Source organism: Arachis ipaensis, chromosome B10, assembly GCF_059453495.1.
Source record: "Arachis ipaensis isolate K30076 ecotype BB chromosome B10, ASM5945349v1, whole genome shotgun sequence".
NCBI lineage: Eukaryota > Viridiplantae > Streptophyta > Magnoliopsida > Fabales > Fabaceae > Arachis > Arachis ipaensis.
Window position 1 is genome coordinate 88,003,665 of NC_142435.1, and position 72,089 is coordinate 88,075,753.

The 72,089-nt window shown below is 37.9% G+C and overlaps 1 non-coding gene across 1 annotated transcript; it reads left to right on the forward strand.

Annotated features, from left to right (window-relative positions):
- Positions 1 to 26,663: 26,663 nt before the first annotated feature.
- LOC148580769 (small nucleolar RNA R71) lies at positions 26,664 to 26,771 on the forward strand. The gene has a single exon (XR_015895630.1). It is a non-coding gene; the product is annotated as a small nucleolar RNA R71 (small nucleolar RNA).
- The last annotated feature ends 45,318 nt before the right edge of the window (positions 26,772 to 72,089 follow it).

Below are 72,089 nucleotides of genomic sequence, written 5' to 3' on the forward strand. Positions count from 1 at the left end.
TTTTTCAATTGGGGTGCCCTATGGATAAAATCTTTGGAAAATATCATGGTTTTGACTAAGCTTAATATATACATATGAAATGCAACCAAAAATCCTAAAAGACCTAAAAATGAAATGTAAAAGTGTCGGGATTAGAAACTTGTCACCCAAAAATGCCAAGCGGTCGGACGACCTCCCCACACTTAAAAGTTTGCACCATCCTCGGTGCATCCAAAGATGAACAAGGGGGTACGGCGACTTTCCTAGTTGCTACCTTTAGTTGGTAGGCCAACCGATGCTACGTGTTCTTCTCCCTCTTCCGTTTTTGCTTATGATGATTCATCCTGAACATAGAAAACAGGAGATAATAAGACAAGTAAATGCACAAGCAAGGAAGCATGGATTGTTGGAATGAGGTAAATCACTAGAATTGAGTGAGTGAATTGGTGTGACAATAATGAAAAATAAGTGTGTGGGTCCTAACTTGCATGCGGTTTAGAACTTACACCCTAGTATTTGAAAATCATGTCACAATTATACAAAAGAAAACATGCACTTCACTCATTCTAGTGTGCTTGAGATACTTTAAAAGACTTGTAGGTTAAGTCGACCACACAAGTAGTGAAGAGGCATGAAAGCATTCAAGCAATTAATCAAGAAATTATGAAATTGGATAATGCATGGACATTGATTGATGTGTAGGTAGACTTAGTGAACAAAATGGTATATGAAACTCACACAACAATCAATGACACATATTGAAGTTGTTGAAACACCTAAGTGGCATAGAGGTGAAACACATGGATGCTATGAAACTTAGGAAAAAGAGGATAGAAGTGGAAATCAATCACATAGCAAGCATTGCCCAAAAAGCTTTACAAAGCTCAAAAATATGTCACTAGGTAAGCTTTGATCCAATTTCACAATTCCACAATCTCAATGCATGAAATAGGTGATGGTCACTTAGAACAAGCATCTTAAAAAAAATGCATTGATAATATACAATTGCCTAACAATGGATGATGAATGCATGGTGGCCAAAACATGAAATTCAAAGAGGTAAGATGCATGAAGGCAATGTAACAAGTACTTGGTATTCAAAAGTGTTAAATATGAAAAATTCCAAACCAAGTAATAAATTGCAACCTCAACAAAGGAATCCAACAATAACAATAACGAAAATGATGTTAAACTAACATCCCATTAGTAATAAGCAACAGTAAATGATAAACAAGATTAGTAATCCAACACTTATAATGGAAAACAAAAATTAAACTAACTAACTAACTAAAAGAAATGGTGTTATATGATGCTTGGTAGTGTTGGATGATGATTGAAGGGTGAAAAGAGAAGAGAAGAAGGAAAGAAATGGAAAGAGGAGAAGAAAAGAAGGAGAGTGAAACAGGGCAATCCACGCGTGCGTGTCATGTGCGCGTAAGCGTGGATTGATGAAAATGGAAGCGATGTGTACGCGTACAGCGCGCGTATGCGTGCATGGCAAAGTAGAGAGTTGACGCGGACGCGCAAGGTCCGCGTTCGCGTGCCCTGGGGCACAAAGTTGGCACACTTCAGGCACAACTCTCGGGTGAATGTATGGAAAGTGGAAAAATTCAATCCACGCGTACACGTATATGGCGCGTCCGCGTGGATGGCCAAAATTGCTTGAGTCATGCGTACGTGTGGAGTGCGCATGCGCGTGGGTGGTGCTTTGTTTTTCAAAATTTTTTATGTTTTTGTACCAAATCAAGCATTCCAAACCTCCAAACAACTACCAAAACATCATAAAACCATATTTAACCTACTAGACTCCTAAATAAACTCAACTAAGCAATTCAAAACATGAAATTAAACTAGTTCTACTGATATATACAAAAGAGTAAAAAGAAAGAGTTTACCATGGTGGGTTGTCTCCCACCTAGCACTTTTGTTTATTGTCCTTAAGTTGGACTTATGGGGAGCTCTTCATCAAGGTGGCTTGTGCTTGAATCCATCCTTGAACATCCACCAATGCTTGGACTGCCATTGTGCTTCATCATTCAAATTTAATAACTCCAGGCTTTGATGGAGTTCTTCACAAACCATAGGCTCCCAAAGTTGATCTTCCTTGTGCAATCCGGGATCCCACACTTTGTTTTCACACCTGCCCTTGAGTTGATCATGGTGATTTCCTCCGGGTGGCAAGAGAGATGAATTCTCATGGAAGTACCAAACTATCCTCCTAGACCCATCCAATTGAGCACTAGTCCAACCTTTACTCCTTGAAGCTTCAACCATAATGAGCATAGACTTACAATGCCAACCACTAAACATCCTCCTCTTACGCTTAATTCCACAAAGTACCCTAAGTTGGCCATCCGTCTCAAGTAAACCATATTCAAGTGGGATAATAAAGCTAAGAGTTAGAAGTTTTACCCACTCAAATGAAGGATTAGATGACAACCTAGGTGGAGGACTTCCCAACAGTCTTGACAAGGCGCGCTCTACTCCCGTCCATCCTTTTTGGAAGGCTTTCACCACTTCACAAGTTTTCTCAAATGTAATCCTTTGTTCAACAATTTTATCTAAGCATTTTCCCTTACTCAAGTCATAATTGGGAGGGTGAGAAAAATTTACCTCCACAATGCTTCAAAACCCAACGGGAGAAGGTTCTTCATGCTTAAAGGATTCTTCACTACTAAGACTTGATGCTTGATTTTCATCGCCAAGGGGACTCAATTCTTGCTCTATCCCATCCGATTATTCATAAGGGATATGCCTCGGAGGTTGTGCACATTCCTCCTTAGCATCAAATTCAATCATTTTGGAGGGGTTTTCTTCAATCCTAGACTCCCAAGGTGGTTCCGCATCTCTTATCCTGGCTCCTAGCTCCTTAAACTCCTTTTCTGTCCCCTCTTGTTGCCTTAGGATATGAGACTCAAGGTCCCTTAGTTCTTGCGTGAGGGCTTCATCGGGGGGCGATAGTGGAAGAGAGGGTTCATTGTTTGAGGGAAAGGCGTTGTAGTTGGAAGGTAGCTCATATTGGTAAGGGTATAGAGATGGTGTATATGGAGGTGGTTCTTGGGAGTAGTTGTGTTGGAATTGTGGTGGTTCTGTGTATGGTTCATATGGCTCATAAGATCGTTGGTATGGTGGATAAGGATTAGGGTCATATGGAGGTTGAAGAACGAAACTCTCGCGTGATCTAGAATTTTCAAAAATAAGTTCCCATTGTAAGTATAGCTTCTAGACCGACAAGAATTCCTTTCTTACAAACATTTTGATTGTCACAAGTAACAAACCCCTTTAAAATTGATAACCAAAGTATTCAAACCTCGGGTCGTTTTCTCAAGGAATTGCAGGGAGGTATGTTCTTATTATTGGTTATGAGTTTTGTAAATTGGGGGTTTTGAAAGTAAGGAACAAGTAATTTAAATAACAAGTAAAATAAATAAATAACTATAAAATAAACTCTTGGTAAGGTATGAAAATTCGGAAGTCCTATCCTAGTTATTCTTATGAGAATTGAAGTTAATCCCACTTAGTTAACCTTTACGAAAGCAAGGGAATGTCAGGTGAACTAATTAGTTAGATTTTCCAAGTCCTAGCCAACTCCTAAGGAAAGACTAGAGTTAGTGGAATTCAAGTCAATTAGCAGACATAACAATCAATCACGATAAGTTTGATAACTCAAGTGCCTCCAGTTAATCAATTAAAGCCAAGAATATAAAAAGGCTAAATAAGAATCATAAATCTGAAATACCTCAATTGCATTAATAAGAGAAAATCAATCTAAACATAAAGAGTTCATAAGCCAATTTAGCAACATAAGTAATTAAAGAAAAGCATTGAAGTATCTGAAAGTAAAAGAGAAACATAAAGTAAAAGGAATATTGAACCTCAGAGGAAGTTGAAATAATAAAGTTGAAATAATAAGGAATCCTAATTCCTTTAAGAGGAATCCTAATCCTAAATCCTAAGAGAGAGGAGAGAACCCCTCTCTCTAAAAACTACATCTAAATCCTAAGATTATGAATTATGAAAAGCACGATTATGAATGAATGGATTCTCCCACTTTATAGCGTCTAATCTGTGTTTTCTGGGCTGCAAACTGGGTCGAAAATAGCCTAGAAATCATTGGAGAAGAAATCTGTCACCCTGATTTTCGTCACTGCAACGTGTCCGCGTGGATTGCGCGTTCGCATCACTTATCGTCAGAGTAAATATAAAAAATTATATATCAAATCGAATCTCCGGACGTTAGCTTTCCAACGCAACTGGAATCGTATCATTTGGACCTTTGTAGCTCAAGTTATGATCGTTTTAGTGCGAGAGGGTCAGGTTGACAGCTTTGCAGTTACTTCAACTTCTTGTATTCCTTCCACTTTTGCATGCTTCCTTTCCATCCTCTAAGCCATTCCTGCCCTATAAACTCTGAAAACACTTAATAAACATATCATGGCATATAATGGTATAAAGAGAGAATTGATATTAATGAAATTAAGGTCAAAGGAGCATGTTTTCAATCATAGCACAAAACCGGGAAGGAAAATATAAAACATGCAAATAGTATGAATAAGTGGGTAGAGATTGATAAAATCCACTCAATTGAGCACAAGATAAATCATAAAATAGTGGTTTATCAACCTCCCCACACTTAAACATTAGCATGTCGTCATGCTAAGTTCAAGATAAGCTATAAAGGAGTGAAGAGGAATGATAGAATGTATGAAATGCAACCTATCTGTATGAATGCAACTACATGAAGAATGCTTTTTCCTACTTGGTTTAAAAGTAAATAAATTTTCCAAGAATAAATATGAACTGGATTTCACTAATTCAAATCATAAAAATGAAGTACAAATAGGCTTGTAGAAGAAAATAGCTCATGAAAGCCGGGAACAAAGAATCGAGCATCGAACCCTCACTGGGAGTGTATGCACTCTAATCACTCAAGTGTTTTAGGTTTGATTCTCTCAATTCTCTACTAACCTTGCTTTCTAAGGCTTGCTCTTCATCTAACAATCAACATAAATTTAATGCACAGATACACATATCAAGAGGTCTTTTAAGGGTTGTAATGGGGTTAGGGTCAAGGTAGGATTGTATTTGGCCAAGTGGACTAAAATCTAAATCGTTAATTAACTTCAACTTTCCACCTAACTTTAGACAATCCATGTAATCATAATACCACATCTAACTATCCATTAACCATGTTTTCCACATATTCATGCATTCTAATTTCAAGTACAGTACATATGCATTGCTTTTACCAATTAATTTGGGGCATTTTGTCCCCTTTTTGCTTAATTGCTCTCTTTTTTTTCTTTTCTTTTTCTCGCTTCTTTTTTTTATATATTTGTTTCTTTTCTTTTATTTTTCTCAATGTATATGATTAAATTATTGGATGCATGAGTCATGTCCTAAACATTTCTTTCACATTTTCAGAAAATTCTAACATGCTAAATTCTCAAACCAAATGTTTCCAAATTCAATTTCTCCACACTTAAATCATAAGCACTCTCACTCGTCTAAGCTAACCAAGGATTCAAATTAAGGGCATTATTGTATTTCGCTTAGAGTTAATGATGTGCTAAAGTAAAGAACAAAGGGGTATAATAGGCTCAACATTGGTTTGCAAAGAATAATGAAAGGGTAAGGCCATATTGGTATGTAAGCTCAGTGAAACAAAGGCCTCAATCATGTAAGTGTGTATGCATACATTAAATAATGAAAATATAGAATTAAGCAAGACAAAGATCACAATTTTAGAGAGAAAAATACATAGTAAAACAGAATTTTGGTTGATAAAATGAAACCAATCAAATAGGCTCAAAAATCTCACTGGTTTTTGTATGTTCGAGCTCTAAACCATGTTCCAGCATAATATTTCTTCAAACAAGTTTAACATTAAATTTTATTCAAATTAGTGAAATACTTTAAAAAGTTTCTTGAAAAAGAAAATATTTCTTCAACCAAGTGGTAAAATATGCACAAAAACAAACAAATATGCAATCAAACATGTAAATGCAACAACTAACAAGGAAAATAAACCACTGGTGTTGAGATAGAAGAGTAACTAACCCATGGAGATCGATATCGACCTCTCCACACTTAAAGATTGCACCGTCCTCGGTGCATGCTAAGATTTACAAGTGGATGGGTGGCTCCAACTGATGCTTTTCTCTGAAGATTTTGCAGATAGACTTGTTTGTATCCCCCTGTAAACGTCTTCCAGTTCCCTTCTGGGTGGCCATCCTGAAAGAAAAAGGGAAAAAGAGTAACCCAAAAATAAAGATAAGAAAATAAATGAAGTATGGGTGGGTTAATGCCAAATGATAAGGGTCTCAATTACATGGTAGCTACAACATGCAAGTGAGAAAATAATAGAAGTACGTGGTATATCAATAGTGCAAACATTGCAACAAAGGGGAAGAGACAGTAGATAATGAAGGGCAATATAAATATAAATGCATGTCAATACAAAAAGGAACACAGATATCATAAAAGATTGGCATTGACAGATAAATATCATCCAACAGTGTAAAACAAGTCACTAAGCACCAAATAATACCAGAAAAGATATAACAGCTGAATATGAACATTTAACACCAATGGAAAAATAAATTTAGAAAAGAAAAAAAATATGCACAAAATTAAAATGCAATGAGTGAAAGTTGGCAAATAAATTAAATAAAATAGAATGGAAGTGAAGAAGGATGATGAAGAAAAAGAAAGTAGGAAAGAAAGAAGAAAGAAGAAAAGATAGAAGAAATTAGGATTAGAGAAGAAAAGATAAGATAATTGGCACTAATCTGGATAGGTTGTGCGACGCTAGCGACGCAGACGCGCGGGGTACGCGTTCGTGCGAATTGCGCTTATAGGAATCGACACGGACGCGTCGGTCACGTGGACGCGTGACTCGTTCTGTGCTACTGGCGCGAGGGCAGCCTTGCGCCCGCACAACTCTTTGTTCAAAACTCATTGTTGCCAATTTTCGAGGTGATGCGTTCACATGGTGGACGCGATCGCGTGAATGGCTAAGATTGGGGGATGACGCGGACGCGTGGGGCACGCGTTCGTGTGGTAAGGCTTGTGCGTCTAGCTCCAGTCCAGCCCTACTCCAGCATAACTTTCGGCCATGCACCCCTTTTACATCGATTTGTTGGAGCACGCGTTCGCGTGGGTGACGCAGACGCATGGGCATGTTTGTGCCTAAAGCGCGCCTCCAACCACGCTTTCACGTGACTTTCTGTTTACTTTCTTTTCTTCACAACGCACTGGTGACGCGGACGCGTCGGCAATGCAGTCGCGTCGGCGACGCTGTCGTGTCGCGTGCAATTTTTTTTATGCAATATGCAGATGCAAATGCAGTGCTGATATAAATGTTATGAATAATTCCAGGTTCAATACAATAAAATAAAATAAAACTCGAAAACAAATAAAACTAAATGCAAAAGGAACGATCATACCATGGTGGGTTGTCTCCCACCTAGCACTTTTAGTTATTGTCCTTAAGTTGGACATTTGGAGAGTCCTTTGTTATGGTGGCTTGTGATTGAACTCATATAGGAATTTTCACCAATGTTTGTGATTCCAATGGCCTCCGGGGTCCCAAACTAGGCGCAGAGAGCCTTCAAGCAGGTTAAAGCAAGTGACAAGGCCCCAAGAGTGTTGATTTCTAGACTGAATTCCGGGGTCCCAAACCTTGCTTTTGCACCTGTCTTCTTGTTGATCATTAGTGTTCCAACCGGGTGGCAGGCAATCTGAATTCTCACTGAGGCATCCAAACAGCTTCCTAGACCCATACAATTTAGTATTCTTCCAACCATGATACTTTAGTTTGGAGCACGCAACGATATTGAACCTTGCATGACAATTTTTACCACTAACCATCTCCCTTTTACTCTTATAGCCACAAAGAGCTCTAAGTTGACCATCTATCTCAAGTAAACCATATTCAAGTGGAATGAGAAAGCTAAGAGATATGAATTTTTCCCACTTGAATGTTGTGAAGGATGATGGTGACTTAGGTGGAGAGGTCTCCAGCAGCTTTGGCAGAGTGATATCAAGCTCCTCTCCCTTATGTTCTTTCTTGACAATTCCACCTCCTTGCAAGCTTCTTCAATTTCAACCTCTTCCTCTTGGTAGCTTTCTTCCAATTTAATCTCTTCTTCATTGCTTACCAAGGGCATGGGAGGCTGTGGTTCTGCTTCTTTAGTCTCCATCTCTTGATCAACCTCTTCCAACTCCTTAACCATGACATGCCTTGGAGGTTGTACACCCTCCTTAACATCAAATGCAACCGTCTTGGAAGGAGGCTCTATGTCTTGACTTTCCCATGGAGGTTCAGCATCTCCCAAGTCTTCAACCATTTCTTCCTCTGCAACTATTATGGCTTCCTCAACTTGTTCTATTACAAAGACATGTTCCTCATTGTCCACCGAAGTTTCTAGTGTCTCCTTCGTGCTACGCTCTTCTTTTGATTCTCCACATGCAGCCACGGGAGTACTTTGAGTGCTCAGATGTTGGGAAGCTATTATATTTACTAACTCGCCTAAGGCGGCCGTGAAATTTAGCACACTCTTATTCATCTCTTATTGCCCTTAAAGAATAACACTAAGGGTGCTGTTATCCAATGGAGGTTGGGGTGGATATGGGGGTTCATTATTTTGGAGAAAGGGTTCATAATAGGAAGGTGGTTCTTCTTGATAAAGATATGGAGATGGTGAATATTAAGGTGGTGGTTCTGGGTGTGGTTCATATGGTGGTTGGTGTGGTGGATAAGGATTAGGGACATATGGAGGTGAATGATTGTAGGTGGCTTGTGAGTATGGTGGTCCAGAGTTGTGTTGAGGAGATAGTTCATAAGCATATGGCGGGACTTGTTGGTAACTACAAGGGGGTCCACCATAGTCATCATCTTGGTATGCATCACAGAATGGTTGTTGGTTATAGTGCATTGGAGGCGGTTGTTGCTAAGAGGGTTGATCAAATCCTTGTGACTCCTCCCATCTTTGATTCTTCCAACCTTGATGCCTATTTTCATTATAGTTTCCATTTCTTACAACAACATTGGAACCAAACTTGAAACCAGAGGGGTGAGAATTCATAATAGCAAATAAAAATTAAAAACAAAAATAAAAACAAATTTAAATTAAAAGGTTATTGAAATTTAAATTTTAAATTTTGAAAAAGCCAACAATATAAGATAAAGATTTGAAAAAGATTTGAATTTTGAAAAATTTTTTAAAATTTTAAATTTAAATTTTGAAATTTGAATTTTGAATTTTGGAATTTGAAATTTGAAATTTAAATTTTAAATTTTGATTTTTGAATTTTGAATTTTAAATTTTGAAATTTAAATATTGAAATTTGAAATTTGATTTTGAAATAAGATAAGATAAGATTTTGAAAAAAAATTATGATTTTTTAAAAAGATTTGAATTTTGAAATTTAAAACTAAGATAAGATAAGATAAAAATTTTAAAATAGAAATCTGAAATATTTTTTTTATTCAAATTTCGAAAATTCAATTAAAATAAAGAGAAAAGATATTTTTGAATTAAATGAGGAAAGAGAAAAATAATAAAATGACACCAAACTTAAAATTTTTAGATCAAAACGAAGAAAACAACTAAGAACAACTTGAAGGTCAAGATGAACATGAAGAACAACTTGAAGATCAAGATGAACACCAAGAACAAATTTTTAAAAAATTTTTAATAACTAAATAAAAATCAATAACCTCTTAATTTACGAAAAAAAAATAAAAACAAATAAACAAGCAAAAGAAAATAATAAGGCACACGTTTGCAATTCCCCGACAACGGCGCCATTTTGAAGAACGAATCTCTCGCGCGATCTAGAATTTTCACAAATAAGTTCCCGTTGTAAGTATAGCTTCTAGACCAACAAGAATTCCTTTCCTACAAACGTTTTGGTTGTCACAAGTAACAAACCCCTTTAAAATTGATAACCAAAGTATTCAAACCTCAGGTCATCTTCTCAAGGAATTGCAGGGAGGTATGTTCGTATCATTGGTTATGAGTTTTGTAAATTGGGGGTTTTGAAAGTAAGGAACAAGTAATTTAAATGACAAGTAAAATAAATAAATAACTATAAAATAAACTCTTGGCAAGGTATGAAAATTCGGAAGTCCTATCCTAGTTATTCTTATGAGAATTGAAGTTAATCCCACTTAGTTAACCTTTACGAAAGCAAGGGAAAGTCAAGTGAACTAATTAGTTATATTTCCCAAGTCCTAGCCAACTCCTAAGGAAAGACTAGAGTTAGTGGAATTCAAGTCAATTAGCAGACATAATAATCAATCATGATAAGTTTGATAACCCAAGAGCCTCCAGTTAATCAATTAAAGCCAAGAATATAAAAAGGCTAAATAAGAATCATAAATCTGAAATACCTCAATTGCATTAATAAGAGAAAATCAATCTAAACATAAAGAGTTCATAAGCCAATTTGGCAACATAAGTAATTAAAGAAAAGCATTGAAGTATCTGAAAGTAAAAGAGAAACATAAAGTAAAAGGAATATTGAACCTGAGAGGAAGTTGAAATAATAAAGTTGAAATAATAAGGAATCCTAATTCCTTTAAGAGGAATCCTAATCCTAAATCCTAAGAGAGAGCAGAGAACCTCTCTCTTTAAATACTACATCTAAATCCTAAGATTATGAATTATGAAAAGCATGATTATGAATGAATGGATTCCTCCACTTTATAGCCTCTAATATGTGTTTTCTGGGTCGCAAACTGGGTCGAAAATAGCCCAGAAATTGCTAGATAAGAAATCTACCACGCTGATTTTCGTCACCGCGATGTGTCCGCGTGGATCGCGTGTTCGCATCACTTATCGTCAGGGTAACTATAGCAAATTACAAATCGAAGCCCCAGACAATAGCTTTCCAACGCAACTGGAACCGTATCATTTGGACCTCTGTAGCTCAAGTTATGATCGTTTTAGTGCGAGAGGGTCAGGCTGACAGCTTTGCAGTTCCTTCAACTTCTTGTATTCCATCCACTTTTGCATGCTTTCTTTCCATATTCTAAGCCATTCCTGCCCTATAAACTCTGAAAACACTTAATACACATATCATGGCATCGAATGGTATAAAGGGAGAATTAGTATTAATGAAATTAAGGTCAAAGGAGCATGTTTTCGATCATAGCACAAAATCGGGAAGGAAAATATAAAACATGCAAACAGTATAAATAAGTGGGTAAAGATTGATAAAATCCACTCAATTGAGCACAAGATAAACCATAAAATAGTGGTTTATCACAGGTGTTTGGTGAAAAGGGGCTTGTGAGTAAGGTGGTGCAAAATTATGTTGAGGAGGTGGTTCAAAGGCATATGGTGGTAGTTGTTAACAATCACAATAAGGGTCACCACATCCATTAGATTGATATGCATTAGGATGAGAGTTATACCCATAAGAATCTGGAGGTTGTTGTTGCCAAGAAGGTTGATCAATCCCTTGAGGCTCCTCCCATCTTTGATTGTTCCATCCTTGATGCACATCCTCATTGTAGCTCCCATTTCCTACAACATAGTTAGAACCAAACTCATAGCCAAAGTGAGAATTCATGATAGCAAGAGAAAATAAAAACAAAATCAAATAAGAAGCAAGAAAATTAAATCCTAAAACTAGCAAAAACTAACAAAGAAGCAAAAGGTAAACTCTATTTACAATATTCACATATATACAATAACTAATAACACAACACCATTGCAACTTCCCGACAACGGTGCCATTTTGATGAACGAATTTTTTGACGGTTTAGAATTTCTTAAATGAATTCTCGTTGTAAAGTATAGTTTCTAAACCAATCACTAATCCTTTCATGCAAAAATTTTGGTTTTGTCACAAGTACAAACCCCAATGTATTTATAACCGAAGTATTTAGACTCCAGGTCGTCTCACAAGGAATTGCAATGAAGTGGTCAATTATTGGCTATGAAGGATGCAAAGGGGTTTGATTTGATAAGAGGACAAGAAAATAAATGACAAGAAAAGTAAAGAGATCAATTAAAGAAAGCAATTAATAAACAGAGAGACATTCATGGCCAGGTTTAAGATCATAGGCTTTCTATTCTAGTCATACAATGATTAACTCATCTTATTTAGTCAACTCCAACAAATGGAAGAAGGTATCATGTTATCTTTACATAGATAGAATGTCAAACAAGACTAATCAATCATATCACAATAATTCAAAAGAATTTATCTTATTTTGTCATCCCCAACATTGGAAGAAGATATAGGTTATCTTCCATGAGAGAAAGTCAAACAAGACTAGTTAATCTCAAATCAAAAGTCCTAATCAACTCACTAATCAGATTAGCAAAAGATTAGCGTCATTGAAAATGATATTAACTTACAATTCTAGATCACCAACATAAGTTGGGTTTTCATGACTCAAGATTGCCTAATTACTCTTTTCAAGCCAAGAATGCTCAAAGTCTACTCTAAAACCCAACCAAGCATTTTGTCAAACACTTGGTGGGTACAAATAGGAAGCATGGCAAAAGTGCAACAATAATAAATCTACCAACTATCAATTGCAAGAAAAGTAAATTTATAACTCAAATCAACAATTGAAAGAACATTAAACATTAAATTTCATTAGATGTAAACATATTCAAAATGAGCATCCATGAACATAAAAGAGAAATTAACATGAAAACTAAGAGAATCAAGTAGTAGGAACAAGAAATCATAAAGGAAACAAGATGAAAAGATGAGATTAAACCTAGATCTAGAAGAAATTAACCTAACCTAACCTAATTCTAGAGAGAAGAGGGAGCTTCTCTCTCTAGAAACTAACCTACATAATATTATACTACCAAACAATTGCTCTCCCCTTACCCAAGCTTGAATTCTGCATGAAATAGCATTAGAAATGAGTTGGGTTGGGCCTAAAGTGCTTCAGAAATCGCTGGGGACGATTTCACTTTAGTGGGCCACGAGCAGCATCGGCATGCACGTGTTCATGGCTCGTGCGCGCCCCTATACGTGACGTAAAATATGGCAAATTTTATATCATTTTGAAGCCCCGGATGTTAGCTTTCCAACGCAACTAGAACCACCTCATTTGGATCTCTGTAGCTCAAGTTATGGTAGATTGAGTGCGAAGAGATCAGGCATGACAGCTTTACGGTTCCTTCATTTCTTCATGAGTTTTCCCACTTTGCATGCTTTTCTCCTCACTTCTTCCATCCAATACTTGCCTTATGAACCTGAAATTATTCAACAAAAATATCAAGGCATCGAATGGAATTAAAGTGAATTAAAATCCCCAATTTTAGAGCCTAAAAAGCATGTTTTCACATTTAAGCACAATTCAAGGGAGAATTACAAAACCATTCTATTTCATTGAATAAATGTGGGAAAAGTTGATAAAATCCCCCAAATTAAGCACAAGATAAACCACAAAATTGGGATTTATCAAATCTCCCCACAATTAAACTAAGCATGTCCTCATGCTAAAATCAAGAAATTAGTAAAGGAGTATCAACATTTATTCAATACAAACTAACTAAATGCAATCTATCTACATGAATGCATCTACTTAGTCAAAATAAATCAATTTCTAAGAATACATATACAAACACAAGGGCTAAGGCAATAGCAATCACTCAACCCACAATCGAATTAAATTATTAAAAAGATTTTACAAACTTGCAAGAAAAGAGATGATCATGGGTGTAAACATGTAATTGAGCAATCGAATCCTCACCGGATGTGTATCCGCTCTAGTCGCTCAAGTGTATGGGGTTGATTCACTCAATTCTCCCCTAATCATGTTTTCCAAGATTTGTTTTTTCATCTAACAATCAACAATTATTTCATGCATGCATACAAATATCATGAGGACTTCCCATAGGTTGTAATGGGGTTAGGGTTAAGGTAGGATGCATATGGTCAAGTGGGCTTGAGATTTGAATCTTTGATTAACTTAAACTTCCTACCTAACCTATGACAACCTATACAATTCTAAACAAACCTAACTACCCATTCTTCACTTTTTCACACACTCATGCATTCTCTTTTTGATCACCACCCATATGCATTGACTTTTATTGAACATTTCTTTGGAGCATTTTATCCCCTTTTTATTGCAATTCCTTGTCTTTTTTTTCTATTTATATTATTTATTTTCATCATTTTTTTTCTTTTTATTATTATTATTATTATTTTTTTCATTAAATTTTTTTTCTTTTCAAACTAAAATATATATACAAGAACATCAATGCATATGGTTTATACATGATTAATACAGGAGTATGTACCCAATTCTTAAGATTCTCAACACAAATACAAAAACACACTTTTATCTCTACCCAATGTTTCTAACTCTCCCAAAATCAAATGATAAACACTCTCACTAGCCTAAGCTAATCAAAGATCCAAATTAAGGGATATTTATTGTTTTTCACTTAGGCTTGTAATGTGCTACAATTAAGAACAAATGGGTTAAGCATAAGCTCAAATTGGTTATCAATGGAAGATAAAAGGTAGGCTTATTTGGGTAAGTGAGCTAATTGAATAATGGCCTCAATCATATAAATGTATGTATACATAAAATAATGGACGTATAGAATTAAACAAATCAAAGATTACAATCATAGGAAGAGAATAATGCACACAAGAAGGAAAATAAGTGGTTATAAGATGTAACCACACCATTAGGCTCAAATCTCACTTGCTTGTGTTCTTAGCTGAAAAACATGTTCCACAAGTGTATAATTCAAGTAAGTTCTAAATTTTTTTTTCAATTGGGGTGCCCTATGGATAAAATCCTTGGAAAATATCATGGTTTTGACTAAGCTTAATATATACATATGAAATGCAACCAAAAATCCTAAAAGACCTAAAAATGAAATGCAAAAGTGTTGGGATTTGAAACTTGTCACCCAAAAATGCCAAGCGGTCGGACGACCTCCCCACACTTAAAAGTTTGCACCGTCCTCGGTGCATCCAAAGATGAACAAGGGGGTACGGCAACTTTCCTAGTTGCTACCTTCAGTTGGTAGGTCAACCGATGCTGCGTGTTCTTCTCCTGCTTCCGTTTTTGCTTATGATGATTCATCCTGAACATAGAAAACAGGAGATAATAAGACAAGTAAATACACAAGCAAGGAAGCATGGATTGTTGGAATGAGGTAAATCACTAGAATTGAGTGAGTGAATTGGTGTGACAATAATGAAAAATAAGTGTGTGGGTCCTAACTTGCATGTGGTTTAGAACTCGCACCCTAGTATTTAAAAATTATGTCACAATTATACAAAAGAAAACATGCACTTCACTCATTCTAGTGTGCTTGAGATACTTTAAAAGACTTGTAGGTTAAGTGTAACACCCTAATATTCAAATCTTTATGCTCGAGTCATAAGTCAATGATATTACGGTGGTACGACTCTCAGGTGGATTTTTAATAAATAAATATAGGTAATTTCGAAAGGAGTATTAACCGAGAAGCCTGAAAAGAGTAGAAATAAAATCGCAAAGACGTATCACTCACGTTTCGACAACAAAAGATAAACCGTGAAGCCAAAAATGATATACGGACAAGGCGTAGAGGAGATTAAGAGATAGATAACAGATATATATATATATATATATATATATATATATATATATATATATATATAACATAAGTAAATAGCCATTAGTCGCGACCCGCGAAGTTTAGGCCGGCTAGGGTACAGTATGAAAGTAGTTGACAACAGTATATCCTAATCTCTCCCGAAGGAAACATGAGAGCCTCTATAGGCAAATTCAAAGAGTTCAATACATAATATAATCTTTCCAAAACAAAGGTTGAGAGATTCTAAGCAAAACACAAAGAAGGGAAAGTAAAGATCTTCGCCGTCTCTTAGACGACCCACAACTCACTTTTGAGCACCTGGACCTGTATCTGAAAAACAAGAGATATATACGGAATGAGAACCTTGGGCCCATGGGTTCCCAGTACGGTAAAAGTGTCAAATAAATTCAATGTACGGCAATAAAAACTCGCTAAGCATCCTAAACTTCTTCACCAATTTATTCATCCTAGGTTCTCGCTAATCCATGAATAGGCAACTGTCATAAGGGAGTGCTAAATTTAATTCATGTTTCACATGTTTCCCAACTCGCTGACTCTTCCACGAATCAGATTCAGAATCATAAGCAAAACCATCACCAGTTGTTCTGCTGATGGGAAGCAGAAGCTGGTGAATTAAAAATTTATTAAAATGGTTACGTTGCGAGTATAGTTTTTAACTCACCGAAAATCTTCCTATCAATTTAGAAATATGTCACAGAAAGTTTAAATTAAAATTACTCGGAGTTTTAAGTCCCAGGTCGTCTCCCAACGAGTTGTAGAAAAGTGTGCTGTTTTATTAATCAGATGTTCCAAGAAGTTGAGCTAAGTAAATTGGAATTTAAATTAAGGAATTTTAAACAATATAAATAAAAGCCTTGACTGGGAATTGATCAGTTAGAATCTCTATCATTGATGGAGTGAATTTTTAAGATTGATTTATAATTAACGGTTACTCTGTTTGGTTATCCTTTACTAGGTAAGGAAAATTCAAACAAGTTGGACTGCCAAATCTATTCACGAGTTACAACCCACTTAGTTCAAAGGGATTGGCGTTGGTGACAGGATAGCAATCCAACATTTAACCCAACTATAAATTTCTCCTTCGATCCTTCCAACTCAAGAGTTCCTTTTAATCAACTCCCTATCAAGTAATGAAACTACTCACGCATTGTAAATAAAGAATCCATGGCACATAAAAGGGAATTAAAAGAAGACATGATTATTGGAATTGAAATTGAATTAAAGAGAAATAATCCTTGCATTAATTAATCATAAAAATATCTGAATGACAAAATTGAACATAACAAAGAACATGGAAGAATAAAACCAAGTTAAGAGAACAAACTAGAATGATGAAGTCTTGATGAGGAAATAACTCTTTTCAATGTTCCAATGCTAAGATCAATTGAAAATTAAAATCCTAAAAACTAGAGAGAGAAACCTAAGAGAGTGAAAAAAACTAGATCTAAAACTACTGAATGAATGTGTCTGTTGTTTCTGCATATTCTCTGACTCTAGTCTGCTGTTTCGGGCCGAAAACTGGGCCGAAATAAGGTCCAAAATCGCCCCCATCAAATTCTGCAGATTATGCAGATCGCACATGTCACGCGATCACGTCATCCATGCGGACGCGTCGCTTGCGTTTTTTCCTCTCCACGCGTTCGCGTCATCCACGCTACCGCGTCGCTTGCGCTTTCCAATCCGCGCGGCCGCGCAAGCCATGCGGCCGCGTCGCTGCGATTTGCGCTCCTTCGCGCGGTCGCGTGAGCCATGCGACCGCGTTACTTCTCGCTGGTTATCTCCTCAAATTGTTGTGTTCCTTCCATTTTTGCTAGCTTCCTCTCCAATCTCCATCTCATTCATGCCCTATAAGGCCTGAAACACTTGACACACATATCACGGCATCGAATGGAATAAAGGAAAATTAAAAATAAATAATTAAAGTCTCTAGGAAGCAATTTCCAAACATGTACTGAATTTAGGAAGGAAATCTAAAAGCATGCTAAATTGATGTATAAGTGGGCAAGGATGATGACAAAACCACACAATTAAACACAATATAAACCATAAAATAGTGGTTTATAAACCTCGCCACACTTAAACATTAGCATGTCCTCATGCTAAATTGAAGGAGACAAGGAAATAAGTATGAACATGCAGAAACTCATGAAATGCAATGCAATCCTACGTATATAAATAAATGCAACTATATGATTATTGTCCACTTGATCAAAAGTAAATAAGCCTTTCAAAACAATTACAAATCAAATTCTACTAATTCTATCATTATACAATAAAACTGATAAAAGTGCAAGAAGATAGCTTATGAAGGTAGGAAACATGAAAATTCAAGCATTGAACCCTTACTGATAATGTATGTACGCTCTAATCTCTAGTGTATAGGGTAATCACTCAATTCTTTTCTAGTCATGTTTTCTAACTTTTGTTTTTCTCTTAACCAATCAACAACAGTTAATATACCAATGCAAACATCATGAGGTCTTTTCAGGGTTGTAATGGGGCCAAGGTGCAGGTAAGGATATACACATGGCTAAGTGAGCTTTATAAATTGAATCTTTAATTAACCTAAGCTCTCACCTAATATACATATATTCTATATACTTTTAAATTCATGCTTAGCTACCCATAATTCCCTTTTTCAACCCATACTCATGTTTCAATTTTGTATTTTAATTCTATCATATGTGCATTGATCTTTGAATTCTGAATTTAACATTGGAGTAATTTTGTCCCCTTATTTATTGATTTTTTTTTAAAATAAATAAAGATTATCAATGCACATAGATTTTTCATTCTCATATTTTCACATGAGTAGGTATCCAAATTCCCTTTAAATTTTCATGACACATTCCCTCAACAACTTTTGTTCCCACAATTTCCCATACTTAACTAGCACACACAATTCTATCTTAAGCTAACCAAAGATTCAATTTGGGATATATAATTGTTTTTCATCTTAAGGTTAGTAATGTGGTAAAGTATAGAACAAATGGGGTTTCAAAGGCTCAAAGTGGTTAACAAGGGTAATTGAAAAGGGTAGGCTTGATTTGGATAAGTGAGTTTAAACAAATAATGGCCTCAATCATGTGCAAGCGTGTAAATATAATAAATATTGGTCATATAAGATAAAACAAAATATAGATTACAATCATAGAGAAGTAAACACACAAGAATAAAATGATTATGGTTAAATAATGTAACCATACATAAAGGCTCAAATCTTTCACAGGTTGTGTGTTCTTTAGCTCAAACATCATATTCCAAATACAACTCAAGCAAATTTATCATAAAATTTTGAAAAATTAGTGAAATTTTATTCCAAAGATAGATTTTTAAAAGAAACTTATTGTCTTTTCAATCAAGTAGAACATGCATGCAACTATTCTAACCTATGCAGTTTATTCTATTCTATAAAAGAAAGAAAATCTAGCTAAAATATCCAAATTATTGGTGCCAGAGAAGAGAATTTACCTCCGGAAGTCAGGTACTGACCGACCTCCCCACACTTAAGGCTTTGCACTGTCCTCGGTGCCATCTGTCAGGAATAGGGGTGGGCTGGTGGCAGTATCTCCACAGTCGGGATCATCATGGCTCCCGGTGCTGGTAAAAGAAGTGGAGTCCGGGGTGTCTGAGTCTCTGAAGCGTCCCTTGAGTAGCTCCTTGAGGTGTTTGAATTGGCGCTCGTTACGGCGCTCTGTCATCTTAGCTTTCAGTTCATGCCGATCCAATTTTTCAAGTATCTGCTGGAGCAATTTCTCGGTTGTAGATGCTTGTGGTGTTGAAGATGGAATATCTTCAACTGGCTCAGTAGGCTGGCTTGTGGTGGCTGCTGAAAGTCTAAGGTATTTCCCGTGAGGGATATATTGATCATCCCGTGGAAGCATGGCTTTGGTGTCCCCAGCTCTGTAGGAGACTCTAGCTGCTGAGACAAGATCTGAGACCAAGGCGGGAAAAGGTAGGTTGCCCGCGATTTGTACATGCTCCATAGCATTCTGGATGTGTCTTGAAAGATTCAGAGGTTGGTTTGTAAGGATGCACCATAGTAGAACAGCCATGTCTGCAGTGAAGGAGGACTCATGAGTGCTCGGAAAGACGTAATGGGACATGATCTGTGCCCATACGCGAGCCTCCAAGGTAAGTGCAGAAGCCAAGATTCCCTTAGGGCAGGAACGGTGGTATCCGTAGATCCAACAGCTGCCAGGTAAAGCGATGACTCCGAGAACGGAGTCCCAGTCAAATTGGTATCTCTGGCGTTGAAGGGTGGCTTCTTGAAAAGCATCCATTCCTACAGGAATAGGGGGAAGACTCAGAACTTGCTGAATGGCTTCTTCTATGATAGGGACTTGCTTCTGCCAGACATAAACAGACTGCAGGGTTGGCATGTAGAAGTTGGAGTAGAGCTCAACTACCCAAGAAAGATTGACCTGCCTTGGCTGTTTCCGTAGGAAACCCCATTGTCTTCGCTCAATTTGTGGCTCAACAAAGGTGGCAATATTGGACGGGAGGATAAGAAGGTATTCATTGTTATTGTTCCTTTCTGCCAGGATGGGGAACATCTGCTCACAGTAGCGATTGGAAAATCACGCAGCGTCCTTTGCTGGAAAGGCTTTCTCCTTTTCGTCAACCTTTATTATCCTCTTGACTCGTTTTGTTGAGGGCTTGACTGCGGTTGAAGAAGGCTCTGCCACTAATGCTCTTTTAGTTCCCCTTCTTGCTGGTGGTCTGGAAGTTGCTTTCTCCTTTCCTTTCTTGGTGGCCATCATAAAAGAAGGGAAGAGAAAGAAAATTAAATGCAAAGAGAGATACAGCAAGGAAGGAAACGGAAAAGAGGGTGAATGATGCACAGTAAAATGTAGATGACATTAACACATGCTCTCGAGTACATATGAAAAGCCATCAATGGGAAATAGCTAGTGCATAAAAAGACAAGTGAATGCAAGGTGTTTATTAGCATGCTGGCAAAGGGCATGAGTAGCATAGGCCAAGCATTACTTTGTAACAAACCATCACGTTTGTATTGACAATTGAATTCAATTAATAAAATAATAGAGAAAAGTTGTGAAAAGCAAGCATTGAATAGTATAGGAACATAGAGAAGTGCATAATGCCACATGGGCTTTTTCACAAACACATAGCATGCATGTTAAACAAGATGTAAAAAGTATGAAATTGAACGTGCAAGCAATCCCCTAAAAAAAATAATAATAATAATTGTCAAATAAATTGTAACAAGTCACAAGCATATAGTGAGGATAATGACTCAAAAAATTTCTAACACCATGTAAAAAGGAAAAAGAAGAATAAAGAAAATAAAAGTTTGAAAAGAAAAAGAAAAGAAAAAGAAAATAATAATATATACATAATATAATAAGAATGATAGAAAAGAGAAGAAGGAAGAAGAAGGTAAAACCTTGTTAATGGAGGAGAGAGAGAGAGAGTGAGATAGAAAGGAGAAGGGGGAAAGAAGAAAGAAGGAGGGAAAAAAGAAAGAAGGATGGAAAAAAAAATTAGGATTTGGAGGAAAGAAAGATAAGATAATTTGGCAATTGGGGTTTAGCTGTGCGGCGCATGCGACGCGGCCGCCTGGGGCACGCGTTCGCGTAGGGACGCGTCAGGGAAGGGGACGCGATCGCGTCTGTCCCGCGGTCGCGTGACCTATGTTGCGCTGCTGGCGCGAGTGCAGCCTCGCTCCAGCACAACTCTCTGTTTGAATCATTTTAATTGCCAAAATTGGGTGACGCGATCGCGTCGGTCACGCGATCGCATGAGTGTGCGTTATAAAATGGGGACGCGACCGCGTCACAAGGATTGTGCTTCCAGCACCAATCCAGCACCATTCTCGCACAATATAGCACTGTGCACCCCTTTACGTCGAAAATGCAGGGTATGCGGCCGCGTGAGGCACGCGGTCGCGTGAGAGGCCATGATGTCCAAGCGACGCAGTCGCGTGGAGTAATTTGTGCCATTGGCACGACTCCAGCGCTCTTCCTGCGTAACTTTCTGTTCATTTTTATTTTTCTTTACTCCTCCTGCCACGCAGACGCGTCGCGCGGCGAAATTTTAATTTTTTTTTAAAGAGAAATATAAAGACATGTAATTGAAAGAGCACGGAAGCACTAATAAAGATAAGAGTTATTAAAGAAGAAAAACTAAAAGTGAAGAAAGGAATGATCATACCGCGGTGGGTTGTCTCCCACCAAGCACTTTGCTTTTACGTCCGTAAGTTGGACGCTCTACTAGCTCAATCTGCTACTATGTGGGGATCTTCCAAGTGGAAGATCTCAAGCTCCTTATTTTTCTGCACCTTCTCACCATGGTACAGCTTTAGGTGGTGTCCATTAACCTTAATAAGTTCAGAACTTGAAGGATGGCTTAGGTGATAAACTCCGTACGGTTCAGCCTTCTCTATTCTGTATGGACCTTCCCATTTTAATCTCAACTTACCAAGCATGAGCCTCAGTCGAGATTTGTAAAGGAGAACAAAATCTCCAGGTTGGAACTCTCTCTTCTTGATGTTTTAATCATGCACAGCTTTCATCTTTTCCTTGTATATTCTGGAGTTCTCATAAGCTTCTAGGCGAAGGTTCTCCAGTTCCTGTAGTTGCAACTTTCTTTCAGTTCCGGCTTTCTCAATTTCCATGTTGCACTCCTTAACTGCCCAGAAGGCTCTGTGTTTGATTTCAACTGGAAGATGGCAAGCTTTTCCATAAACTAGGCGAAAGGGACTCATCCCAATGGGTGTCTTGTATGCTGTTCTGTATGCCCACAGTGCATCTTGTAGTCTGGTGCTCCAGTCTTTTCTATGAGGCTTCACTATCTTCTGCAAGATACGCTTAATTTCTCTGTTTGACACCTCGGCTTGCCCATTAGTTTGGGGGTGGTAAGCTGTTGCAACTTTATGGATTATCCCATGCTTCTTCATCAATCCTGTTAGTCTCCTGTTACAAAGATGGGTGCCTTGATCGCTCACGATCGCTCGTGGTGATCCAAAGCGGCATATAACATGGTTTCTCACAAAGGAAACAACAGTGTTAGCATCATCAGTGCGGGTAGGAATTGCTTCCACCCATTTGGAAACATAATCCACAGCTAACAATATATAAAAATATCCACTAGAATTTGGAAATGGACCCATGAAGTCAATGCCCCAGACATAAAAAATTTCACGGAAAAGCATATATTGTTGAGGCATCTCATTCCTCTTGGATATGTTACCAAATTTCTGGCATGGGTGACAGGATTTACAAAACTCAACAGCATCTCTAAAAAGAGTAGGCCACCAGAATCCGCAGTCCAAGATCTTTCTAGCTGTTCTTTGAGGGCCAAAGTGTCCTCCACTCTCAGATGAGTGACAGGCCTCTAAAATGGACTGGAATTCTGATTGAGGTAAACATCGTCTAATTATCTGGTCAACGCCACATCTCCATAAATATGGGTCATCCCATATATAATATTTAGACTTGCTTTTCAGCTTGTCTCTTTGATGTTTGGAGAAATGTGGAGGAAATGTGCGGCTAACTAAATAATTAGCAACAGGTGCGTACCAAGGGACTACCTCAAATACTGCTTGCAGGTTGTCAAAAGGAAAATTATCATCTATTGGAGTAGAATCATCCTTAATATGTTCAAGGCGACTCAAGTGGTCCGCTACTAAATTTTGATTACCACTCCTATCCTTTATTTCTAAATCAAATTCTTATAACAGCAGTATCCAACGTATAAGTCTTGGTTTGAATTCCTTTTTAGCTAATAAATACTTTAGAGCTGCATGGTCCGAATATACTACTACTCTAGTACCAAGTAAATAAGCTCAGAATTTATCCAGAGCGAAAATAATAGCAAGTAGCTCTTTCGCAGTAGTAGTATAATTGGACTGGGCAGTGTCTAAAGTCTTAGACGCATAGGCAATAACAAAAGGATCCTTACCTTCATGCTGAGCCAGCGCTGCTCCTACTGCATGGTTGGAAGCATCGCACATGATTTCAAACGGCTGGCTCCAGTCGGGTCCTCTCATAATTGGGGCTTGAGTTAGAGTAGTCTTCAGCTTATCAAATGCTTGTTTGCAATCTTCACTGAACTCAAACTCAATGTCCTTCTGCAATAATGTGGATAAGGGAAGTGCCACCTTACTAAAGTCCTTAATAAATCTCCTATAGAAACCTGCATGGCCAAGGAACGAACGGACTTCCCTCACAGAAGAGGGGTAAGGTAAACTAGAAATAACATTTACCTTTGCTGGGTCTACAGAAATGGCATTATTAGATACCACATGTCCTAATACAATTCCTTGCTTTACCATAAAGTGGCATTTTTCGAAATTCAATACAAGGTTTGTATCAACACATCTATCTAATACTCTAGATAATCCATCTAAGAAAGGTTAAAAGAATCACCATAAACGCTAAAATCATCCATAAAAACTTCCATACAGTCCTCAATAAGATCAGAGAAAAGGCTCATCATGCACCTTTGGAAAGTAGCTGGTGTATTACACAAGCCAAAGGGCATTCTCTTATAAGCATAAGTCCCAAAAGGACATGTAAAATTAGTCTTTTCCTGATCCTCAGGAGCTATATGAATCTGGAAATAACCTGTGTAACCATCTAGAAAGCAATAATGTGATTTACCTGACAGGCGATCCAGCATTTGATCAATGAACGGAAGTGGGTAGTGATCCTTACGGGTAGCTTGGTTGAGACGCCTGTAATCAATGCAGACTCTCCAAGCATTCTGAACTCTAGATGCTATGAGCTCTCCATGCTCATTCTTCACGGTAGTGACTCCGGACTTCTTGGGCACCACTTGTACTGGGCTTACCCATTCACTGTCTGAAATGGGATATATGATACCGGCTTCCAATAATCTGGTCACTTCCTTTTTGACAACTTCCAAGATGGTGGGATTCAATCTTCTCTGGGGTTGACGGACAGGTCTTGCTCCCTCTTCTAAAAATATTCTGTGCTCGCATACTTGAGGGTCGATTCCCACTATGTCTGCCAAACTCCACCCAATTGCTTTCTTATGCTTCCTCAGCACATCAAGTAACTGCTCTTCTTGTTGAGAAGTCAGTTCTCTTGCAATAATAACCGGAAGCTTCTGCTCATCCTCAAGGTAAGCATATTTGAGATGTGGAGGGAGAGGTTTCAATTCTAACTTTTGATCATGGGTAGGCTCTGGATTATCTGGGGCTTGCGAAAATGGCGAAGTGTCCTCATTGTCAGTTAAGAGGGTCCCCACACTTGGATCTTGTCTAGTGTGCCTCTCTTCAAACTCTTCTTTTTGAACTTCAGCCACACTCTCGTCTATGACATCACACTGGAAGATAGAACGATCTTCTGGGGGGTTATCAATGACTCCATTCAGATTGAAGATCACTATGCGGCCATCTATTTCAAAGGAGTATGTTCCTAAAAAAGCATCCAATTTGAATTTTGATGTCTTCAGGAATGGTCTTCCAAGTAGGATTGATGATGGCTTATCTGAATCATTATGGGGCATCTCCAAGATATAAAAATCAGTGGGGAATGTGAGCCCTTTAATGTTCACCAAAACATCTTCAGCAACTCCAGCCACTGTAATAATGCTTTTATCTGCTAACACAAAACGAGCTGCCGACCTTTTTAAGGGAGGGAGCCTTAAAACATCATATATAGACAAAGGCATTATACTGACACATGCTCCTAAATCACACATGCAATCATAAATTACTACACCACCAATAGTACAACTAACTATGCAAGGACCTGGATCACTACATTTTTCAGGTAATCCTCCCATTAAAGCAGATATAGAACTACCTAAAAGAATAGTTTCTAATTCATTAATTTTGTCTTTATGGATACATAAGTCTTTTAGAAACTTTGCATATTTAGGTACCTGCTGAATAACATCAAAAAGGGGAACAGTTACCTCAACCTTTTTGAATATTTCTACCATTTTAGGATCAGGTTCCAGCTGCTTCCTGGGCTTCCTTGCATGTTGTGGAAATGGAATGGGAGTAGTGTTTTCTGTGGTGCCTGTGCCTTTTGGTGCTTCTTCCTGTGGTTGAGCTATCTCTTCTTCAGCCATGTCCTGTATATCCTCTTCCTCTTCAACATCTTCGATTTCCACCACCTCTTCAGCTGAGGCGTATTCGGGTGAGCTTGGTTCCTCCTGATTCCTCTCCTGCAGTGTGGTTCCGGACCTCAGGGTGATGGCATTAATGCCTCCCTTCAGATTGGGTAATGGTTGAGAGGGGATTCCAGTGGTGCTTTAAGGTTGGTTACTGGAATTTTGTGCTGAACCAAGTTGTGTCAATAAAGCTTGTAGAGTAGAGGTGAAACCATTCAGATTGGCGTTAATATTGTTCACGATGGTATTTTCCATGGCCAGTTGTCTTTTCTCAAAAGCTTGTAATAAATCTTCATTAGAAGATACAGAAGAATGAGTAAACTAAGAGGTTTGCTGCTGATTGTTCGGTGGTCCTTGGTTTTGCCTCCGGTGAGGTGCTCGGTAAGGTTGATTTTGCTGCCTGTTGTTGTTATTATTCCACCTCTGATTTCCCTGATTATCTCTGCCTCCACTATTATTGTTGTCCCTCCAATTCTGGTTTGAATTGTCCTGCCATCCATGGTTATTATTTCCACTTTGATTGTACCCTTGGTTGGGGCGGTCATAGAAGTTGTGAGTGGATGCCACCATGTTGTCCTCTTGTTGGAGCTGCGGGCATTCATCAGTGTAGTGGCTGTAATCAGCACAAATTCCGCAAATTCTTTGTGGAACTAGTTGTTGGTTTTGCTGCGATTGAGTTTACTGAGCTTGTTGATTCAACTGCATTTGCTTCAGCAGGTTGGTCTTCTCACAGATGCTTCGATTTAGAGCAGCAGTCTCTATGCCAGAAGATACTTCTGCAACGGCTTTTGAATGACCTTGCTTCTGTCTGTGGTTCCGAGTAGATTCAGCTAAATCACTGATCAATTGCCAAGCTTCATCAGTGGTCTTGTACTTCTTCATAGACCCATTGCTGGCACTTTCCAATGTGGTCTTATCTTGGGGCCTCATACCTTGTGTGATATAGCTGAGTAGCACGATCTTGTCAATCATGTGGTGGGGGCATGCTTCCAGAAGATTATTGAAGCGCTCCCAGTATTCAAAGAGAGTCTCATTGTCATCCTGAACAATTGTAGAAATATCCTTCCTTAGTTTATCAGTAACTTTAGATGGAAAGAATTTCTCCAGAAACTACTTTTTGAGTGTATCCCAGTTGGATACATTTGCTAGAGGTTGAGTGTAGTACCACTCTCTTGCTTTTCCCTCAAGAGAGAACGGAAAAGCTTTCAGCAGAATTAAAGTTTCATCAGTGCCATCACGCCTGACAGTAGAACAGGCTGCCTGGAAATCTCTCAAGTGCTTGATAGGCTCTTGAGCAGGTAGGCCATGAAACTTGGGCATCAAATTCAGCCGTGCGGTCTTTATTTCAAAATCGGTAGCTACCGCTGGATGATGCGCTTGAAACGGTTGCATTGTAAAGTCAGGAGCTCCTTCCTCCTGAATGGTAACTCTTCTAGCTGCCATGTTTTCTGTGCGTAAAACAACCAAATCAGTAGAACGGGGGCTGGTTTCTTCCTCAAATTCACTTTCAGATCCGCCTTCAGAGCGGGCTAACCTACGCTGTTCTCGCCTTATTCGTGAAATTGTTCTTTCAATTTCAGGATCGAATATTAGCAAGCGCGGATCAGGAAGTGAACGTGTCATTCGATGGAAGAAACATGCAGCTCATAGTAGCAAAATTAAATAAATGGCAAATAAATAAATTCTAATTAATAAAATTAGCACTCTATTGCAACTCCCCGGCAACGGCGCCAAAAATTGATGGGAAGCAGAAGCTGGTGAATTAAAAATTTATTAAAATGGTTACGTTGCGAGTATAGTTCTTAACTCACCGAAAATCTGCCTATCAATTTAGAAATATGTCACAGAGAGTTTAAATTAAAATTACTGGGAGTTTTAAGTCCCAGGTCGTCTCCCAACGAGTTGCAGAAAAGTGTGCTGTTTTATTAATCAGATGTTCCAAGAAGTTGAGCTAAGTAAATTGGAATTTAAATTGAGGAATTTTAAATAATATAAATAAAAGCCTTGACTGGGAATTGATCAGTTAGAATCTCAATCATTGATGGAGTGATTTTTTTAAGATTAATTTATAATTAACGGTTACTCTGTTTGGTTATCCTTTACTAGGTAAGGGAAAGTCAAACAAGTTGGACTGCCAAATCTATTCACGAGTTACAACCCACTTAGTTCAAAGGGATTGGTGTTGGTGACAGGATAGCAATCCAACATTTAACCCAACTATAAATTTCTCCTTCGATCCTTCCAACTCAAGAGTTCCTTTTAATCAACTCCCTATCAAGTAATGAAACTACTCACGCATTGTAAATAAAGAATCCATGACACATAAAAGGGAATTAAAAGAAGACATGATTATTGGAATTGAAATTGAATTAAAGAGAAATAATCCTTGCATTAATTAATCATAAAAGTATCTGAATGACAAAATTGAACATAACAAAGAACATGGAAGAATAAAACCAAGTTAAGAGAACAAACTAGAATGATGAAGTCTTGATGAGGAAATAACTCTTCTCAATGTTCCAATGCTAAGATCAATTGAAAATTAAAATCCTAAAAACTAGAGAGAAAAACCTAAGAGAGTGAAAAAACTAGATCTAAAACTACTGAATGAATATGTGTGTTGTTTCTGCATATTAAATCTAAATCATTGACTCGTTTTGTTGAGGGCTTGACTGCGGTTGAAGAAGGCTCTGCCACTAATGCTTTTTTAGTTCCCCTTCTTGTTGGTGGTCTGGAAGTTGCTTTCTCCTTTCCTTTCTTGGTGGCCATCCTAAAAGAAGGGAAGAGAAAGAAAATTAAATGCAAAGAGAGATACAGCAAGGAAGGAAACGGAAAAGAGGGTGAATGATGCACAGTAAAATGTAGATGACATTAACACATGCTCTCGAGTACATATGAAAAGCCATCAATTTTTGGCGCCGTTGCTGGGGAGTTGCAATAGAGTGCTAATTTTATTAATTAGAATTTATTTATTTGCATTTTATTTAATTTTGCTACTATGAGCTGCATGTTTCTTCCGTCAAATGACACGTTCACTTCCTGATCCGCGCTTGCTAATATTCGATCCTTAAATTGAAGGAACAATTTCACGAATAAGGCGAGAACAGCGTAGGTTAGCCCGCTCTAAAGGCGGATCTGAAAGTTAATTTGAGGAAGAAACCAGCCCCCGTTCTACTGATTCGGTTGTTTTACGCGCAGAAAACATGGCAGCTAGAAGAGTTACCATTCAGGAGGAAGGAGCTCCTGATTTTACAATGCAATCGTTTCAAGTGCATCATCCAGCGGTAGCTACCGATTTTGAAATAAAGACCGCACTGCTGAATTTGATGCCCAAGTTTCATGGCCTACCTGCTCAAGAGCCTATCAAGCACTTGAGAGATTTCCAGGCAGCCTGTTCTACTGTCAGGCATGATGGCACTGATGAAGCTTCAATTCTGCTGAAAGTTTTTCCGTCCTCTCTTGAGGGAAAAGCAAGAGAGTGGTACTATACTCAACCTCTAGCAAATGTATCCAACTGGGATACACTCAGAAAGGAGTTTCTGGAGAAATTCTTTCCATCTGAAGTTACTGATAAACTGAGGAAGGATATCTCTACAATTGTTCAGGATGACAATGAGACTCTCTTTGAATACTGGGAGCGCTTCAATAATCTTCTGGAAGCATGCCCCTACCACATGATTGACAAGATCGTGCTACTCAGCTATATCACACAAGGTATGAGGCCCCAAGATAAGACCACATTGGAAAGTGCCAGCAATGGGTCTATGAAGAAGTACAAGACCACTGATGAAGCTTGGCAATTGATCAGTGATTTAGCTGAATCTACTCGGAACCACAGACAGAAGCAAGGTCGTTCAAAAGCCGTTGCAGAAGTATCTTCTGGCATAGAAACTGCCACTCTAAATCGAAGCATCTGTGAGATGACCAACCTGCTGAAGCAAATGCAGTTGAATCAACAAGCTCAGCAAACTCAACCGCAGCAAAACCAACAACTAGTTCCACAAAGGATTTGCGGAATTTGTGCTGATTACAGCCACTACACTGATGAATGCCCGCAGTTCCAACAAGAAGACAACATGGTGGCATCCACTCACAACTTCTATGACCGCCCCAACCAAGGGTACAATCAAAGTGGAAATAATAACCATGGATGGCAGGACAATTCAAACCAGAATTAGAGGGACAACAACAATAGGGGAGGCAGAGATAATCAGGGAAATCAGAGGTGGAATAATAACAACAACAGGCAGCAAAATCAACCTTACCGAGCACCTCACCTGAGGCAAAACCAAGGACCACCGAACAATCAACAGCAAATCTCTCAGTTTACTCATTCTTCTGTATCTTCTAATGAAGATTTATTACAAGCTTTTGAGAAAAGACAACTGGCTATGGAAAATACCATCGTGAACAATATTAACGCCAGTCTGAATGGTTTCACCTCTACTCTATAAGCTTTATTGACACAACTTGGTTCAGCACAAAATTCCAGTAACCAACCTTCAAGCACCACTGGAAACCCCTCTCAACCATTACCCAATCCGAAGGGAGGCATTAATGCCATCACCCTGAGGTCCGGAACCACACTGCAGGAGAGGAATCAGGAGGAACCAAGCTCACCAGAATACGCCTCAGCTAAGGAGGTGGTGGAAATCGAAGATGTTGAAGAGATAGAGGATATACAAGACATGGCTGAAGAAGAGATAGCTCAACCATAGGAAGAAGCACCAAAAGGCACAGGCACCACAGAAAACACTACTCCCATTCCATTTCCACAACTTGCAAGGAAGCCCAGGAAGCAGCTGGAACCTGATCCTAAAATGGTAGAAATATTCAAAAAGGTTGAGGTAACTGTTCCCCTTTTTGATGTTATTCAGCAGGTACCTAAATATGCAAAGTTTCTAAAAGACTTATGTATCCATAAAGACAAAATTAATGAATTAGAAACTATTCCTTTAGGTAGTTCTATATCTGCTTTAATGGGAGGATTACCTGAAAAATGTAGTGATCCAGGTCCTTGCATAGTTAGTTGTACTATTGGTGGTGTAGTAATTTATGATTGCATGTGTGATTTAGGAGCATGTGTCAGTATAATGCCTTTGTCTATATATGATGTTTTAAGGCTCCCTCCCTTAAAAAGGTCGGCAGCTCGTTTTGTGTTAGCAGAAAAAAGCATTATTACAGTGGCTGGAGTTGCTGAAGATGTTTTGGTGAACATTAAAGGGCTCACATTTCCTACTGATTTTTATATCTTGGAGATGCCCCATAATGATTCAGATAAGCCATCATCAATCCTACTTGGAAGACCATTCCTGAAGACATCAAAATTCAAATTGGATGCTTTTTCAGGAACATACTCCTTTGAAATAGATGGCCGCATAGTGATCTTCAATCTAAATGGAGTCATTGACAACCCCCCAGAAGATCGTTCTATCTTCCAGTGTGATGTCATAGACGAGAGTGTGGCTGAAGTTCAAAAAGAAGAGTTTGAAGAGAGGCACAATGGACAAGATCCAAGTGTGGGGACCCTCTTAACTGACAATGAGGACACTTCGCCATTTTCGCAAGCCCCAGATAATCCAGAGCCTACCCATGATCAAAAGTTAGAATTGAAACCTCTCCCTCCACATCTCAAATATGCTTACCTTGAGGATGAGCAGAAGCTTCCGGTTATTATTGCAAGAGAACTGACTTCTCAACAAGAAGAGCAATTACTTGATGTGCTGAGGAAGCATAAGAAAGCAATTGGGTGGAGTTTGGCAGACATAGTGGGAATCGACCCTCAAGTATGCGAGCACAGAATATTTTTAGAAGAGGGAGCAAGACCTGTCCGTCAACCCCAGAGAAGATTGAATCCCACCATCTTGGAAGTTGTCAAAAAGGAAGTGACCAGATTATTGGAAGCCGGTATCATATATCCCATTTCAGACAGTGAATAGGTAAGCCCAGTACAAGTGGTGCCCAAGAAGTCCGGAGTCACTACCGTGAAGAATGAGCATGGAGAGCTCATAGCAACTAGAGTTCAGAATGCTTGGAGAGTCTGCATTGATTACAGGCGTCTCAACGAAGCTACCTGTAAGGATCACTACCCACTTCCATTCATTGATCAAATACTGGATCGCTGATGGGATATTTCTGTGGAAAAACAAATTTCTCCAAAACACCCAAATCTAACCGGCAAGTGCACCGGGTCGCATCAAGTAATAAAACTCACGGGAGTGAGGTCGATCCCACAGGGATTGATGGATCAAGCAACTTTAGTGGGTGATTAGTTTAGTCAAGCTAACATTCACTACAAGAATATGGCCGATTGGCTACCACAAAAAGAGTCGTAAAATCGTCGCTAATCCGACGCAAAATATAATTTGTGACGGATTAGCTACCGCCTAGCTACTAATGCTTTCCTCGCTGATTACAAGTCGCAAATCAGTGAGGCAAACACAACAGTCGCTAATTCATCGGAAAGTTTTTTTGCTACCGAATAGATAGTCACAAATCCATCACTAAAGTAATAGCTAATTCCATAGAAGAAATAGACTAAATGGTAGTCGCTAATTAGCGACAAACTCTACTGCAGCGGACTCATCGCTAAATGCAAGCTAACTTCGTAGACAAAATGGAATGACTAGTTGACGCTAATTCGAGAGGAATTTTTCCGAACCTAACTCGTCGCAAGTTGTCCGCTAATATGATCGCAAATCTGTCACATTTTGTAGCAAATTTATAGCTAATCTTTAAAAATTCTTAATCAAATTTGTAGGAATTTTGTCGCTAAACCAAAGCTATTCGAAATGAGAAAGTAAAGTTATGAAATAGTCGCTAATTTGCTAGGAAATAATCTGTAGTCAATTAGTTGTAATACTATCGCAAAATGTCATCGCAAATTCCTTTTAATCTAGTAACAAATCGATAAGTATCTCGCACTACCAAAAAAACTGAGTTTTGCTATGCTTTTAAAGCATTCCAAATATACAAAAAGTAAAGCGATATCTTTTCACCACGCTTTTTTAGAAACGTGCCAATTGAGTTAGTGTTAGCTACACTTCGAAAGCGTGCCAATAGGAGACATAGCCACGCTTTTGAAGGGAGAAAATAAGAAAATATAAAAAGAATTGATTTTTTTATTGATTTACATAAATTCTTTACATGCTATAATTATAATTAAAAAAATTACAATTCTATAATAAAACTAATAATTTAATTTACATACTGCAAATGTAATGCCAATAAGCCATAACAACCTCTTTGTTTCTAGCTGAAATATGGAGAAAAATACTTGACCCATTTTTGGAGAATTTACCAAGAAACCATCAATTGAGTGTTGATTACCTCATCAGTTCTGCAGATTACGGAAAAGTAACATGAATCAATAGAAAAATGAAAAATTTTGTGTCCATACATGAGGTCATAGAACTATAAGCCAAACTAACCCATGATGAAAAATTCCATAAATGGATTTATAGAAGATGATCGCCAAAGAAGTAGCAAGAAATTCAACAAAAAATAAAAGAAAAGAATTTTTATAATTATAAAGAATCCAACAGCAGTCAAAATCAAAGGCACTGCACTACACTACACAACATCATGTGATTCTTGTTTGCATGCAAAAAAAATTAATCAAGATAAACGACAGAATCAAATAGAAGAAAGCAAGATGAGAAATTAAAGTAGAAACTTTACCAAGAAACACAAACAGGATTCATTTTCAGCTCCTCTCAACAGAAGAGAACAGGGTGAGTCGAAAATAGCATGAGCCAACAAATAGCTAAATAATTGATAAGAGACGTTGAAAAAAGAGAGTACAATAATTGACTATTTAACACTGACCAAAAATCAAACAATTGATTCCCATTAAAAGAGATTGCATCAGAAAACAGGTTCAATAACATCACTCTACAGTAGTAATTTGTGCAAGTTCAACCAACTAAATCAATAGAGGATGTTAACCTTCTTTCCACGCCCTTGCCAACAACCTCATAAACCAAATAATCTTTTCTCAAAAGAATCAGCAAAATTATCGTCTTTAAACAAGTCTTAAATATTCGTTTTAATTACAACCTTATACTTTTATAAAAATTCGAACATAACCTCCTCTAAAAATATAACTTAGCCACCCATACGGGTTTCCTCTTTCTCAACATTTCACCAACCTTTTATCAGCAAGTACCACAACAATATATTCTCAAAATACTTGATAATAGTGTAAAAATCAATTTTTAAACCTATACCCAGGGTAGTTACCAAAACAACATTGGCAGCCTAATTTCAATTTTGTTTTTAAAATATCAAATGAATTCGGAATTACACAAACTTTATATCCATACGACCGTCTCGGATTAAGATTTCTATTAAATGAAAAATCATAATTTTTTGCTTATTCTAACTTCGGGAATAGAAGCAAAACCGTGACTGCTCTGCAGTGTCTTAAAATCAGAAAACAGCAGCATGTGATATTCAAAATTCAATATAAAATCCAAGTTAAATTCAACGACCTTAAAAATTAATGTGGTTCGACTTCACTCATCCAGGTTTCTTTTCCAATAAGTTCCAGATCAATATCGTTTTTAATGAAGGAGTTATATAACTTAGAAGTTGAGTAATTTTCTGCAGAATTCTGTTTTAAAAGTTAATGAACATATCCTCTTCCAAATCCCATAACTTACTCATTAAAACATTGACAGCCCTGAAATTTAAATCACATATGATAAACATACTTAAATTTCACCTCCAATTGGTTCGATCTCAATATCTATCCAGAATCCAAAGTTATAAACTCTCAAAGTTACTGATTTAAGGAAACAGAATCTGGCTTTTACTGCATAATGCATCATCTTTCAAAAATTCATATCTTTAAAACTACAAGTCCAACCGTTCTGAAATTTTACGGCATTAAAATAATAGGACTAAAGTTTCATTTAAAATTGGTTCCATTTCAAAATTCAATTCGAAACACTCACAGCAGAGCCAACAAGTTACTGCTGTTCTAAAAATTCTGCAGTAAAAATCAGATTCCACAACCATAACTCAAAAATTCACCATAAATCATATACTTAACAAAAATGTCTTAAATTCCCCAGTCCAGCTCCTTATATACCCAAGCTTAATCCAGACTTGGTCTCATGCAATTCTGATCATCACGGAATTAGTTATAGCATTTCAAAGTTACCGATTTCATTTAAAGATAATGCAGGAAATCAGATTTTTCAGTTTAATTTTGAAAATCACAACTAATTCTCCAGTTAATTCAAACTTCTCAAAATTAAATTCCAACAACGAATTTCATCCTAGTTTACTTAGCTTTTACTCTCTTATCATTTCGATTACTGTTGAATATCCGATTTACTTCCAAAGTTTCCATTTAATTTCAATACTCAGATTCTCAACAATCAATTCAACATTTCAAGATTCATTCCTCCAAATATTCTCTAAACCCAATTCCAATCAATCACCAACTAAGTCCATTACAATAATCATATAACCAGTTTAATAACAAAAATTTCAATTTGATCCATCAAAATACAGAATTCACAACAATCCCTCATCAAACAATTCATAAACCACGCATGATCAATTTCACAAAATCAACGAATTCAATCAAAGTTCCAACCAAAATCTCAATCATTCCAATCACAATCTCAGCCACAATTCAACATTCATATAATCAATCAATCACTCACAACTATTATACCTATTTGCAGTTATCCAATAAACTTTGTCGGCATTCTTAAATTAAAACCGTTTAAATTAAACCCCCTACCACGATTAGCCGAAATTCGATAATTAAGCGCAGCAAACCCCTCTTTTGTTTTAGTTTGTAGCAGCAACAGACTCGAACCAAACTAGCAGCAGCAGCAGCAACTCTAACAGTTCTTTATTATCATCAACACTATCTCCTATGATAGTTCCATCAGCAAACAGAGAAGGCAGAGCAGGAGTGTTAAACAGAGACATGGGTTTTCCTTACCAGAACAGAAAAAGACTAAGGAACAAAATGGAAGTAGCGCAAATTCAAGAATGGATACAGCAGAGTTACCGGTAAATTTGTCTTGGTTTCGGCAACGACGGCGACAGCTAAAGAACACAACTCCTCTCCCTTCTCACATTCTGTTCGACGGCGTTCTCACTCCCTTCGACGGAGGCAGAAGCGGCAAGCAAGAATAACAATAATCAAAATAGGTCGTGAATGGTACAGAATTCAGAGACAAGGACAAAGGAGGCTGTGGTGACCGAGCAATACCAGGGCAGTAGCTGAAATAGTTTGCAGCAGCAACGCCGACGATGCTTCTCTGACGACAGACTCTCAACAGTGGCTCTATCAACAAAAACAGGGCGCAACAGCAACGGTGTGACCACAATCGATGGCAGCGGCGGCGGCGGAGCAGGACGGTGCGAGAACGGACCTCGTCCTTCTCCTTCCAGGTTCGTTCTTCTGACAGCAGCGACGGTTAGGATTCGGCGGCAGTGACTCCCTCAATGGCGACGGCGGCGGTCTAGGCGGAATCGGCGGTGATGACGGGAGCAGCCTTCCTCCCCTTCCTCGACTCTCGAGCTCTCCGTCTCCCTCTCTCAATCTCTCTTCTCCTTCCTCACGTCCGACTCTCTCTCAATCACTCCTCCACCTTCACCTGAGGGCGACGGCGACGGCGACGACGGTCTTCCCGGCGCCTTCCCTTCCATCCCGTCCCTCTCTTCTCCTTCCTCTTCTTCCCATTTCCCCCTCTCTGTTTCCCTGTTTCTTTTCTTCCCCTTCTGCTTATGTTTTGCTTGTTTTGATTTAGGGATTAATGGAATTAGGGTTTTATTTGAAAACTTTAAGGTTAGGGTAAAATATGTACCAGTAATATAATAATTTTATAAGATATTTGAGATAAAATAACAATTTAAAAATTAAATATAATATTATAAAAATTATTTTTAAAATACGTAAGATTTTATTTATTAATATATCAATGAACTCAAATGATTATCTTTAATTTAAATCATAAAGTAAATATACTAATCAAATTTTATAAAATACAGTTTAAATTCGAGAATATCAATTATTCAAATTATATGCTATAATCTTTCATAATCTTTTTATTATCAAAATTTTAATTTCAATTTGTATAAAATAACTAATTATAATAAAAATTGTACATACACATTAATTAACTTAAACTCAAAGTATTTATAAAAATTAATTTAATCATTCCTAATAAATTAATCTCTAAGAACTCAATTTAATAAAATTAATCGTAATTTAATCATAATACAAATTTCTTAAATTAAATTATATAATACTTTTATTGTTGAGTTTTAATTTCAAATAACCAATTATAAAAATTTACACAAGAATATTAATTATCTTAACTCTAAATATTAATAAAACTAATTTGATTACTGTAACGGCCTGACCCAAACAGATTGCGGGCCGACCCGACCCATAGACCACCCGACTCGAACGGTCGGGTACGAGCCACTCAACCACCGACCCGGACACGCGTCATTGGCAGCTCATCACTACAACTGTAAGAGGAAAGTTCGAGGAAGGTGGATCTGTTCTTACGGGATCCACTTCTGACACAGTATATATGGGGAGGGTCCTACCCCTCCCCCAAGGTACGACACACGTCACTTTATACCTTTTTCGCTTGCACACCTGACTGACTAGAACATCGGAGTGTCTTTGCAGGTGATACCCCCTTCTCCACACGAATAGCTCGGAACGTCAGCTACTCCACCTCCAACCCAGTAACCCGGAACCAGGCGATTCTTCGTCTCACCAACTGAAGCTTCACTCTGACCTGTCCGGTACCCGAGCAACCGAACAATTACTCTTAATAGATTAGTTATAATATCATCTAATTATAATATCAATAGATTTTAACACTAATATCAAAACAAATAACCTTAATCACAATACTAGCATTAAAATAGATCAAGTAAATTAATAAATTTTTAGTGAAATTTATATTTATATTAATAATGGTATGTAATTAAAATATAATTAATTTGAAAAATAGAAAAAACAAAAATTAAATTAAATTAGATATTTTTTGTATACTATATAATTAGTATTTGTCAAATATAATAATTAGAAGTGCAATGGTTGAGAGGCAAGTGGAGGTTGCTTTTGCTCCAAGGTTCTTGGTTCGAGACCTGGTGGAGACATTTTAAAAAATAATTTGGAGGTTGCTTGTTCGAGACCTAGTGGAGACATTTTTAAAAAAGTTTTCACGCAAACCGGTTTGGTTAGACCGGTTTGCACCGATTCTTACTGGATCATACCGGTTTTCTTCCTTAAACGGTTCAAGGAGTAAACCGAACTGAATTAGAATCCGGTTTATTAGTTTTTTGCTCGAACCGGTCGATCCGGTTCGATTTTTACAACTATGATAGCAAGTGTACATTTGTATATGTGTGTTATGATTATAAATTTGAAATGTTATTTGTAAAGTTTGATTATATGTATAAATCAAGTTTGTTAGCATTATTTATTAAATTTAATTTTATATATATATATAAATCTATTCATATGCATAGGTATTGATTATGTCTTGCATCAATATATAACAAGATCTCAAAATTCTCAATCTCAAATCTCATATATAGTATATATAATAGGGCTCATTTTAGTTTTTTCATGTAACGATAATAGAATTTTCAAATTTTGATTTAAAGCAATAAAAATAAATGCTTATACGCAATTTTTTATTTGAAATAATAAAAAAAATTCTTATAGATATGTTTTAAAATTTTGAAATTAAATGCTTTTTTGTTTCTTGAGTTACTTTTTTTTTCTTTTGTTTTCAAACTTTCATTTTGATTTTTTTTTAAAAAGAATTTAAATTTTAAAAAATATTTTATAAGGTAGATAAGATTTTTTTTAAAAAAATACGAAAATATTTATGTAAATATCAATGATCTTATATTAAAATAAATAAATTAAAATCATTTGTATTACTTTTTTAATGATTTTTTTCATGAATTTTCCATGGATGTATATAGTGGTTAGTGATTAGTAGCAACATGGGACTAATATTTTTTCTAATAAATTAGTAACAACATGAAATAAGCGAGAAAAGTATATCAGTTGTTAAACGGTCGCTAATTCCTCACTAAATAAGCTTTTGATTAGTGACTCAATTGCGACTAGTTACTTATAAAATTTTCTTGACCAGTTTTGGATTTGTTATAACTCTACGACGGATTTCCAACGAGATTAGCGAGTAATTTGCTACAAAATAGGTAGGATATAGCTTTTACTTTGTGACAAGATTGCATTTGCCAACTCGCTCGCTAAATTAAACTTGCGACAACTTAGCGACAAATGTATTTCGCCCGCTAATCAGCGACTTGAAATCAGCGAACAAACTGTGTCAGTTGTTAAATGGTAGCAAATTTCTCACTACTTAGGTCCTAGGCGCTCAATATCCATATTTCCACTTTAGCGACTAATTAGCGAGGAACAGTTCCTTAGCTAAATGATTTATCTGTTGCGACGAGTTAGCGACGACTATTTTCTGTCGCTACTCTTATTTTGAATTTTACAATATTATGCGACAAATTAGCGAGAAACTAGTTGCTCGCTAAAAAATAAAAACTTTGGTGACAAATTAGCTAGAAAATTATCCATCACAAAATACATTTCAATTCTTCGTGACGGATTAGCTAGGAACGTTGTTCCTCACTAATTAGCCATTTCACACAAAGTTTATTTAGCGACGAACTAGTGTGTGAATTGTTTCTCGCTAATTGTATATCAAACACTTGCGATGGAATAGTGATAATAATTTCACTCATTACTTTACTTTTATTCGATTGAACCCCTAAGTGACTGATTTGCTAGAACAATGTCACTCGCTAATTAATTTGTGACAAATTAGTGAGGAAATTTTCCCCGCTCTTTTTTTAGCTACAAAAGTCAATCTGCGAGAAACAAACTTATTCGTAAATCTCTCGCTAATCAGTCGCTTTTCTCAAGTTCAGGTATTTTGTGACCGCTCATTAATTTTGTCGTTAGTGCGTCACTAATTCCTCGCAAGTTAGTGACGGATTAGTGACAAAACATATTTCTCGCAAAAATTCGTCGCTAATTTGTCAAATTCTTGTAGTGATTGAGGGATTTGAATGACAATTGAAGCCAACAAAATGTAAACTTGTAGGAATTATAAAGTGCAGAAAGTAAAATTGCAAGTAACTTAAAGAGCAAGAAAGTAAAATAGCTGAAACTTAAATTGCAAGAAATATAAATTGCATGAAAGTAAAGGGGACTGGGTGCAGGAAAATTAAAGGAAAGCAGTAAATCAAAGCTTAGAATAATTGCAAGGAAATTAAAATTGCATGAAAAGTAAATTCAGATCACAGTGGCTCAAATGTAAAATCTGAATGAAAGGTTGAAGATCTCAGGGGTTGGATGAGACTAGAGACCAAGTCTAGATCTCAATTCCTTTCTTGATCCAACAGAGAATAATTGCAGAAGAAAATAGAGAGGAAAGCAGTAAAGAGAGTTTTGATTCAAATCACAATTCCTTCAAATTATGCAGCAAGTAAACAGAGAGAAATCTCAGAGGGAGAATGAAACAGAACACCTTCAATTCTCCACCCAAGACTTAAAAACAAAGAAAAGAAAACTAAAGAGAGAGAGCTCTGTATTCCTAATGCTCCCTAGTGGAGCTCGCCCCCCCTAACAAATATGAAAATGATGCCTTATATAGGCTTTACAAAATGAAAATAAAAATGAAATTAAAAACAAATTACAATTAAATGAAATTCCTATTTTATCTATCTCTTGTTCCTTTGAGTGATGACAATTGGGCCCTTGCTCTTGATGGAATTGGGTTGATAGAGGCCTTGGTTGATTGCTCTTGGAGTTGGAGAGAGAACCAATGTGAACCGGGTTGTGAATCTTAAAAGCTTGAGTAAAAGTTTGAGTAAAAGTTTGAGGCAAACTTTTACTCCAACTTTTTACACCAGCTGCCCCATTCTTGCTGATACCAACGTTGGGGCAAAACTTAGGGGTCAAACTTTTGCTCCAACGTTGGCCCCCTAGTACATATATGTGGCGCTACTTTGTCCTCTTGTCAACGTTGCCAATTTTATGCCCACTATAGACTATTATATATGGTTGGAAAGCTCTGAATGTCAGCTTTCTAACCCAATTAGAATCACCTCAATTGGACATCTACAACTCAAGTTATGCTCCTTTGAAGAGGACAGGGTCGCTGGCTTTGGTGCCCAACGTTATTTGAGGTAAAGTTTGCCTCAAACGTGATCGAAAACGCCAGTTTTGGAGGCTCAAACGTATTGTCCACCCCATACTATTATACATTTTTGGAAAGCCCTGGATGTCTACTTTCCAATGCCGTTGGGAGCACATCATTTGGAGCTCTACAGCTCGAGTTATACTCCGTCGAAGATGCAGAGGTCAGTTGGCCTCACTGCAGGTTGCCACCATGTTCGTTTATGCTCATTGCGGGGCAGTTTTCTCCCTCAATTTTAGTGTCCACCATGCAGTGCCATATATGATCAGAAAGCTCTTGATTCCTACTTTCCATTGCTTTTTGAATCACCTCATTTGGAGCTTTGTAGCTCAAGTTATTCTTGTTGGAAGTATACCCCTTGCATGCCTTGTGGCGCCAACGTTAGCCAAAAAGTTAGAGGCTAACGTTGGCGCAAACTTTTGCTCTCCAGGGTGTGTTTTTCATGCGCCAACGTTAGCCAAAAAGTTAGGGGCTAACGTTGGCGCAAACTTTTGCTCTCAAGGGTGTTGATTTGTGATGCCAAAAGTTAGCCAAAAAGTTTGAGGCTAACTTTTGCTCCAGCTTTTTGCCCAAAAGTTTGCACAAAAGTTTGAGGCTAACTTTTGGTCCAGCTTTTTGCTCCCTGGTTCATTTTCAATTAATCCAAAAGTTTGAGCTAATGTTTGAGGCAAACTTTTGCTCAAACTTTTTGTCCTCTCTTCCTCCTAGCCATTCCTTCTTGCTTCAACATTTCTCCAAGCTTTCTTCACCTATCATTAATCAACCAAACACATCAAATCTATGCTCAAAATCATGAGATATTCATTCTTTCATAATATGTGACAATTATAGCATAAAATCTCATGAAATTGTATTAATTCATACATGGTTGATTAAATCAAAGGAAACATGAAAATCTACCCAATTGGCTTTCTTATGGCTCAAGAAAGTGCATAAAACCTATTGAAAACAAATGAAAAAGCATAGAAAAACATGACATGGTGACATGTCATCAATCGCCTGTCAGGTAAATCACATTATTGCTTTCTAGATGGTTACACAGGTTATTTCCAGATTCATATAGCTCCTGAGGATCAGGAAAAGACTACTTTTACATATCCTTTTGGGACTTATGCTTATAAGAGAATGACCTTTGGCTTGTGTAATTGACGAACGAGCTCTTAACGGTTTAGAATTTCCTCAAATGAGTGAATTCTCGTTGTGAAGTATAGTTTCCAAACCAATCAATAATCCTTTCATACAAAAATTTTAGTTGTCACAAATAACAAACCCCAAATAAGAATTAACCGGAGTATTTAGACTCCGGGTCATCTCACGACGAGTTACAATGAAATGTATGCTTATTGGCTATGAAGGATGTAAGGGGAGTTTTGATTGATAAGAAGGACAATAAAATAACTGACAAGAAAAATAAAGAGAGCAACTAAAGAAAGCAATTAATAAAAAGAGACATTCATGGTAATAGATTGAGATCATAGGCTTTCTATCCTAGTCATGCATGATTAATTCATCTTATTTAGTTAACTCACACATCGGGAGAATGTCAAACAAGACTAATTAATCATATCACAAATATAAACAAGAATTTATCTCATTACGTCAACTCCAACAAATAGGGAGAAAGTCTAACGAGACTAGCTAATCTCAATCCAAAAGTCCTAACCAACTTACTAATTAAACTAGCAAAAGATTAGCGTCAATGAAAATAATATTCCATAAGTCCTAATCAACTCACTAATTAAATTAGCAAAAGATTAGCGTCAATGGAAACAATATTAGCTAACAACTCTAGGTCACCAACATAAGTTGGGTTTTCATGACTCAAGATTGCCTAATTACTCTTTCCAAGCCAAGAATGCTCAAAATCTACTCTAAAGCCCAACCAAGCATTTTGTCAAACACTTGGTGGGTACAAATGAAAAGCATAGTAAAAGTACAAGAAATATAAATCTACCAACTACCAATTGCAAGAAAAGTAAATCAATAACTCAAATCAACATCAAAAGAACATCAAACATCAAATCTCATTAAAGAAAAATCCAAATCCAACAAGAGTTCATAAACATAAAAGAGGACAAAATAAAGGAAATGAACAAGTAGAACTAAAATAGCAAAGATGTAATACAAGAAATTAAGAAGGAAAACTAAACCAAAACAAGAACTGAAAGAGAAAATTGAGAGTGATTAACCTAAACTACCCTAAAATCTAGAGAGAGGAGAGAGCTTCTCTCTCTAGAATTCTATCCTAAAACATGATGAAAACTAAACTATGACTACTTGGTTCATTCCTCCTTCAATTCCTGGGTTCAATAGCATCAGAAATGGGTTGGATTGGGCCCAAAAGGAGCTGCAAAATCGCTGGGGGTGATTTCATTAAAGTGGGCCACGGACAGCATCGGCGTGTGCGCGTAAAGTGCGCGTGCGCACCCCTGAACGCAAAGCAACATATGGAAAATTTTTTACCATTTTCGAAGCCCAGGATGTTAGCTTTCCAACGCAACTGGAACCGCCTCATTTGGACCTTTGTAGCTCAAGCTATGGTCGTTTGAGTGCGAAGAGGTCAGGCTTGATAGCTTTACAGTTTCTTCATTTCTTCATGAGTTCTCCCACTTTGCATGCTTTTTCTTCATTCCTTCCATCCAATACTTGACTTTTGAACCTGAAATCACTCAACAAACATATCAAGGCATCGAATGGAATTAAAGTGGATTAAATTTAGCTATTTTAAGGCCTAAAAAGTATGTTTTCACAATTAAGCACAAATCAAGGGAGAATTACAAAACCATGCTATTTCATTGAATAAATGTGAGAAAAGGTGATAAAATCCCCCAAATTAAGTACAAGATAAACCACAAAATTGGGGTTTATCAAATCTCCCCACACTTAAACCAAGCATGTCCTCATGCTAAGAATAAAGAAGGACAAGAAAAGGGTATGAACATTTATTCAATGCAAATAAACTATATGCACCTTTCTACATGCATGCAACTAAATGTGAAATGCTTCTACCTACTTGGTTAAACGTAAATCAATCCCCAAGAACATATATAATCAAGTAGGGCAAAGGTCATATGACGACTCACAAACTCTACCAATTCAAATATCAAAATGAAGTTCAATTTTACTTGCAAGAAGAAAGCTCATGAAAGCCGGGAACAAGGAATTGAGTATCGAATCCTCACCGGAAGTGTATCCGCTCTAGTCGCTCAAGTGTATAGGGTCAATTCACTCAATTCTCTTCTACTCATGCTTTCCATGATTTATTTTTCATCTAACAATCAACAATTATTCAATGCATGCATACATTCATCATGAGGACTTATTCATAGGTTGTAATGGGGCTAGGGTCAAGGTATGGATGCATATGGTCAAGTGAGCTTGAAATTTGTATCTTTGATTAGCCTAAGCTCTCACTAAACACATATAAAAACTTATGCAATTCTGATACACAACCTAGCTACCCATGATTCCCACTTTTTCACATACTCATGCATTCTTTTTAATTCACATTCCATATGCATTGATTTTTATTGAACTTTAATTTGGGGCATTTTTGTCCCCTTTTTATTGCATTCTTTTTCTATATATTTTTCTCTTTTTTTTTCTATTTTTTTTTCTTTATCAATTTTTTTTTAGTATATACAAACGTATCAATGCATATGGTTTTACATATAGTGCATGAATATGTATCCAATTCCCAATATTTTTAACAAAAATAAAAATTATACTTTTACCTCAACCAATGTCCCAAGTTTCCCATACCCAATTGATACACACCCTCACTAGCCTAAGCTAATCAAAGATCCAAATTAAGGACATTTATTGTTTTTCACTTAAGGGTAGTGATGTGCTAACATTAAGAACAAAAGAGATTCAATAGGCTCAAAATTGGCTAACAATGGTTGATGAAAGGTAGGCTATTTGGGTAAGTGAGCTAAATGAAATGATGGCCTCAATCATATAAATGCATGTACACATAGAATAATGGACATAAAGAATCAAACAAATCAAAGATTACAATCATAGAAAGAGAATAATGCACACAAGAATGAAAATAAGTGGTTATAAGATGTAACCACACAATTAGGCTCAAAACTTACATGCTTGTGTTCTTAGCTCAAATACCATGTTCCAAAATATATTCTTCAAGCAAGTTCAACACAAAAAAAAATTTTTTTTTTCAAATTGGTAGGGTGCCCTAAAAACAGTTTCTTGGAAAAGAAATCATCACCCTAACCAAGTAGTCCTAACATAAAAAGAAGTGGTAAAATATGTACAATTTCTAACTAACATGCAATCTATCATGCAATGCAACAACTAATCTAACAAAGACAAAAATTAAAAATTGGTGTTGAAAAAGGAAGTTGTTACCCATGGAGATCGGTCGGACGACCTCCCCACACTTAGAAATTTACACCGTCCTCGGTGCATGCAAAGGAGAGCAAGGTGGACGGGTTGCTACAATTGATGAGCTCCTTCAAAAGGTTGTGCGGATGAACTTGTTTGTTGCCCCATTTGAAGCTTTTCATTTCTTTTCTTCTTGGTGGCCAACCAAAAAGGAGAGAAAAAGAAACAAAATTATGCCTACAACAAAGATATCAAAGCAAATAGAACATAGGCGGGGGCTAATGCCAAAGAAGAGTAAAGTTTGCACTACATGTTAGCTACGCATGTAAGTGAGAGAGCAATATAGGCAAAGGGCATATCAATTAATACTTGATGCAAGAACAAGTTAAAGCATGAAGAGCATATTGAGCGTCAAGCTTAATCAATAATTGACACAAACAAGATTAGTGGTAAGCATGAGAGCATTTGGTCCCATCCTAACTCAATGATGATAAAGTATAAAAACAAGGGATCATGAGTTAGGAAGGACTAAAGCACCAATCTTGTGTGTAGAGAAAATATTACAATTAATACCAAACAAGTCACAAAGCACCAAGATTAACCAAGAAATTCTCAACAATTGAGTAAAAGAATCCAACACCATTATTAAAATAAGAAACTTAGAAAATAAAAGGGAAAACAAGTAACAAAAATAAAATTAAAATGCATTGAATGAAAACAAGGAAATGCAATAAAAGAAAACGGAAGAAAAGAAAAAAAACATTTTTTTATTATTATTTTTTTAAATTTTTTTTATTTTTTTTAATTTTTTTTTTAAGGAAAAAAAATTTTTTTTTTTAGAGAGGAAGAAAAAGAAAAAGAAGAAAAAAATAGAAAGAAAGAAGAAGAGAAGAAGAAAGAAGGAGAAAAGAGAAAGGAGGAAAATAGGGTGCAAATCCGTGTATATGCGCCATGCGTGCTTAAGCACGGATGCAGCAGGTACAATCCGCGCGCGCGCGCCATGCGTGCTTGGACGCGGATGCGACAGGGACAATTGGCGCGCGCGCGCCATGCGTGCTTACACGTGGATCGCCTGGCACAAAGTAGGCATAAAGTGGGCACAACTCTCTGGTTTTTGTACCAGGAGTGTGATATGCACCACCCGCGCGCGCGCGCACTGCGCGCTTGGGCGCCGATTCCCTTTTTTTTTTTTTTTTTTTAAAGAAGCACAAACACAGAATTTAATACTCTCCTAATCTATAAAAATTCTAAAGCAAGCAAAATTCAAATTTAACAACAAATCTTTTTGTTTTTTTTTTTTTTTTTTGAAAAATTTTCAAACATACTAAAACCAAAACTTAAACTACAAGTAAAATGCAATTTAACAACAACTAAACTAATCAAAACAAACTAAGAAGCAACCAATCAATCAAAGCAAAATGTATAAGAGTATAGAAAATAATAAAAACTACCTACAATGGTAACTCCAATCACTTATTAACCAAATCTAAAAGAGAGTGGAAAGAGTTTACCATGGTGGGGTGTCTCCCACCTAGCACTTTTTGTTTAAGTCCTTAAGTTGGACATTTGGGAAGCTCCTTGTCATGGTGGCTTATGCTTGTACTCATCCTTGATCCTCCAAGAATGCTTGCTCCTCAATTGGTTGTCAGAATTTCCAACCATTTCCACCAAGCTTGGGTGAGATTCTTCCCAAGATATAAGTTCCCAAAATTGATCCACATATATTCCCGGATCCCAAATCTTATTTTTGCACCCATTTTCAAGTTGATCATCATAGCTCCAATTGGGTGGTTTAGCCTTGGAATTCTCAAAGAAGCCTCCAAACAACTTCCTAGACCCATGAAATTTGGTTCTACACCAACCATTGCCATTCAACTTTGAGCATGCAACCATTATGAACTTAGAGTAATGTTTCCAACCACTACACAACTCTCTCTTACTCTTAACTGCACAAAGAGCTCTAAGTTGACCATCATTTTCAATCAAACCATATTCAAGTGAGAAAGTGAAGCTTAGGGATACGAATTTTACCCACTTGAATGTTGTATTGGATGGTGACTTAGGAAGGGATGTCTCCAATGATCTTGCAAGCTCCACTCCCTTGTACTCTTCCTTGATTACCTCCACCTCTTTACAACTTTCCTTAACTTCAACCTCTTCCTCTTGGTGGCTTGCTTCCAATTCAATTTCTTCTTCATTGCTCACCAAGGGCATGAGAGGTTGTGTATCTTCTTCTTTGATCTCCATGTCAAGCCCAATGGGAGAGGATTCAATTGTACATAGGAATTTCTCAATGATTGAATCCATCTCTTGGTCAACCTCTTCAAAGTTTTTCACCATGATATGCCTTGGAGGTTGTACACCCTCCTCAACATCAATATCAAGCTTCTTGGAAGAGGGCTCTATGACTTCACATTCCCATGGATTTCCAACATCTCCTAGGTCTTCAACCACTTCTTCCGGCTCAATTGTCTTAACTTCTTCCCCTTGTGACAATTCTTGCTTCAACTCGTCTTCTTCACCTTGAAGCTCTAAACTCACTCCCTCACTATGCTCCTTGGTTTCTTCTCCACATTCGTCAATGGGAGTGCCTTGGTCGCTTAGGCTTAGTCGGGAGGAGGCCATATTGCTAACGGCTTCCACTAGGATAGCCATCTTGGCTCCTAGCTCTTTAAACTTCTTTTCATCCTCCTCTTGTCGCCATAAGATATGAGATTCAAGATCTCTCAATTCATGCGTGGGGGCTTTATCGGGAGGTGATGGTGGAAGAGAAGGTTCATTGTTTGGGAGGAAGGTTTCATGATTGGAAGTTGGTTCACCTTGGTAAGGGTGTGGAGGTGTATATTGAGGTGGTTCTTGAGAGTAATTGTGTTGGAATGGTGGTGGTTCCATGTATCGTTCATATGGCTCATAAGGTGGATGGTATGGTGGATATGGGTTGGGGCCATATGGAGGTGTTTGGTGAAAAGGGGCTTGTGAGTAAGATGGTTCAAAATTATGTTGAGGAGGTGGTTCAAAGGCATATGGTGGTGGTTGTTGACAATCATAATAAGGGTCACCATATCCATTAGATTGATATGCATTAGGATGAGAGTTATACCCATAAGAATCCGGAGGTTGTTGTTGCCAACAAGGTTGATCAATCCCTTGAGGCTCCTCCCATCTTTGATTATTCCACCCTTGATGCATATCCTCATTGTAGTTCCCATTCCCTACAACATAATTTGAGACAAACTCATAGCCAAAGTGGTGAGAATTCATAGTAGCAAATAAAAGCAAAAGCTAATAAAAATAAGTAACAAAGTCGTAAAGCTAACAAAAACTAACAAATAAGCAAAAGGAAAACATATTCACAATATTCACAATAGCTAATAACATAACACCATTGCAACTCCCCGGCAACGGCGCCATTTTTTTGATGATCGGATTCTTGACGGTTTAGAATTTATCTGATGGAGTCTCGTTGTGAAGTATAGTTTCCAAACCAATCAAGAATCCTTTCATACAAAAATTTTAGTTGTCACAAATAACAAATCCCAAATAAGAATTAACCGGAGTATTTAGACTCCGGGTCATCTCACGAAGAGTTACAATGAAATGTATGCTTATTGGCTATGAAGGATGTAAGGGGGGGTTTTGATTGATAAGAAGGACAATAAAATAAATGACAAGAAAAATAAAGAGAGCAACTAAAGAAAGCAATTAATAAAAAGAGACATTCATGGCAATGGATTGAGATCATAGGCTTTCTATCCTAGTCATGCATGATTAATTCATCTTATTTAGTTAACTCACACATCGGGAGAATGTCAAACAAGACTAATTAATCATATCACAAATATAAACAAGAATTTATCTCATTACGTCAACTCCAACAAATAGGGAGAAAGTCTAACGAGACTAGCTAATCTCAATCCAAAAGTCCTAACCAACTTACTAATTAAACTAGCAAAAGATTAGCGTCAATGAAAACAATATTCCATAAGTCCTAATCAACTCACTAATTAAATTAGCAAAAGATTAGCGTCAATGGAAACAATATTAGCTAACAACTCTAGGTCACCAACATAAGTTGGGTAAACTCAAGATTGCCTAATTACTCTTTCCAAGCCAAGAATGCTCAAAATCTACTCTAAAGCCCAACCAAGCATTTTGTCAAACACTTGGTGGGTACAAATGAAAAGCATAGTAAAAGTACAAGAAATATAAATCTACCAACTACCAATTGTAAGAAAAGTAAATCAATAACTCAAATCAACATCAAAAGAACATCAAACATCAAATCTCATTAAAGAAAAATCCAAATCCAACAAGAGTTCATAAACATAAAAGAGGACAAAATAAAGGAAATGAACAAGTAGAACTTAAAGAGCAAAGATGTAATACAAGAAATTAAGAAGGAAAACTAAACCAAAACAAGAATTGATAGAGGAAATTGAGAGTGATTAACCCAAACTACCCTAAAATCTAGAGAGAGGAGAGAGCTTCTCTCTCTAGAATTCTACCCTAAAACATGATGAAAACTAAACTATGACTACTTGGTTCATTCCCCCTTCAATTCCTGGGTTCAATAGCATCAAAAATGGGTTGGATTGGGCCCAATAGGAGCTGCAAAATCGCTGGGGGCGATTTCATTAAAGTGGGCCACGGACAGCATCGGCGTGTGCGCGCAAAGTGCGCGTGCGCACCCCTGAACGCGAAGCAACATATGGCAAATTTTTTATCATTTCGAAGCCTCGGATGTTAGCTTTCCAACGCAACTAGAACCGCCTCATTTGGACCTCTGTAGCTCAAGTTATGGTCGTTTGAGTGCGAAGAGGTCAGGCTTGACAGCTTTACGGTTCCTTCATTTCTTCACGAGTTCTCCCACTTTGCATGCTTTTTCTTCATTCCTTCCATCCAATACCTGCCTTACGAAAGTTAAATCACTCAACAAACATATCAAGGCATCGAATGGAATTAAAGTGGATTAAATTTAGCTATTTTAAGGCCTAAAAAGTATGTTTTCACAATTAAGCACAAATCAAGGGAGAATTACAAAACCATGCTATTTCATTGAATAAATGTGAGAAAAGGTGATAAAATCCCCCAAATTAAGCACAAGATAAACCACAAAATCGGGGTTTATCAGTAATGCACCAGCTACTTTCCAAAGGTGCATGATGAGCCTTTTCTCTGATCTTATTGAGGACTGTATAGAAGTTTTTTTGGACGATTTTAGCGTTTATGGTGATTCTTTTAACCTTTGCTTGGATGGATTATCTAGAGTATTAGATAGATGTGTTGATACAAACCTTGTATTGAATTTCGAAAAATGCCACTTTATGGTAAAGCAAGGGATTGTATTAGGACATGTGGTATCTAATAATGGCATTTCTGTAGACCCAGCAAAGGTGAATGTTATTTCTAGTTTACCTTACCCCTCTTCTGTGAGGGAAGTCCGTTCGTTCCTTGGCCATGCAAGTTTCTACAGGAGATTTATTAAGGACTTTAGTAAGGTGGCACTTCCCTTATCCAGATTACTGCAGAAGGACATTGAGTTCGAGTTCAGTGAAGATTGCAAACAAGCATTTGATAAGCTGAAGACTGCTCCAACTCAAGCCCCAATTGTGAGAGGACCCGACTGGAGCCAGCCGTTTGAAATCATGTGCGATGCTTCCAACCATGCAGTAGGAGCAGCGCTGGCTCAGTGTGAAGGTAAGGATCCTTTTGTTATTGCCTATGCGTCTAAGACTTTAGACACTACTCAGTCCAATTATACTACTACTGAGAAAGAGCTACTTGCTATTGTTTTCGCTATGAATAAATTCCGAGCTTATTTACTTGGTACTAGAGTAGTAGTGTATTCGGACCATGCATCTCTAAAGTATTTATTAGCTAAAAAGGAATCCAAACCAAGACTTATACGTTGGATACTGCTGTTACAAGAATTTGATTTAGAAATAAAGGATAGGAGTGGTAATCAAAATTTAGTAGCGGACCACTTGAGTCGCCTTGAACATATTAAGGATGATTCTACTCCTATAGATGATAATTTTCCTTTTGACAACCTGCAAGCAGTATCTGAGGTAGTCCCTTAGTACGCACCTGTTGCTAATTATTTAGTTAGCCGCACATTTCCTCCACATTTCTCTAAACATCAAAGAGACAAGCTGAAAAGCGAGTCTAAATATTATATATGGGATGACCCATATTTATGGAGATGTGGCGCTGACCAGATAATTAGACGATGTGTACCTCAATCAGAATTCCAGTCCATTTTAGAGGCCTGTCACTCATCTGAGAGTGGAGGACACTTTGGCCCTCAAAGAACAGCTAGAAAGATCTTGGACTACGGATTCTGGTGGCCTACTCTTTTTAGAGATGCTGCTGAGTTTTGTAAATCTTGTCACCCATGCCAGAAATTTGGTAACATATCCAAGAGGGATGAGATGCCTCTACAATATATGCTTTTTTGTGAAATTTTTGATGTCTGGGGCATTGACTTCATGGGTCCATTTCCAAATTCTAGTGGATATTTTTATATATTGTTAGCTGTGGATTATGTTTCCAAATGGATAGAAGCAATTCCTACCTGCACTGATGATGCTAACACTGTTGTTTCCTTTGTGAGAAACCATATTATATGCCGCTTTGGATCACCACGAGCGATCGTGAGCGATCAAGGCACCCATTTTTGTAACAGGAGACTAACAGGATTGATGAAGAAGCATGGGATAATCCATAAAGTTGCAACAGCTTACCACCCCCAAACTAATGGGCAAGCTGAGGTGTCAAACAGAGAAATTAAGCGTATCTTGCAGAAGATAGTGAAGCCTCATAGAAAAGACTGGAGCACCAGACTACAAGATGCACTGTAGGCATACAGAACAGCATACAAGACACCCATTGGGATGAGTCCCTTTCGCCTAGTTTATGGAAAAGCTTGCCATCTTCCAGTTGAAATCGAACACAGAGCCTTTTGGGCAGTTAAAGAGTGCAACATGGAAATTGACAAAGCCGAAACTAAAAGAAAGTTGCAACTACAGGAACTGGAGAACCTTCGCCTAGAAGCTTATGAGAACTCCAGAATATACAAGGAAAAGATGAAAGCTGTGCATGATCAAAACATAAAGAAGAGAGAGTTCCAACTTGGAGATTTTATTCTCCTTTATAAATCTCGACTGAGGCTCATGCCCGGTAAGTTGAGATCAAAATGGGAAGGTCCATACAGAATAGAGAAGGCTGAACCGTACGGAGTTTATCACCTAAGCCATCCTTCAAGTTCTGAACTTATTAAGGTTAATGGACACCGCCTAAAGCTGTACCATGGTGAGAAGGTGCAGAAAAATAAGGAGCTTGAGATCTTCCACTTGGAAGATCCCCACATAGCAGCAGATTGAGCTAGTAGAGCGTCCAACTTACGGACGTAAAAGCAAAGTGCTTGGTGGGAGACAACCCACCGCGGTATGATCGTTCCTTTCTTTACTTTTAGTTTTTCTTCTTTAATAACTCTTCTCTTTATTAGTGCTTCCGTGCTCTTTCAATTACATGTCTTTATATTTCTCTAAAAAATAAATAAATAAAAATTTCGCCGCGCGACGCGATCGCACCAGCGATGCATCCGCATAGCAGGAGGAGTAAAGAAAAATAAAAATGAACAGAAAGTTACGCAGGAGGAGCGCTGGAGTCGTGCCAATGGCACAAATTACTCCTCGCGACCGCGTCGCTTGGACATCATGGCCTCCCACGCGATCGCATGCCTCACGCGGCCGCGTGCCCTGCATTTTCGATGTAAAGGGGTGCACAGTGCTATATTGTGCGAGAATGGTGCTGGATTGGTGCTGGAAGCACAATCCTTATCACGCGACCGCGTCCCCCATTTTATAACGCACACTCATGCGATCGCGTCACCCAATTTTGGCAATTAAAATGATTCAAACAGAGAGTTGTGCTGGAGCGAGGCTGCACTCGCGCCAGCAGCGCAACATAGGTCACACGACCGCGGGACAGACGTGATCGCGTCCCCTTCCCTGACGCGTCCCCACGCGAACGCGTGCCCCAGGCGGCCGCGTTGCATGCGCTGCACAGCTAAACCGCAATTGCCAAATTATCTTATCCTTCTTTCCTCCAAATCCTAATTTTTTTCCCTGCTTCCTTCTTCTTTCCCCCTTCTCCTTTCTATCTCACTCTCTCTCTCTCCTCCATTAACAAGGTTTTACCTTCTTCTTCCTTCTTCTCTTTTCTATCATTCTTTTTATATTATGTCTATATTATTATTTTCTTTTTCTTTTCTTTTTCTTTTCATACTTTTATTTTCTTTATTCTTCTTTTCCCTTTTTACATGGTGTTAGAAATTTTTTGAGTCATTATCCCTCACCATATGCTTGTGACTTGTTACAATTTATTTGACAATTATTATTATTATTTTTTTTAAGGGGATTGCTTGCACATTCAATTTCATACTTTTTACATCTTGTTTAACATGCATGCTATGTGTTTGTGAAAAAGCCCATGTGGCATTATGCACTTCTCTATGTTCCTATACTATTCAATGCTTGCTTTTCACAACTTTCCCCTATTATTTTATTAATTAAATTCAATTGTCAATACAAACGTGATGGTTTGTTACAAAGTAATGCTTGGCCTAAGCTACTCATGCCCTTTGCCAGCATGCCAATAAACACCTTGCATTCACTTGTCTTTTTATGCACTAGCTATTTCCCATTGATGGCTTTTCATATATACTCGAGAGCATGTGTTAATGTCATCTACATTTTACTGTGCATCATTCACCCTCTTTTCTGTTTCCTTCCTTGCTGTATCTCTCTTTGCATTTAATTTTCTTTCTCTTCCCTTCTTCCAGGATGGCCACCAAGAAAGGAAAGGAGAGAGCAACTTCCAGACCACCAGCAAGAAGGGGAACTAAGAGAGCATTAGTGGCAGAGCCTTCTTCAACCGCAGTCAAGGCCTCAACAAAACGAGTCAAGAGGATAATAAAGGTTGAGAAAAAGGAGAAAGCCTTTCCAGCAAAGGACGCTGCGCGATTTTCCAATCGCTACTGTGAGCAGATGTTCCCCATCCTGGCAGAAAGGAACTATAACAATGAATACCTTCTTATCCTTCCGTCCAATATTGCCACCATTGTTGAGCCGTAAATTGAGCGAAGACAATGGGGTTTCCTACGGAAACAGCCAAGGCAGGTCAATCTTTCTGGGGTAGTTGAGTTCTACTCCAACTTCTACATGCCGACCCTACAGTCTGTTTATGTCCGGCAGAAGCAAGTCCCCATCACAGAAGAAGCCATTCAGCAAGTTCTGAGTCTTCCCCCTATTCCTGCAGGAATGGACACTTTTCAAGAAGCCACCTTTCAGCGCCAGAGATACCAATTTGACTGGGACTCCGTTCTCAGAGTCATCGCTTTACCTGGCAGCCGTTGGATCTACGGATACCACCGTTCCCGCCCTAAGGGAATCTTGGCTTCCGCACTTACCTTGGAGGCTCGCGTATGGGCACAGATCATGTCCCATTACGTCTTTCCGAGCACTCATGAGTCCTCCTTCACTGCAGACATGGCTGTTCTACTATGGTGCATTCTTACAGACCAACCTCTGAATCTTTCAAGACACATCCGGAATGCTATGGAGCATGTACAAATCGCGGACAACCTACCTTTTTCCGCCTTGGTCTCAGATCTTGTCTCAGTAGCCGGAGTCTCCTACAGAGCTGGGGACACCAAAGCCATGCTTTCACGGGATGATCAATATATCCCTCACGGGAAATACCTCAGACTTTCAGCAGCCACTACAAGCCAGCCTACTGAGCCAGTTGAAGATATTCCTTCTTCAACACCACAAGCATCTACAACCGAGAAATTACTCCAGCAGATACTTGAAAAATTGGATCGGCATGAACTGAAAGCTAAGATGAGAGAGCGCCGTAACGAGCGCCGATTCAAACACCTCAAGGAGCTACTCAAGGGACGCTTCAGAGACTCAGACACCCCGGACTCCACTTCTTTTACCAGCACCTGGAGGCATGATGATCCCGACTGTGGAGATACTGCCACCAGCCCACCCCTGTTCCTGACAGATGGCACCGAGGACGGTGCAAAGCCTTAAGTGTGGGGAGGTCGGTCAGTACCTGACTTTCGGAGGTAAATTCTCTTCTCTGGCACCAATAATTAGGATATTTTAGTTAGATTTTCTTTCTTTTATTGAATAGAATAAACTGCATAAGTTAGAATAGTTGCATGCATGTTCTACTTGATTGAAAAGACAATAAGTTTCTTTTAAAAATCTATCTTTGGAACAAAATTTCACTAATTTTTCAAAATTTTTATGATAAATCTGCTTGAGTTGTATTTGGAACATGATGTTTGAGCTAAAGAACACACAACCTATGAAAGATTTGAGCCTTTATGTATGGTTACATTATTTAACCATAATCATTTTATTCTTGTGCGTTTACTTCTCTATGAATGTAATCTATATTTTGTTTTATCTTATATGTCCAATATTTATTATATTTACACGCTTGCACATGATTGAGACCATTATTTGTTTAAACTCACTTATCCAAATCAAGCCTACCCTTTTCAATTACCATTGTTAACCACTTTGAGCTTTTGAAACCCCATTTGTTCTATATTTTACCACATTACTAACCTTAAGCTAAAAAACAATTATATATCCCAAATTGAATCTTTGGTTAGCTTAAGATAGAATTGTGTGTGCTAGTTAAGTATGGGAAATTGTGGGAACAAAAGTTGTTGAGGGAATGTGTCATGAAAATTTAAAGGGAATTTGGATACCTACTCATGTGAAGATATGAGAATGAAAAATCTATGTGCATTGATAAGCTTTATTTATTTAAAAAAAAATCAATAAATAAGGGGACAAAATTACCCCAATGTTAAATTCAGAATTCAAAGATCAATGCACATATGATAGAATTAAAATACAAAGTTGAAACATGAGTATGGGTTGAAAAAGGGAATTATGGGTAGCTAAGCATGAATTTAAAAGTATATAGAATATATGTATATTAGGTGAGAGCTTAGGCTAATTAAAGATTCAATTTATAAAGCTCACTTAGCCATATATATATCCTTACCTGCACCTTGGCCCCATTACAACCCTGAAAAGACCTCATGATGTTTGCATTGGTATATTAACTGTTGTTGATTGGTTAAGAGAAAAACAAAAGTTAGAAAACATGACTAGAAAAGAATTGAGTGATTACCCTATACACTAGAGATTAGAGCGTATATACATTATCAGTGAGGGTTCAATGCTTGAATTTTCATGTTTCCTGCTTTCATAAGCTATCTTCTTGCACTTTTATCAGTTTTATTGTATAATGATAGAATTAGTGGAATTTGATTTGTAACTGTTTTGAAAGGCTTATTTACTTTTGATCAAGTGGACAACAATCATATAGTTGCATTTATTTATATACGTAGGATTGCATTGCAGTTCATGAGTTTCTGCATGTTCATACTTATTTCCTTGTCTCCTTCAATTTAGCATGAGGACATGCTAATGTTTAAGTGTGGGGAGGTTGATAAACCACTATTTTATGGTTTATATTGTGTTTAATTGTGTGGTTTTGTCATGATCCTTGCCCACTTATTCACCAATTTAGCATGCATTTAGATTTCCTTCCTAAATTCAGTACATGTTTGAAAATTGCTTCCTAGAGACTTTAATTATTTACTTTTAATTCTCCTTTATTCCATTTGATGTCGTGATCTGTGTGTCAAGTGTTTCAGGCCTTATAGGGCATGAATGAGATGAAGATTGGAGAGGAAGCTAGCAAAAATGGAAGGAACACAAGAATTTGAGGAGATAACCACCGAGAAGTGACGCGGTCGCATGGCTCACGCGACCGCGAGAAGGAGCGCAAATCGCAGCGACGCAGTCGCATGGCTTGCGCGGCCGCGCGGATTCGAAAGCGCAAGCAACGCGATAGCGTGGACGACGCGAACGCATGGAGAAGAAAAAACGCAAGTGACGCGTCCGCATGGATGACGCGATCGCGTGACATGTGCGATCTGCATAATCTGCAGAATTCAATGGGGGCGATTTTGGACCTTATTTCGGCCCAGTTTTCGGCCTGGAACAGCAGACTAGAGTCAGAGAATATGCAGAAACAACACACATATTCATTCAGTAGTTTTAGATCTAGTTTTTTCACTCTCTTAGGTTTTTCTCTCTAGTTTATAGGATTTTAATTTTCAATTGATCTTAGCATTGGAACATTGAGAAGAGTTATTTCCTCATCAAGACTTCATCATTCTAGTTTGTTCTCTTAACTTGGTTTTATTCTTCCATGTTCTTTGTTATGTTCAATTTTGTCATTCAGATACTTTTATGATTAATTAATGCAAGGATTATTTCTCTTTAATTCAATTTCAATTCCAATAATCATGTCTTCTTTTAATTCCCTTTTATGTGCCATGGATTCTTTATTTACAATGCGTGAGTAGTTTCATTACTTGATAGGGAGTTGATTAAAAGGAACTCTTGAGTTGGAAGGATCGAAGGAGAAATTTATAGTTGGGTTAAATGTTGGATTGCTATCCTGTCACCAACGCCAATCCCTTTGAACTAAGTGGGGTGTAACTCGTGAATAGATTTGGCAGTCCAACTTGTTTGACTTTCCCTTACCTAGTAAAGGATAACCAAACAGAGTAACCGTTAATTATAAATCAATCTTAAAAAAATCACTCCATCAATGATAGAGATTCTAACTGATCAATTCCCAGTCAAGGCTTTTATTTATATTATTTAAAATTCCTCAATTTAAATTCCAATTTACTTAGCTCAACTTCTTGGAACATCTGATTAATAAAACAGCACACTTTTCTGCAACTCGTTGCGAGACGACCTGGGACTTAAAACTCCCAGTAATTTTAATTTAAACTCTCTGTGACATATTTCTAAATTGATAGGCAGATTTTCGGTGAGTTAAGAACTACGGGAAGCAGAAGCTGGTGAATTAAAAATTTATTAAAATGGTTACGTTGCAGAAATATGTCACAGAGAGTTTAAATTAAAATTACTGGGAGTTTTAAGTCCCAGGTCGTCTCCCAACAAGTTGCAGAAAAGTGTGCTGTTTTATTAATCAGATGTTCCAAGAAGTTGAGCTAAGTAAATTGGAATTTAAATTGAGGAATTTTAAATAATATCAATAAAAGCCTTGACTGGGAATTGATCAGTTAGAATCTCTATCATTGATGGAGTGATTTTTTTAAGATTGATTTATAATTAACGGTTACTCTGTTTGGTTATCCTTTACTAGGTAAGGGAAAGTCAAACAAGTTGGATTGCCAAATCTATTCACGAGTTACAACCCACTTAGTTCAAAGGGGTTGGCGTTGGTGACAGCATAGCAATCCAACATTTAACCCAACTATAAATTTCTCCTTCGATCCTTCCAACTCAAAAGTTCCTTTTAATCAACTCCCTATCAAGTAATGAAACTACTCACGCATTGTAAATAAAGAATCCATGGCACATAAAAGGGAATTAAAAGAAGACATGATTATTGGAATTGAAATTGAATTAAAGAGAAATAATCCTTGCATTAATTAATCATAAAAGTATCTGATTGACAAAATTGAACATAACAAAGAACATGGAAGAATAAAACCAAGTTAAGAGAACAAACTAGAATGATGAAGTCTTGATGAGGAAATAACTCTTCTCAATGTTCCAATGCTAAGATCAATTGAAAATAAGAATCCTATAAACTAGAGAAAAAAACCTAAGAGAGTGAAAAAACTAGATCTAAAACTACTGAATGAATATGTGTGTTGTTTCTGCATATTCTTTGACTCTAGTCTGCTGTTCCGGGCCGAAAACTGGCCCGAAATAAGATCCAAAATCGTCCCCATTGAATTTTGCAGATTATGCAGATCGCACATGTCACGCGATCGCGTCATCCATGCGGACGCGTCGCTTGCGTTTTTTCCTCTCCACGCGTTCGCGTCGTCCACGCTACCGCGTCGCTTGCGCTTTCGAATCAGCGCGGCCGCGCAAGCCATGCGGCCGCATCGCTGCGATTTGCGCTCCTTCGCGCGGTCGCGTAAGCCATGCGACCGCGTCACTTCTCGGTGGTTATCTCCTCAAATTCTTGTGTTCCTTCCATTTTTGCTAGCTTCCTCTCCAATCTTCATCTCATTCATGCCCTATAAGGCCTGAAACACTTGACACACAGATCACGGCATCGAATGGAATAAAGGAAAATTAAAAGTAAATAATTAAAGTCTCTAGGAAGCAATTTTCAAACATGTACTGAATTTAGGAAGGAAATCTAAATGCATGCTAAATTGATGAATAAGTGGGCAAGGATCATGACAAAACCACACAATTAAACACAATATAAACTATAAAATAGTGGTTTATCAACCTCCCCACACTTAAACATTAGCATGTCCTCATGCTAAATTGAAGGAGACAAGGAAATAAGTATGAACATGCAGAAACTCATGAACTGCAATGCAATCCTACGTATATAAATAAATGCAACTATATGATTATTGTCCACTTGATCAAAAGTAAATAAGCCTTTCAAAATAGTTACAAATCAAATTCCACTAATTCTATCATTATACAATAAAACTGATAAAAGTGCAAGAAGATAGCTTATGAACGCAGGAAACATGAAAATTCAAGCATTGAACCCTCACTGATAATATATGTATGCTCTAATCTCTAGTGTTTAGGGTAATCACTCAATTATTTTCTAGTCATATTTTCTAACTTTTGTTTTTCTCTTAACCAATCAACAACAGTTAATATACCAATGCAAACATCATGAGGTCTTTTCAGGGTTGTAATGAGGCCAAGGTGCAGGTAAGGATATACATATGGCTAAGTGAGCTTTATAAATTGAATCTTTAATTAACCTAAGCTCTCACCTAATATACATATATTCTATATACTTTTAAATTCATGCTTAGCTACCCATAATTCCCTTTTTCAACCCATACTCATGTTTCAACTTTGTATTTTAATTCTATCATATGTGCATTGATCTTTGAATTCTGAATTTAACATTGGGATAATTTTGTCCCCTTATTTATTGATTTTTTTTAAATAAATAAAGCTTATCAATGCACATAGATTTTTCATTCTCATATCTTCACATGAGTAGGTATCCAAATTCCCTTTAAATTTTCATGACACATTCCCTCAACAACTTTTGTTCCCACAATTTTCTATACTTAACTAGCACACACAATTCTATCTTAAGCTAACTAAAGATTCAATTTGGAATATATAATTATTTTTCAGCTTAAGGTTAGTAATGTGGTAAAATATAGAACAAATGGGGTTTCAAAGGCTCAAAGTGGTTAACAAGGGTAATTGAAAAGGGTAGGCTTGATTTGGATAAGTGAGTTTAAACAAATAATGGCTTCAATCATGTGCAAGCGTGTAAATATAATAAATATTGGACATATAAGATAAAACAAAATATAGATTACAATCATAGAGAAGTAAACACAGAAGAATAAAATGATTATGGTTAAATAATGTAACCATACATAAAGGCTCAAATCTTTCACAGGTTGTGTGTTCTTTAGCTCAAACATCATGTTCCAAATACAACTCAAGCAGATTTATCATAAAAATTTTGAAAAATTAGTGAAATTTTGTTCAAAAGATAGATTTTTAAAAGAAACTTATTGTCTTTTCAATCAAGTAGAACATGCATGCAACTATTCTAACCTATGCAGTTTATTCTATTCTATAAAAGAAAGAAAATCTAACTAAAATATCCTAATTATTGGTGCCAGAGAAGAGAATTTACTTCCGGAAGTCAGGTACTGACCGACCTCCCCACACTTAAGGCTTTGCACCATCCTCGGTGCCATCTGTCAGGAACAGGGGTGGGCTGGTGGCAGTATCTCCACAGTCGGGATCATCATGGCTCCCGGTGCTGGTAAAAGAAGTGGAGTCTGGGGTTTCTGAGTCTCTGAAGAGTCCCTTGAGTAGCTCTTTGAGGTGTTTGAATCGGCGCTCGTTATGGCACTCTCTCATCTTAGCTTTCAGTTCATGCCGATCCAATTTTTCAAGTATCTGCTGGAGCAATTTCTCAGTTGTAGATGCTTGTGGTGTTGAAGAAGGAATATCTTCAACTGGCTCAGTAGGCTGGCTTGTAGTGGCTGCTGAAAGTCTGAGGTATTTCCCGTGAGGGATATATTGATCATCCCGTGGAAGCATGGCTTTGGTGTCCCCAGCTCGGGAGGATAAGAAGGTATTCATTGTTATAGTTCCTTTTTGCCAGGATGGGGAACATCTGCTCACAGTAGCGATTGGAAAATCGTGCAGCGTCCTTTGCTGGAAAAGTTTTCTCCTTTTCGTCAACCTTTATTATCCTCTTGACTCGTTTTGTTGAGGCCTTGACTGCGGTTGAAGAAGGCTCTGCCACTAATGCTCTTTTAGTTCCCCTTCTTACTGGTGGTCTGGAAGTTGCTTTCTCCTTTCCTTTCTTGGTGGCCATCCTGAAAGAAGGGAAGAGAAAGAAAATTAAATGCAAAGAGAGATACAGCAAGGAAGGAAACGGAAAAGAGGGTGAATGATGCACAGTAAAATGTAGATGACATTAACACATGCTCTCGAGTACATATGAAAAGCCATCAATGGGAAATAGCTAGTGCATAAAAAGACAAGTGAATGCAAGGTGTTTATTGGCATGCTGGCAAAGGGCATGAGTAGCATAGGCCAAGCATTACTTTGTAACAAACTATCACGTTTGTATTGACAATTGAATTTAATTAATAAAATAATAGGAGAAAGTTGTGAAAAGCAAGCATTGAATAGTATAGGAACATAGAGAAGTGCATAATGCCACATGAGCTTTTTCACAAACACATAGCATGCATGTTAAACAAGATGTAAAAAGTATGAAATTGAACGTGCAAGCAATCCCCTAAAAAAAATAATAATAATTGTCAAATAAATTGTAACAAGTCACAAGCATATGGTGAGGGATAATGACTCAAAAAATTTCTAACACATGTAAAAAGGGAAAAGAAGAATAAAGAAAATAAAAGTTTGAAAAGAAAAAGAAAAGAAAAAGAAAATAATAATATATACATAATATAATAAGAATGATAGAAAAGAGAAGAAGGAAGAAGAAGGTAAAACCTTGTTAATAGAGGAGAGAGAGAGAGAGTGAGATAGAAAGGAGAACGGGGAAAGAAGAAAGAAGGAGGGAAAAAAATTAGGATTTGGAGGAAAGAAAGATAAGATAATTTGGAAATTGGGGTTTAGCTGTGCGGCGCATGCGACGCGGCCACCTGGGGCACACGTTCGCGTGGGGACGCGTCAGGGAAGGGGACGCGATCGCGTCTGTCCCGCGGTCGCATGACCTATGTTGCACTGCTGGCGCGATTGCAGCCTCTCTCCAGCACAACTCTCTGTTTGATTCATTTTAATTGCCAAAATTGGGTGAGGCGATCGCGTGGGTTACGCGATCGCATGAGTGTGCGTTATAAAATGGGGGACGCGGCCACGTCAGCGACGCGGTCACGTGACAAGGATTGTGCTTCAAGCACCAATCCAGCACCATTCTCGCACAATATAGCACTGTGCACCCCCTTTACGTCGAAAATGCAGGGGACGCGGCCGCGTGAGGCACGCGGTCGCGTGGGAGGCCATGATGTCCAAGCGACGCGGTCGCGTCCGCGACACGGTCGCGTGGAGTAATTTGTGCCATTGGCACGACTCCAGCGCTCCTCCTGCGTAACTTTCTGATCATTTTTATTTTTCTTTACTCCTCCTGCCACGCGGACGCGTCGCTGGTGCGATCGCGTCGCGCGGCAAAATTTTAATTTTTTAATTTTTTTTAGAGAAATATAAAGACATGTAATTGAAAGAGCACGGAAGCACTAATAAAGAGAAGAGTTATTAAAGAAGAAAAACTAAAAGTGAAGAAAGGAACGATCATACCGCGGTGGGTTGTCTCCCACCAAGCACTTTGCTTTTACGTCCGTAAGTTGGACGCTCTACTAGCTCAATCTGCTGCTATGTGGGGATCTTCTAAGTGGAAGATCTCAAGCTCCTTATTTTTTTGCACCTTCTCACCATGGTACAGCTTTAGGCGGTGTCCATTAACCTTAATAAGTTCAGAACTTGAAGGATGGCTTAGGTGATAAACTCCGTATGGTTCAGTCGAGATTTGTAAAGGAGAACAAAATCTTCAGGTTGGAACTCTCTCTTCTTGATGTTTTGATCATGCACAGCTTTCATCTTTTCCTTGTATATTCTGGAGTTCTCATAAGCTTCTAGGCGAAGATTCTCCAGTTCCTGTAGTTGCAACTTTCTTTCAGTTCTGGCTTTCTCAATTTCCATGTTGCACTCCTTAACTGCCCAGAAGGCTCTGTGTTCGATTTCAACTGGAAGATGGCAAGCTTTTCCATAAACTAGGCGAAAGGGACTCATCCCAATGGGTGTCTTGTATGCTGTTCTGTATGCCCACAGTGCATCTTGTAGTCTGTTGCTCCAGTCTTTTCTATGAGGCTTCACTATCTTCTGCAAGATACGCTTAATATCTCTGTTTGACACCTCGGCTTGCCCATTAGTTTGGGGGTGGTAAGCTGTTGCAACTTTATGGATTATCCCATGCTTCTTCATCAATCCTGTTAGTCTCCTGTTACAAAAATGGGTGCCTTGATCGCTCACGATCGCTCGTGGTGATCCAAAGCGGCATATAATATGGTTTCTCACAAAGGAAACAACAGTGTTAGCATCATCAGTGTAGGTAGGAATTGCTTCCACCCATTTGGAAACATAATTCATAGCTAACAATATATAAAAATATCCACTAGAATTTGGAAATGGACCCATGAAGTCAATGCCCCAGACATCAAAAATTTCACAGAAAAGCATATATTGTTGAGGCATCTCATCCCTCTTGAATATGTTACCAAATTTCTGGCATGGGTGACAAGATTTACAAAACTCAGCAGCATCTCTAAAAAGAGTAGGACACCAGAATCCGCAGTCCAAGATCTTTTTAGCTATTCTTTGAGGGCCAAAGTGTCCTCCACTCTCAGATGAGTGACAAGCCTCTAAAATGGACTGGAATTCTGATTGAGGTACACATCGTCTAATTATCTGGTCAGCGCCACATCTTCATAAATATGGGTCATCCCATATATAATATTTAGACTCGCTTTTCAGCTTGTCTCTTTGATGTTTAGAGAAATGTGGAGGAAATGTGTGGCTAACTAAATAATTAGCAACAGGTGCGTACCAAGGGACTACCTCAGATACTGCTTGCAGGTTTTCAAAAGGAAAATTATCATCTATAGGAGTAGAATCATCCTTAATATGTTCAAGGCGACTCAAGTGGTCCACTACTAAATTTTGATTACCACTCCTATCCTTTATTTCTAAATCAAATTCTTGTAACAACAGTATCCAACGTATAAGTCTTGGTTTGGATTCCTTTTTAGCTAATAAATACTTTAGAGCTGCATGGTCTGAATACGCTACTACTCTAGTACCAAGTAAATAAGCTCGGAATTTATCCAGAGCGAAAACAATAGCAAGTAGCTCTTTCTCAGTAGTAGTATAATTGGACTGGGCAGTGTCTAAAGTCTTAGACGCATAGGCAATAACAAAAGGATCCTTACCTTCACGCTGAGCCAGCGCTGCTCCTACTGCATGGTTGGAAGCATCGCACATGATTTCAAACGGCTGGCTCCAGTCGGGTCCTCTCACAATTGGGGCTTGAGTTAGAGCAGTCTTCAGCTTATCAAATGCTTGTTTGTAATCTTCACTGAACTCGAACTCAATGTCCTTCTGCAGTAATCTGGATAAGAGAAGTGCCACCTTACTAAAGTCCTTAATAAATCTCCTGTAGAAACCTGCATGGCCAAGGAACGAACGGACTTCCCTCACAGAAGAGGGGTAAGGTAAACTAGAAATAACATTCACCTTTGCTGTGTCTACAGAAATGCTATTATTAGATACCACATGTCCTAATACAATCCCTTGCTTTACCATAAAGTGGCATTTTTCGAAATTCAATACAAGGTTTGTATCAACACATCTATCTAATACTCTAGATAATCCATCTAAGCAAAGGTTAAAAGAATCACCATAAACGCTAAAATCGTCCATAAAAACTTCCATACAATCCTCAATAAGATCAGAGAAAAGGCTCATCATGCACCTTTGGAAAGTAGCTGGTGCATTACACAAGCCAAAGGGCATTCTCTTATAAGCATAAGTCCCAAAAGGACATGTAAAAGTAGTCTTTTCCTGATCCTCAGGAGCTATATAAATCTGGAAATAACCTGTGTAACCATCTAGAAAGCAATAATGTGATTTACCTGACAGGTGATCCAGGATTTGATCAATGAATGGAAGTGGGTAGTGATCCTTACGGGTATCTTGGTTGAGACGCCTGTAATCAATGCAGACTCTCCATGCTCATTCTGAATGGTAGTGACTCCGGACTTCTTGGGCACCACTTGTACTGGGCTTACCCATTCACTGTCTGAAATGGGTTATATGATACCGGCTTTCAATAATCTGGTCACTTCCTTTTTGACAACTTCCAAGATGGTGGGATTCAATCTTCTCTGGGGTTGACGGACAGGTCTTGCTCCCTCTTCTAAAAATATTCTGTGCTCGCATACTTGAGGGTCGATTCCCACTATGTCTGCCAAACTCCACCCAATTGCTTTCTTATGCTTCCTCAGCACATCAAGTAACTGCTCTTCTTGTTGAGGAGTCAGTTCTCTTGCAATAATAACCGGAAGCTTCTGCTCATCCTCAAGGTAAGCATATTTGAGATGTGGAGGGAGAGGTTTCAATTCTAACTTTTGATCATGGGTAGGCTCTGGATTATCTGGGGCTTGCGAAAATGGCGAAGTGTCCTCATTGTCAGTTAAGAGGGTCCCCACACTTGGATCTTGTCCAGTGTGCCTCTCTTCAAACTCTTCTTTTTGAACTTCAGCCACACTCTCGTCTATGACATCACACTGGAAGATAGAACGATCTTCTGGGGGATTGTCAATGACTCCATTCAGATTGAAGATCACTATGCGGCCATCTATTTCAAAGGAGTATGTTCCTGAAAAAGCATCCAATTTGAATTTTGATGTCTTCAGGAATGGTCTTTGATGCCAGGGCATCTTGGCCAGTTTCACTGACCTTTTCTTTACTGTTTTTAAGGTAGTTTCATGCATTTTCTTAGGAAATAAGCTAGTTTTGGGTGGATATTCACTTACATCTTGATTCAAGCATACATTGTGCATTTTACATGATTTCATCAGGATTTTGCATGAATTATATGATAAATTGGATGATGCATGATCCATGATTAAGAGCAAGACTTTGATGCACTTTGTTTGATTGATTTCAGGCCAAAAGAAGAAGAGAAGAGCCACGTTAGTGGCTACGTTAGTTACACTAACGTAGGCACTAACGTGGAAGGAAGGAAAGCCCCAACGTTAGTGGGAAAAGTTAGTGGCATTAACTTTGAAGAAAGGAAATGGAGCCAACATTAGTGACACTTAACATAAGTGGGCACGTTAGTTGCCACGTTAACTTAGTTAACGTGGCCTCTAACGTTAAGAAGAAAGGGGGAAAGCCAACGTTAGTGACATTCAACATTGTCACTAACGTTGGCCCAAGTTACAACAAAGCCACGTTAACTCCCACGTTAACTAGTTAACGTGGAAGCTAACGTGGAGAAAGGTGGTGATCGACAACGTTAGTGGTACCAAACATTCTCACTAACGTTGGAGTGAACTCACAAGCCCCCAATAAGCCACGTTAACTCCCATGTTAACTTAGTTAACGTGGTAGTTAACGTGGGCAAAAGTCCCACCTGGCAGCCTGACCATGCCTTCTTCAAACACGCATAACTTGAGCCACAAAGCTCCAAATGAGGTGATTCCAGTGGCATTGGAAGGTAGGATTCCAGAGCTTTCCAAGTATATATTGCACTACATGGTTGACACTAAATTTGAGGGAGAAAACCTGCCCCGAAAGTGCAATAATGAACATGGTATCAGCCTGTATTTAGGCCAACTGACCTCTTCACCTTCCAAGAGGTATAACTCGAGTTGTAGAGCTCCAAATGATGCGCTTCCAAAAGCATTGGAAATTAGACATCCAGGAATTTCTAACGATATATAATAGTATGGGGTGGACACTAAGTTTGAGTTTCAAAAATGGGAAATCGCTAGCGTTATTGGCAATCAACATTTCCAGTAACGTTGGCATATATGCCAGCGACCATGTCCACTTCAAAGGAGCATAACTTGAGCTACAGAGGTCCAATTGAGGTGATTCCAGTTGCGTTAGAAAGCTGACATTCAGAGCTTTCCAACGAGATATAATACTCTATAGTGTGCATGAAATTTGAGCACAAACAAGAGGCATCTTTTAAGCCCCAAAAACACCAACTGGGCAGCAAGTGCAACGTTAGCCACAATAACTTTAGCACTAACGCCACACTTGTAGCGTTAGTGTGGCTAACTTTAGCACTAACTTTAGCACCTGGACCTCAACTTAACTCACTTGTCTCTCAAGTCCACTTCCAAGCTCAAGCAAGCAGGCCGATAATTGTCAACCAATCAAGGCCACAAGAAGCATCTAGAATAGGAATTTTCATTTAATTGTAATTTGCTTTTAATTTTATTTTGTAATTTAGGAGAGCCTATATAAAGGCCTTAGTCTTTACATTGAAAGGAAGCCCGGAAAGGGGGGGAACTGAATTCTGGAATGGGGGATTGAAGAGGGGTCTTCGGACTCCCTCCCCGCACACACTTTTCCTTCCCTTTCTTTTAGTTGTAATTTTCATTTATGAATTTGAAGTTTTATTTTCAGTTTTTATCTTCATCTTTATTTTTCTGCACTTTCTTTCTTTTCTATTTTTGTAGAGCAATGATCAACTAACTCTTTACATTGGGTTAGAGAGCTCTATTGTGATTCAATGGATTAAGTGTAGCTCTTATTCTTCTTCTTCTTTCTTTCCTCTTGATTTTACTAGAAAGCATTCGGTCTTCATCCAATTGGGTAGTTATCTTGGAAAAGAAGCTATTCATACTTGGATCTCTTCTGAACCTTGAAAGAGGAATGAAGAGATCAAGCTAGAAATGCTTTCTCATGCTGGACCAAATTGGGTTTGGATGGATATGTGACTATAATCCTCTCAACACTTGATTTGGGAAATGCATGTGGTATAATCAGTGACCATACTTCATCTCTTCTCATGAGCAATTGACCAAGGAATTGGCAATTGATCAAGATTTGAGAGATTGAATTACAAGAAATTGTAATTCAATCACTTAAGATTGCCAAGGAGATCAATGAGTGCATTGATTGAGGAAGAGATGAGAATGAACATGATCCGGAGGATTGTAATATCTCTTGATCCCAATGTTCATTTTATTTTTAGTTCTTACATTTACTTTTCTTGTCATTTTACTTTTCTGCACTTTATTGCTTTCTTTACTTTTCTGTCAATTTACATTTCCTTGTTACTTATCACTCCATTATGATTCGTCTAACTAGGATAATCAATTAACCATTGATTGCTTAATCCGTTAATCTCTGTGGGATTCGACCTCACTCTATTGTGAGTTTTACTTGACGACAATTCGGTACGCTTGCCGAAGGGAGATTTGTTGAGAGACAAGTTTTCCGTGCATTAGTCTTCCAAGTAGGATTGATGATGGCTTATCTGAACCATTATGGGGCATCTCCAAGATATAAAAATCAGTGGGGAATGTGAGCCCTTTAATGTTCACCAAAACATCTTCAGCAACTCCAGCCACTGTAATAATGCTTTTATCTGCTAACACAAAACGAGCTGCCGACCTTTTTAAGGGAGGGAGCCTTAAAACATCATATATAGACAAAGGCATTATACTGACACATGCTCCTAAATCACACATGCAATCATAAATTACTACACCACCAATAGTACAACTAACTATGCAAGGACCTGGATCACTACATTTTTCAGGTAATCCTCCCATTAAAGCAGATATAGAACTACCTAAAGGAATAGTTTCTAATTCATTAATTTTGTCTTTATGGATACATAAGTCTTTTAGAAACTTTGCATATTTAGGTACCTGCTGAATAACATCAAAAAGGGGAACAATTACCTCAACCTTTTTGAATATTTCTACCATTTTAGGATCAGGTTCTAGCTGCTTCCTGGGCTTCCTTGCAAGTTGTGGAAATGGAATGGGAGTAGTGTTTTCTGTGGTGCCTGTGCCTTTTGGTGCTTCTTCCTGTGGTTGAGCTATCTCTTCTTCAGCCATGTACTGTATATCCTCTTCCTCTTCAACATTTTTGATTTCCACCACCTCTTCAGCTGAGGCGTATTCTGGTAAGCTTGGTTCCTCCTGATTCCTCTCCTGCAGTATGGTTCCGGACCTCAGGGTGATGGCATTAATGCCTCCCTTCGGATTGGGTAATGGTTGAGAGGGGATTCCAGTGGTGCTTGAAGGTTGGTTACTGGAATTTTGTGCTGAACCAAGTTGTGTCAATAAAACTTGTAGAGTAGAGGTGAAACCATTCAGACTGGCGTTAATATTATTCACGATGGTATTTTCCATAGCCAGTTGTCTTTTCTCAAAAGCTTGTAATAAATCTTCATTAGAAGATACAGAAGAATGAGTAAACTGAGAGGTTTGCTGCTGATTGTTCGGTGGTCCTTGGTTTTGCCTTAGGTGAGGTGCTCGGTAAGGTTGATTTTGCTACCTGTTGTTGTTATTATTCCACCTCTGATTTCCCTGATTATCTCTGCCTCCCCTATTATTGTTGTCCCTCCAATTCTGGTTTGAATTGTCCTGCCATCCATGGTTATTATTTCCACTTTGATTGTACCCTTGGTTGGGGCGGTCATAGAAGTTGTGAGTGGATGCCACCATGTTGTCTTCTTGTTGGAGCTGCGGGAATTCATCAGTGTAGTGGCTGTAATCAGCACAAATTCTGCAAATTCTTTGTGGAACTAGTTGTTGGTTTTGCTGCGGTTGAGTTTGCTGAGCTTGTTGATTCAACTGCATTTGCTTCAGCAGGTTGGTCATCTCACAGATGCTTCGATTTAGAGCAGCAGTCTCTATGCCAGAAGATATTTCTGCAATGGCTTTTGAACGACCTTGCTTCTGTCTGTGGTTCCGAGTAGATTCAGCTAAATCACTGATCAATTGCCAAGCTTCATCAGTGGTCTTGTACTTCTTCATAGACCCATTGCTGGCACTTTTCAATGTGGTCTTATCTTGGGGCCTCATACCTTGTGTGATATAGCTGAGTAGCACGATCTTGTTAATCATGTGGTGGGGGCATGCTTCCAGAAGATTATTGAAGCGCTCCCAGTATTTAAAGAGAGTCTCATTGTCATCTTGAACAATTGTAGAGATATCCTTCCTCAGTTTATCAGTAATTTCAGATGGAAAGAATTTCTCCAGAAACTCCTTTCTGAGTGTATCCCAGTTGGATACATTTGCTAGAGGTTGAGTGTAGTACCACTCTCTTGCTTTTCCCTCAAGAGAGAACGGAAAAGCTTTCAGCAGAATTGAAGTTTCATCAGTGCCATCACGCCTGACAGTAGAACAGGCTGCCTGGAAATCTCTCAAGTGCTTGATAGGCTCTTGAGCAGGTAGGCCATGAAACTTGGGCATCAAATTCAGCAGTGCGGTCTTTATTTCAAAATCGGTAGCTACCGCTGGATGATGCGCTTGAAACGGTTGCATTGTAAAATCAGGAGCTCCTTCCTCCTGAATGGTAACTCTTCTAGCTGCCATGTTTTGTACGCGTAAAACAACCGAATCAGTAGAACGGGGGCTGGTTTCTTCCTCAAATTCACTTTCAGATCCGCCTTCAGAGCGGGCTAACCTACGCTGTTCTCGCCTTATTCGTGAAATTGTTCTTTCAATTTCAGGATCGAATATTACCAAGCGCGGATCAGGAAGTGAACGTGTCATTTGACGGAAGAAACATGCAGCTCATAGTAGCAAAATTAAATAAAATGCAAATAAATAAATTCTAATTAATAAAATTAGCACTCTATTGCAACTCCCTGGCAATGGCGCCAAAAATTGATGGGAAGCAGAAGCTGGTGAATTAAAAATTTATTAAAATGGTTACGTTGCGAGTATAGTTCTTAACTCACCGAAAATCTGCCTATCAATTTAGAAATATGTCACAGAAAGTTTAAATTAAAATTACTGGGAGTTTTAAGTCCCAGGTCGTCTCCCAACGAGTTGCAGAAAAGTGTGCTGTTTTATTAATCAGATGTTCCAAGAAGTTGAGCTAAGTAAATTGGAATTTAAATTGAGGAATTTTAAATAATATAAATAAAAGCCTTGACTGGGAATTGATCAGTTAGAATCTCTATCATTGATGGAGTGATTTTTTAAGATTGATTTATAATTAACGGTTACTCTGTTTGGTTATCCTTTACTAGGTAAGGGAAAGTCAAACAAGTTGGACTGCCAAATCTATTCACGAGTTACAACCCACTTAGTTCAAAGGGATTGGCGTTGGTGACAGGATAGCAATCCAACATTTAACCCAACTATAAATTTCTCCTTCGATCCTTCCAACTCAAGAGTTCCTTTTAATCAACTCCCTATCAGGTAATGAAACTACTCACGCATTGTAAATAAAGAATCCATGGCACATAAAAGGGAATTAAAAGAAGACATGATTATTGGAATTGAAATTGAATTAAAGAGAAATAATACTTGCATTAATTAATCATAAAAGTATCTAAATGACAAAATTGAACATAACAAAGAACATGGAAGAATAAAACCAAGTTAAGAGAACAAACT